The following is a 71601-nucleotide window of genomic DNA, read 5'->3' on the forward strand; positions in this document are numbered from 1 at the left end:
TGTCTTGCAGTCGCCTACAGAAGCCAAATACAACATGTGGCTGGGCTGGCACGTTGTTAGTACAGGTTATAGAGGACAACTAAAGACAGCGCCTTCACGGTGCCCCCTTAGTAATGTTCGGGTGAATTTCGAGAGAATGATTACCCCTGGAGAGGTACAGTAATATGGCAGTATTCTGGAAGAATCGAGGGTAGGAGAGTATGACACTGTAAAGCGCCAGTCATATACAACATTAAATCTTCATATTAAGGTGCGGGCCGCAAAATAACGTCTGGCGGGCCAATGTTTGAGACCCCTGATTTAGAAAGTTAAACATGTAAACAAAACGGTTTAATTTTTAAGATTTTATTAAAATATGGTGTGGAGTTTACCATTGGAAGTTACCATCACAAACATGATTGTTTCTAATAAAAAAAAAGTAAACAAAACAAAAAAAATAAAGCTTAAGAGCCTAGTTACAGAGATGTTTTTTTTTTTCCTTTTTTGTGTTTTTTGTTGTTGTTTTTGCAGTCTGGTGAAAATTGATTCACAAATGAGGGTGAGAGGGAGAAAGGGGGAAAAACATGTTGTAAAAATACATTTCCCAATCTTATCACACACACGGAGTCACACTTACACACACACATTCATTCATTCACTCCTTGTTAGATGGTTAGACGTCAGTGCCAAAGGGAAATTAAGAGATGCAAAAGTTGTGGAACCAGAGAAGAGGTTAGCGACTTCTAAAAACACATTCGGAGGGAGGACAACTGCTAAAGGATATGTGTGTGCATTTGAACCCTGAGAGAGAAAAAGTGACCAATTCTCTTTTTTCGTTTTGACAGATGACACCAGTATCGGTTGTGATACCCAACCCCCCACTCCAGCCCTTTGGGGGCTCTGTCAGCAGACTGAAAGACCCTTCGTAAGCCCCCGCTAGTAGAAGAAGTAGTAGCAGGAGGGGTGGCGTGGTTGGGAGGTGCATTTTTTTCACACCCAAGAGTGAAATATCAGCTGGAGCTTTGTGACCACACACACACACACGCTCACACAAACACTGTGCTTATCTTCTTAGCATGTGAACAAACACTTGCTGGCCCGACTTAACAGGGCCAAAGTGGCGTGTTTTAGGTTGGATCCAAAAATAAAACCTGTTGACACCGGGTCACATTTGCTGCGAAGGTGATGTTCTATGAAGGGATATTCAGAGCTGGGCTGCAAAAAAGGAAATAAAATGGTACTGAGAATAAAGTTGAAATACTATGCGAGTAAAATTTGTGTTAAGTTGCGATGTTATTCTAGGTGTTTTAACAACGAATGTTCCAAGAATACAGGGTCATCTTCTCAAAAAAGTACTTTTTTCCCCCTCATATGACAACTTTTTCCCAGTCTATCTTCTTTTAACGACTGATTATGTTACTTTTCACTTGTAGAATTCAGCCTGCTGTAGGAGTGTGGAGTTTTGTTGTGTTTTTTGGCTTGTTGGTTTCTACTGGTCACCTGTTGTGGTCAACTGTGTTAAGGCAGTGAGTGGTTCGTTGGCGACTTTCTACAACGGCTACAGGGGGAGGACAGTAAGGCATGGGGGCTGGGGGAGGGGGGCATGGGGGTCTGACGGAAGCGGGGTAGGGGGTGATCTCTTATCTATATTTTAAGTACAACATGTAGAACACAGACAGCATATATCCATTAAAAAAATCCACATCTACATTTAAACTAACTGGTATACATGACAGTGCACGGCTGAAATGAAAAAAATATATATAATCATCATCAACAGCAAAAAATGTAAGATTACCCATTAACGGAACTATAGGAAAGCGAGAGAAAGCAGGAGGAACGGGAGGGCGAAGGGTTATTCTTAAAAATATATACTCATCACATGACAAGAGGAGCCAAGCATCACATGCTCCAAGTCACTGTTAGACTCTGAAGGGGTGGGATTGCAGGGGATAAAAGGGCAAAACTGCACTTTACTGGAAACTGACCACAACATAAATGTCAACTGGGGCTTAAAAAAAAAAAAAGGGAGCACTCAGCAGAGGGAAAAGCAGCCACTAATTTGTAAGGTTATTTGTGTGTAAAGCAAATCGCACATGCACTACAAACAGAGCAGCAGGGCAATGATAAAAGGGGCTCAAAAACAAACAACAAAAAAAAGCCTCCTTTATAGATGTTCTAGTCAAAGAGCAGAGCGCAAGAGCCACCTTTCCTTATTCCCCAATTATCTTTAGCCAGTAAGACGGAGGATGAAAGGAGGCGGGGTGAAGGCATAAAGACAAGCATTGGTTTCGAAGCCTGAGTATTTAGTAACTTATGGAGAGACAACCTATTTGTCTGTTTATTTCATGATGGGGGAGGGGTTTTTTTTGTTTGTTTTTTTTTGTTTAAATCTTATTACTGCTACAATATCACAACCCTTCTGGTAAAGAACAGTAAGAAGAATCTAGAAAATCTGTACAAAAAATAAAAGGGTATGCACGGTACATTCAATATCTGTTACTGAGGTACTAGAAAGGTGTTTCATTGACACCGGAGGGACAGCGTTCAAGAGTTACTCCGAGGGACTATTCCTTTGGGGAAAAAAATCCGCTGGTTATAAACAGGGTGAAAAGACACACAGACACACACCTGCAAACACACCTTCACACGCACACACTCGCACACAGACACCACTGTTGTTAACAAAGCCAGCATGCAAGAATAATGTCCCCCCCGACTCCTTCTGAGGATCTAAACTCTACTGTCGCCTCACGTTTAAAGGAATAATGCATACTGGGTTGATGAGCATGTGTGTGTGGGTGGGGGGGGGGGGGGCATGGCAGTGGGAGAGAGGGAGTTGGGATGGTCTGCCTGGTTTGATCGCTTTTGGGGTGGTCATTGCTGCACTCTACAGTTGTTCTATTGGGCTGAAATTGAGCAGTCAGGCGGCGCCCTCTGCTGGCCACGCTGCACGATTGCCTATTGGCTCTGTGGCTTTAGGCATGAGACAGAAATTCATGCCCATAAGCGAGGCGGGTCTATGGACGAGTAGCGACGGAGGATTCAATCACTGATTACTGAAGCAGGGAGTAACAAATAACGAGCTGAAGAGTTCAAAGCGCTGAGGGCCAAACTGGGCTCTAGGTGAGGCATTTTGTGATTGGATGTAGATGTCGGATGGGAGGAGAAAAGGGGGGAAAAAAAGACAAGAAGAAAGCAGTAACAAGAGCCTTTCGTGGAGAAAAGGGTGACTTTCTGCCTGAGCACCTCTACTGGTCAGTCAGAGGATGCGACCAACTGGAAAATCTTGATGTCAAAAATGTTTTTTTTTTCTTTACAAACATTAACACCGAGAGTCACGACTGATCAACTTTCCGTTGAAACTACAGCCAACTATGGAAAAAACACCACTCCGATCATCGAATCCTTGAGAACTAAGTTATTGCTGACGTTGGGGTGTGAGAGGCGGGTAGGGAGGATGAAATGAGGATGGATGTGAGTGGGTGTGTCCTGAGCTGGTCACATGAGATCCATGTGGATCCGCATCAGGGCGTATTGGTACAGTGGGGGGGGGTGATGCTGGGAGCATGGGTATGGAGCCCGGTTTTTCCAGAGGTGACAGGAATGTGCTGGCGGCAGCAAGGGGAGGGGCTAGGGCTGGTGTGTGTGGTGGTGGTCGGGGGAGAAAGGCTATTGGTCGGAGGGGATGTCTCTGTCGGCTTCGGCCTTAGTTGGCTGCCCCGGGGAGGGGGCGTGTGGTGGGTGAGAGACCGGGGCGATGCCGTGAGCCAGGTTTGCCGAAACCAGGCTTTCAACCCCTGAGCCGGCTCCTGGGAGACCCCCTGCTGCGGCAACATTGATCAGACTTTGAGGAAATCTGGAACATAGATTAGATATATATAAAGATGATGATGACTGACAATGACCGATGCAAATGTTGTACCGTATTTTCCGGACTATAGGGCGCACTGCCGATCAGCGGGTCTAGTCAGGTCTATTTTCATACAAAAGGCGCACCGGATTGTAGGGCGCATTAAAGGAGTCACATCATTTTTATTTTTTGTAAATCTAAAACACTTCCTTGTGGTCTACATAACATGTAATGGTGGTTCTTTGGTCAAAATGTTGCATAGATGATGTTTTACAGAGATCATCTTCAAGCCGCTTTCTGACAGTCGCTTCAGGATGGGAGGTCTTATTTACGTGGCTCACCTTCGGCAGCGTATTTTCTCCGTCATCTTTGTTGTAGCGGTGTAGTGTGCAAAGACGGGAGTGGAAGAGGTGTCAAAAGATGGAGCTAACTGTTTTAATGACTTTCAGACTTTACTTCAACCAATAACGGAGCAGCATCTCCTCATCCATGGCTCACTAGTGCAACAACATTGCCGGAAATGTGTCCCGTGACAAAACGTCCGGACTGAGCTCTTTAATAACTAAAGTTCCTTGGGTGAATAATGTCATTTCACTACACCGGTATGTTTTAGCACTTCCATGGCGAGTGTACTGACAGATATAAGTCAGAACTGCACACTACTTTATATTAGAAATGGCAGCAGCGGAGGATGAATGTCATTAGATAGAGCAGGGGTCGGCAACCCGAGGCTCCGGAGCCGCATGCGGCTCTTTAGCGCTGCCCTAGTGGCTCTCTGGAGCTTTTTCAAAAATATATGAAAAATGGAAATGAGGGGAAAAAAACATATTTTTTGCTTTAATTTGGTTTCTGTAGGAGGACAAACATGACACAAACCTCCCTAATTGCTATAAAGCACACTGTTTATAATAAACATGCTTCACTGATTCGAGTATTTGGCAAGCGGCGTTTTGTCCTACTAATGTTGCCGGTCCTTGAACTCACCGTAGTTTGTTTACATGCATAACTTTTTCCGACTTTCTCAGACGTGTTTTATGCCACTTCTTTTTCTGTCTCATTTTGTCCACCAAACTTTTAACGTTGTGCATGAATGCACAAAAGGGACGGCGTGGCTCAGTGGGAGAGTGGCCGTGTGCAACCCGAGGGTCCCTGGTTCAAATCCCACCTAGTACCAACCTCGTCACGTCCGTTGTGTCCTGAGCAAGACACTTCACCCTTGCTCCTGATGGGTGCTGGTTGGCGCCTTGCATGGCTGCTCCCTCCATCAGTGTGTGAATGTGTGTGTGAATGGGTAAATGTGGAAGTAATGTCAAAGCGCTTTGAGTACCTTGAAGGTAGAAAAGCGCTATACAAGTACAACCCATTTATTTATTTAAAAGTGAGTTTTGTTGATGTCATTGACTTGTGTGGAGTTCTAATCAGACATATTTGGTCACTGCATGACTGTAAGCTAATCGATGCTAACATGCTATTTAGGCTAGCTGTATGTACATATTGCATTACAATGCCTCAATTGTAGCTATATTTGAGCTCATTTAGTTTCCTTTAAGTCTTCATAATTCAATTTATATCTCATGACACACTATCTGTATGTAATATGTCTTATATTTTTTTTGCGGCTCCAGACATATTTGTTTTGGTACTTTTGGTCCAATATGGCTCATAACATTTTGGGTTGCCGACCAATGAGATAGAGAAAAAGAAGAAGCTTATCGACTACGGTGTCGCCACAGACTACAAAGGCGGATGCGCGCACATTTTCAGGACTTACGCAGATCCCAAGGAAACAGAAGGTAAGAAAAGTTGCCTTTGCATAATATTACGAAACAAAACGCCAGATATGTCTTAGACTATACACACACACCATAATAATCTTATGTTGAAGCACAGTACAATCCATCAAGCGATGCGGCTTCATCGCTTTCCAAAGTCGTACTAAAACATTTTGATAGATTTTTGAGCGCCGTGTGTAATGTTCTACATTTTCAATGGAACATATACAATTTTGGTGTTTTTTAGTTGAGTCATATAGCAGTCTACACATATCTCTTATGTGTGACTGCCATTTACTAGTCACACTTATGTCACTATGCACTAAATAAAATAGCTTCGAGGTCGGTAAGCACAACCAAAATCATTCCGTACATTAGGCGCACCGGGTTATAAGGCGCACTGTCGTGTTCTGAGAAAATGAAAGGATTTTAAGTCCGCCTTATAGTCCGAAAAATACGTTAGTTTAGCAATATGTTATCGGGGTGCTTGCAGTTTGCAGGACTGCCCTGTGTAGAACTCTGTATGAGAATATCATTGGATAACAAAGTTACTAATGCAAGCCCCCATTTAAAATTCTTGCACCATGCTTGTTAATTGATCCCTGCCCGTTCCGTCTCACCTGTAGGTTGCTCCATTAAGTTCTGGGTGAACGGTCGCAGCCTCCATGCTGGGCCACTGAGACGCCGCCATCAGATACTCTTTATTCACACAGTTCTTCAGGCTGTCTGGGATACGCCCTAGAACAGAACAAAAACATTTAAAAAGGCTACATTTCAAACAGGATACAATACGGTTTGCACACCCATTGTTAAGCATGCGCTTTACTCAGACATTGAAGCTAACTAATACTGCACAAGCTAGTGCTTTCATCCTGATGGCTTGATGCTTTCTAATAGCAGGCCCTCTTTTACACATTCAGAAATGTGTAAAAGAATAATGTTGGAATTGGACAAACTTAAAGATGTTCCAATGTCACATATGGACCCATAGGTGCTGATTGACAACTACGTGAAACACTCATCATGCAGACAATCTCAGACTATAGGTATTTTATTAATTAAACACTCCAGTCCTGTCATTAAAAACCTTCAATGAAAGCGAACAATGAACATGTCAACGTTCTGACTGGGATGTCCTCAGAGAGAGAGAGAACCTATTGTCATGTCGAGATAAAAGTGAACCCATGTCGATATAAGCTTCCCTGCAAGACAAGTAGACTAGCGGAACATTTATTGTAGACGCGAATTAGACAGTACTGGACAAGAATTTTTTAGCACAGGAGTCCCCAGATTTCTAAATAAGGAATCACACACCTTGAGAGGATTACATTTAAAAACAACTGTGGAATTATGACCAACTGCTGCAAACACCAAATTTGGGCATTCTTTGTACTGACTCTTTGCACGGCAGATGGCTAAAGTTAACTGTATTTTTTCAGCCTTTCCTAGGGGTCTTCAAAGGGTGAGAGAGTGATTATACTCCGTGTGGTGGCATCTCATGTGCTCTTTGGTTAGAGTGACCAGTTAAATGATTGATAATTTTTTATTTTATTTATTTTGTATCCAACTGCTTTTTAGTGTAGTGGTTCAACTAACTGTTTTTACAAATCAGTTCCCTAAAAGTACGCCAACATTTTCTTGTGTCTAGAAACTTACAATTAATGTTGTTAGAATTGGGATACTAAAGTAAATTTCTCTGAGAAATTTCACTTCATTTGGCATTTTGGAAACTCGCCCCCTGATAGCGCTTTTTATGTGCTTGTGTATTGCAGTACAGAAAATCAATTTCTTGTGTGCACAGTTTACAGAGCACCATCTTGTTCAGGTTTTTAATAGGACTAGTTTTTGGGAAGTAAACTAGTAGTGGGTCATACTACAAAGTTGGGTATCGATTCAATGTGGGGAGTTACAGGGGCAGTATGGGCCTTAACCAGGCCTGGAATTTTGTCATTTTCAGGACAAGGCCACTTTGCCTCTGGTGTCGTCAACCTTTTTAGGGCACAAAAGTCAAATGCCAGGGCAGGAAGACCATCAAATAAAACAATAGTTTTAAGTCCACGGTCATAAAAACATGTAGCTTAAAGGTTAAGGATAATGACATGTTAAGCATGCATCACTTTCAATTAAATAAATGAAGCTGTTTATTTCACGTAATTGTTTATTTCTTAACAATCTATTTTGCCCTAAATGACGAGAACATGTTGGTACTTTATATTATTTAGTGCACGGCCAGGATCTTGCACAGCCAGGATTTCTTTGAGGTTTTCATTCACGTGAACTAGTATGGTCGAGTGGGATAGAGAAAACAGCAAACAACGCACACATTCTCGCCAGTGAAGCCAATTCCGTCTCTTTTGGCTTCTCAGATTTAATACCAAATTATGTGTAAAATTATTAACTAATGTAAAACAAAAAATATATACATATATGTATAGTATTTATATGGCTTTATTAATCAACTTAACATAACATACTGGATACATAAAGGTATTATTTAAAAAAAAAAAGACAAATTTCTCATCAATTCAGTCTTGTTTTGCTAGGGTCATAGCCTTTTGCATAAAGTGGCTCACAGAGCTCTGGGATGTAAGTCTACTAGGTGGCTGTGGTAATGATATACAGTTGCAGGAGTTGACACATTGGCACCTAACAGAGTCCTTAGCTGGACTTCTCTCCCTGTTGTATGATTCGTTTGCATATGCGCTGTGTGTGCAGGTTGTTTGTAGAGCCTGCTTGATATTATTTAGTAATTTACAAAGTGTACACTCTGCCTTTCTGAAGTCAACACTTTAAAATGTGTCCAAATCTTACTCTTTTTTTCCTGCTGTCACTGGTCTTGTATAAAATGGTAAAATCCTCTCACTCTCATCTCTCTCACTCCTGTTGGTGTGCGCTGCTGTTTGTGGGCTCCATGCGAGTGTCTGTAACCCCTCCCTTGTCCACAGCTACTCATGTTGATGAACGCGGCTTTAAAAATGTTTTGTTTTTTTTAATCGCTCTCTATTGCGAGCCAGCTCTCTCGATCGCAAACCGGCTCCTGTCAAGTCAATGTGTCTGTTTCCACCGCATTCGGCAAGTCACAGACATACTGTTCTGCCTTCTAGCGCTAAATACACGCAAAGTTTCTATTTTTTTCTGTACATCGCAACAAATCTGTTCAATTTAGTTTAAATCTGTTTGTGTTGGACAGTAAGTCATGCACAAACCCAAAATCAATTATCCGGTTCATTTTCAAAATAAAATAATCAGTTATCGAGGGCAGGACAGAGTTTATTTACTTCTGCTCCTTTGGACGAACAGAATAAACTGTGAAGTGAATTATATTTATATAGCGCTTTTTCTCAAGTGACTCAAAGCGCTTTACATAGTGACACCCAATATCTAAGTTACATTTAAACCAGTGTGGGTGGCACTGGGAGCAGGTGGGTAAAGTGTCTTGCCCAAGGACACAACGGCAGTGACTAGGATGGCGGAAGCGGGAATCGAACCTGCAACCCTCAAGTTGCTGGCACGGCCACTCTACCAACTGAGCTAAACCGCCCCGTTCACAATGTTGCAACATTCCGAATTCGCTAGATTTCATAAAGGTCTGTGCTATTTCGCTGCACGACGGAGCCACAACAGAATGGCGGTGGGCATTGCTTAACTGTGGATGGCGCTGCTGTCCCGTGGCGGTTTCGTTCAGCAGCCGTTCTGCATCCAGTGGAAATCTGGGGTACAGGCTGCTGTGTGTGTTGGATTTAACTTGTGTTTAGCACTGTCAGGAGTGTGGGACTCCAGCGGTTCATACAAGGCAGCAAAAAACCCATCACTGGTCAAAAAAGCCCTAACGACATGAAAATTGCGCAGAGTGAAGGAGATGCGTTCGTCAGAGCGTTACAGCTGTGGTGTATATCCTTTTTTTTTTATATATACATGTATTTATATAGCGCTTTTTCTTAAGTGACTCAAAGCGCTTTACATAGTGACACCCAATATCTAAGTTACATTGAAACCAGTGTGGGTGGCACTGGGAGCAGGTGGGTAAAGTGTCTTGCCCAAGGACACAATGGTAGTGACTAGGATGGCGGAAGCGGGGATCGAACCGGCAACCCTCAAGTTGCTGGCACGGCCGCTCTACCAACCGAGCTATACCGCCCCGTTCACAATATTGCAACATTCCGAATTCGCTAGATCTCGTAAAAGTTTTTGAGGGACACACGGCCAAACAGAGGGGCAACGACAGTCATGGCTATCCTAAAATTCCTGGCCTGGCCATAACAATAATGATACCGATACTTATTTATTAAAATATTCAAGATCACTGAATGATTTGTTCTCCAATTTTTAACCAAAATTATATTCAGGAAAAAATCGAATAAAAACAGGACTGCAGTGTAATCAACACGATATACAAACCAGTTCCTCAATATGTTTCATTACACACATTTATTTCGGTAATAATAAAGCCAGTTGTACACAATAACTAAACGAAAGCAAAAACTACCATCAACTACTCATTCAAATCATTTGGGTTTTGCCCTCAAAGTTCTCCTATGTCCAGGGACGTATTTCCTGAATTGGTAAATAACACAATTTTTTGGGGGAAACAATAAAAATATCTAATTCCTTTAGTATCAATCCTTTCCTGTTACTATCCTTGGTATTGACACTACCAATATATGGATCGATCCACCCTACCCTTACATGTATGCCTAGTGTAGTGTGTTAGTGTATTTCCTGTTCATAGCTGTTTACTTTCTACACTGCTGTTAAAGTGAACTAAGCATCATTCTTTTTGTTTTTTTTCAAGCCAGCATAGCAGTTTGCATATGGTTTCTTGTTGCCTGAAGCTCTCTTTTGCTCGGTCTTTCTCCGGTCCCCCAGTTAGAATGATAATTGTAAAAAATGTAGTTAATTTGTCGCGATGGAGGTGATAGTAACTTAGGCTACAGATTGTGTGTGGACATACATACACTATTAGCTGCTCAACGGTGGCCGATCCATTGGGGCACCACTCGTGCCATTTTTGTTTTGTGCGCGTAAATCAACGTATTTACATCATCGATGAGGTCGACTAAGTTCATGAAGTTAGTGTGCCATCCTTACTTACCAGTGATGGCACGGCGCACTTCCCTGGCTGCCTCCTCCCGAGCCTCTACCGAGGCCTGTTCGCTGTACCAGGAAGTATGTGGAGTACAGATCAGGTTGGGGGCATCCTTCAGTGGGCCTGTTGAAAAACTGCAAAGGACAGTAGGATTTGTTTGAAGGGAAGTGATGTGTAAATAAAATCTTTGAGGCTTCATGAGGGCCTGGGTTACCTGAAGGGTTCGGTCTCATGAACGTCCAAAGCAGCCCCTCGTATTCGACCCTCCTTCAGGGCCTGAGCCAGTGCTTTCTCGTCAACCAGACCGCCTCTTGATGTGTTTACCAGGAAAGCTCCCTGGCGCATCTAGGTTAGGGATTTTCGCAATGGTTCAGTCAAGAGTTTTCTTTTGGGCACAAAGACGTAATGAGTACAATAATACTATAATAATATTATAAAAAACAAGTGTACGCATTAGAGCCCTGTAAGTACTTTATATTTTACCCTAACAAGAATGCAAACAATGTGTCTACTTTAGCAGATCTTTCAATCATTTGTTGATTTTAAAATGCATTTCCCTTCTTATGCTGCTCACCACCGTTGCCTGTTTACTTTGAGTTGGAAAGGAATAACAGCAATTTACAGCTGACTTGCATGTATTTCTTCTCAATAAAAGCTTCATGAACCCACACTAAAAGAGGTGGATTTATTGTGGAGGAAAATATTGGGCTCTAAACTTCTGGCTGCTCATTTTACTGACATTATGTTGGTTGGAGACATCCATCTTCAAGCACTGCTGTTGTAAGGGATGGAACATTGGTTTAACATTTCTAACAGGCCTAACTAATTAGAGCAATTGAAGTAAAAAGCATCATCATCAGCCTCAGCTCACTTATCAAACAGCACAATCACTTAAATGTTTTTTTATGAACTGTTTTATGGAAGACCCAGTCAAATGTTGTCAGATGTGGATGAAATTACCATGCAAATGTTCTTGCACGTGCCAAGTTGTGCTTTACAAGTCCATTATTTCCACATAGTTTAATTATAAAGAAACTGCTTGTGATGCACAACTAGGGAGTAGAGATGCACGATAAATATTGGACAGGTAATTCCGTATATCGTAATAATAAAAAATGTCACACCCATAAATCTGATAAGATGTAAAAAAATAGCTCCAATGAAAAAAATAAAGACAAAGCTCCAGTGAGGCAAGATTAGCCATAATGTGCTGTAGGTGAAATAGGGTGAGCAAATCAAGCACTCGTTTTCTCTTAAGTGCTGTAAATGGCCTGTCGCAATCTTCCCGAACTTGTTGACAATCATGGAGTCGATTGAGTGAGACTTTTTCATGATTTCAAAGGAAACATTTTACATGCTATTTGCAAAATTTCCACACGGAAAGAAAACAATTTTGAGCTTCATATAACACATCAAACTATGTTAGTCACTTGAAATGCCAGTTTTGAAAGCCTAGGAAGACACCTGCACTGCTCAAGAAGCTGCCCCAGAGTCAGCTGCAAATAAAGGTGTTGCACAAACTTAAGTGAAATCTAAATCTGGAAGAATAATAGATAGAAATAAGTTATCAGTATCTCTCTTAAGTAGCAGGAAGTTAAAAAAAAAATTCCCCCACCCCTACAGACAAGTCCCTCTGAACAACCCAATATATCCAACACTTACTCTGTTCAGGGAGCATATTTACTTAACCTCGGATCCAGATTCAAAATAAGGCTAAAACGAGTACGGTACTATGAAAATACTATTATGAAAGTCACCTGTTTGATGGTGAAGTCATTGATGAGGTGGTGGTTGTGCTCGTTGAGACTGCAGTGCAGGGATACACAGTCTGAGTGGATAAGCAGGTCCTGGAGGGTGGTCATGCGTTGCAGTCCCAGGGAGCGCTCCACGCCATCAGGCAAATAGGGGTCATAGAAGAAGACGCCAAATCCAAAAGCTTTGGCCCGCAGAGCCACTGCTTGTCCAACGCGCCCTAGAAGGCCACAATAATTATTAGTTATTCCAAAAGTCAGGACACGAAGTCATGGGATGGCATCTTTCTACTATCACAGACCCCCGTCTATGGAACAGTTTACCGGAAGACCGCAAGGCTGCAGAGAACATTCATGATGTTAAGAACAGGCTTAAGGCCCACCATTTTTATTTGGCTTTTACTTAATATTTATTAATTTTATTGATGTAATTCATACTTTACTTTTTATCTTATTAGTTGTGCAATATTTAATTTAGTTCTATTCATTTATTATATATTTACTGTGTACATTGTTTATCCTTATGTTACTTGTATTCTATCCTTTATCCCAACTCATGGTTCTTACTATTTTACATGTTTTATCAGCTTTACTTTCCAGCGTTACTAAGAGGGAGCCATCTGCATCAGGGGTTATATGCCAGGGCAGTGGGGGCGCTTTGTGTCAGCATCCTAGTGGCCGCGGTCTCGGGACCTGGTGCAGACGGCTCCTGTGATAGTGTTACTTCACCTAGCTCTTCTGTACTCTGCCGTGCATTAATTTGTGTGCGTGCGTGCGTGTGTGTGATTAAGTGAGATGCAGGTCATAGGGGTATTGTTTTTAAGTCTGTAAAGCACTTTGTGATGCATTTATCTTATGTTTGAAAGTGCTTTTTTGATGCAGCTGAGATAGGCTCCAGCACCCCCAAAAGGGACAAGCGGTAGAAAAATGGATGGATGGATGGATGGATGGATGATTGAATAATTAGATCATTAAGTGCAACGGAAAGGCATATTTTAATAAAGAGTGATCTTTCTTTTGATAGAAAATGTGCCGTCCACTTCCATACACTGGAGCATCTAAGCAGGGCCTCGCAGAATATTATCAATTCATGCATTTTTAGACGATAAATAAAGCTGCGACACAAATGATAAAGTTTGCGATTTACCAAGACCAATGATGCCCAGCGTCTCTCCTCGTATGCGAGCAGCACCACCAGCCACCTCTCGGATCTGTTCTACACTGGAGGCACGGGTTCCCTCCCTGAGAGCCTGGTGCATCCAGGTGACTCGCCTGTACAGGTTGAGGATCAAACATAGCGAGGTGTCGGCTGTCTCCTCCACTGAGGATGCTGGAACGTTACAGACAGCAATGCCTGCACAGATAGGCAGGAAAAGTTAAGCGTGGTTGATTCATCGACTTTTTCAAAAGAGGATGTATTAATAAGTTCACAAGTTGAAAGAGTCAGACGTCTCCAAGATTGAGCATCTGACGAAACCCAAAAATAATATCGCAACACAAAAAGCAGGAGAAACAATAAACCGGAGAATGACAAAGTATTTGTTGTCAAAAACATTTTAAAAAAGACAAAGATTGTGCAGTCTTGATGGATCAAAGACATCAACAATTTAGTTCAACACTACAATCACCACACAGATCAGGACACAATTATTTATAAATATTAGCAATAATTGACTTTTCTGCAAGCAAAAACAAAACCGAACAATAAATTATCAATTTACTTTTCGACATCAGAAGCATGTATGCTAGTTTCAACAATACTAAAAGGTGCTAAAAATTACATCACCAACTGCTAGCATTTTACCAATAGTAGTCTATGTGAACAGATTTTAAAAATAAATCTCTATATTTGTCACAATTAGAATTTAAACTTTGTAAAAACTGCCATTCAGGCTGAATAAGATTACTGCTGTTTGGGCTGTCACTCAATGTTGTCTCGCAAAATAAAATGAATGAAGAACAGGGTAATGCTTGCAGCCCATTCAAACGCAAGCAACCTCTAAGTAGCCGCCGAACCACTGCAAATTGTCCATTTAAGCAATGTACTTTAATATTTCGTATCAATTGGTTATTGCTTAAGTCACTGCTTTTGTGTCCTTGGGCCAGACATTCACCCTTGGTCCCACTGGTGTATAAATGTCTGGTGGTGGTTGGAGGGGCCATAGGTGCAAACTGGCAGCCACGCTTCCATCAATCAGTTTATTTTGTCAGAAAAACTTATGTCAAGATGACAGCAACTGCATGCATCCGGACACAGCTGCACACTTCTTTGGAAGCGGTCATGGCGCCTGTTAAGCTGGCCGTATTCTCTTTATATGCAACTCTGCGCATAGTGATGCACTTGCGTCCCACCTAACACCCCCACCCACTATAAAAATGGAATATGTGGAAATAAATTATGACTGTTTTAGTATACCACCAAAAAGGGGGCTATTGGTGCCACGGCAGTGACGCGGTTGCATCCATCTCAAGACTCTGACCCGCAAATACAAATTTCTGATCGATCGGAGCAGGTGGAAGAAGTTATGGCTGTTATAAATTTTTAACACAAGGAGGCAATAATGGCACCATTGCAGTGAGGCAGTTGTATCTCAATCAATATTCCAACTTGCCATCCAAATTTTCAGAAACGCCTAGCTAAGCATGTGAAAGGTAGTTATGACCGTTTTAATTTTCCACCACACAGTGGCGATAAAGGCGCTGCAGTAGTCACGAAGTTGCATCCCGCCCAACACCCTAACCCACCATTGAAAAATTCAGAAAGATAAGAGCATGAGGAAGGAAGTTGGGACTGGTATAATTTTCCACTTCAAGGGGGGCAATATTGGTGCCACTGCAGTGACGTAGTTGCATCTTACCCAATACTCTGACCCACCATCAAACATTCTGGGAAGATCGGAGCACATGAAAGGAAGTTATGCCTGTTAAGATTTTTCACCACAAAGGGGGATGATCGGACCATCATCTTATAGCTTCATGTCAGTTTCGAAAACAATCCGATCAGCTATAGTGAAGCAAGGAAAGTTTGATAGTTGATGGCGAGGTGAAATTTCCGCCACTAGAGTCCGTATAGCTATGAATATAACCCACAGGCCACTATACATTGACATCATCATCATGTGCACTAGGGTTGTACGGCATACCAGTACTAGTATAGTATCACAGTACCAATGAATCAAAAACGGTACTCTACTCTGTTTGAAAAGTACCGGTTCGCCATTTTTTTTTTTTTACAGGCACGACGGCGCGTCGTTGTCACGTCGTACTTACAAGCAGACACTGTCGACAGAAAAGGGAGAACGGACGCATTTTGGCTTAAAACTAACGACAAAGGTGAAGTTATAACACTACAATACCCACAGGAAGAGGTGCTTAAAAACATTGCTAACTAGTTAGCGGCTAATGTCCAGCCGCAATCGGCAGTGTTTTACCTTCTTCTGAATCACTAATCCTCCCCTCTATGGCGACAAATAAAGTTAGTTTTTTTTACAAGTATCATACCTACAGGGAAAGGAATAACTAAACATGCTTCACTACACACCGTAGGAGGATACAATAGCTCACCTGTGTCACAATGTAAACAAATGCCCTGGGTGGCTCTACACCTGACATCCACTGTAATGATACTAAATCCAAGAGCGTATCTAGTGATATTGCTATGATTACATCGATATTTGTTATTGTCACAATATCTTTTTTCTTTTAAATTCATATTATATTCATTAACTGAGGAAATACGTCCCTGGAAACATGAGAACTTAAATTATGACCAATGTATGATTCTGCAACTACTTTGCAACGGATCAATACCTAAATTTGTGGAATCATCCAAAACTAACGTAAAGTATGCAAACAACAAAAGATTAAGTGATTAACAGTGTAGATGGAACATGTTGAAACGGAAACTAACAGTAAATCAAAAAGTAGATTAATAATCAATTTTTACAGTTTTTCTTTTATCATTTTGACAAAATAATAGAATAGAAAAGACACAATATGTTACAGCATATGTCAGCAGACAAGCTAGGAGACTTTGTTTGCTCACTTACTACTAAAAGACAAGTTGTCTAGCATGTTCACTATTTTATTTACGGACAAAATTGTTCCTCTATTGCAATAACAAACATATGTTTAATGTATCATAAGATTTTTTTGTTATAATAAAGCCAATAATGCCATTTTTTATGGTCCCGTTTATTTAGAATGCTATCGAAAAGTAGCGAAATACATTCTAGTACAGATACCAAAATAATGATATCAAGACAACCCTGATGTGCACCAATTGGATCAAGATCTGAACTTGTGGAGCCGAGTTGTTAGTGTTTCGTGTTTTGCGGTGACCATCATATCAGAGTTTGGTGCCATGCCATGCTCTGATCTTATGGCGTAAATATTTATGCACAATTTATTATCGGCCATGTGTGTAATATCTGTAATCTGTAAGATGAAAACCAAGATGGCCAACTTCCTGTTTGTTTACAGGTATGGGTTCCTGAGACTTATGTGCGTCCCGACATGATAGACATCTAACAATTTTTGTGTCGATAAATGAAACTGGTAGACGGGGCCAATTTTTCCTCATTTTAAAGAGGGCTTTGGAGAGCCAATTCTGAAATGTCTTTTTCAGGATCCCCAAAATATACAATTTTTCACTATACTTGACGTGCCTGCTAAATATGGGAACTTTTCATGCATGTTAGGGGTCTCAAAAAGTTGTTCAAACGTATAGAAGAAGAAACATTTCAATAGGGCCCTTGCGGTACTCTGCTCGGGTCCTTTCTTACCAAGCTCAGCAGCTGCTTTGATGTCAACATTGTCAAAACCAGATCCAATTCTGACAATTACTCGGAGGCCTTTAAACTTCTCTAAGTCATCTCTGGACAGAGTGATGGTGTGATAAAGCAGGGCAGCAACAGCCTCATTCAGCACCTGCACAGAACAAAATGTATCATTAACAACACAACCTCCCACTTAAAAAGGAGAATGTGTACACATTTTAGGCATGATGTGTGTGTGATTATTTCATAATGATTACATGTGTCCTTTGTCATAGCTTGTTACTGAAGTATTTAAATGTACCTTCTCGTGAATTTCTTGTGTGGACTGGGCGTCACAGAAGGCCACTGTGGCGACATCTTTGAGGATAGGCATTTCAACAGTGCAGTCGCGCCCATCCAAAAGCGCCACCAGTGGCCGTGGATGCATGGGCCCGTTAAGAATGGGGGGTCGGATACCTGAGTAAAGTATAGGGAAACCACCTGATATGTATTTGCATAGAAGATGTTAAAAATGCATATTCATCATGGCTAGTAGCTGGTTACACCGGTATGCCAGACGTCTATAAAACCGCTACTGCTATGGGTGTATTTTGTCATGCTTATGCAATATGTGGAGCACATACACATCATTAACTACCATTGCATAATCTAAAAGTGACAGAGAAAAATCTGAAAAATTTGCCTTTACATTGATAATGCTCAATTTTGATTGTAGTATGAGAGGTATTAAAGGGGACCTATTATGCAAAATCAACTTTCTCTTACCTATTGGTACCTGTTGTGTGTATTTAGGATCTGCATAGTCCCGAAAATGTAAAATTAAACATGGAGACATTGCGGATATTTATGAATACGCTGTATATAAAACAATTGTGCTTTTCTTCATTCTTCCTCCAATTGAGCCATTTTGAATTTGCTCCAATTGTGACGTTTTTCCCAACTGCGACGTCAGCGAATATCTCCATATACAGGTGAGACTTAAAACAATTTAACATCATGCAAAAGACCATTAATTTCAGGGATTCAACTTCAAATGTAAAACTAATGTGATCCTTATATACAAAGTGAGATATGTCAAGCCTTTGTTATTATTTTGATGATCGGGACAAGCGGTAGAAAATGGAATGGATGTATGGATCATGGCTTACAGTTTTTGAACACACCCCTGGAAAATATATATATATATATATATATATATATATATATATATATATACATATATTTGAAATAGCTGTAAGTCATGATTATCACACTTCTATCAAAAGATGGCTTGAAATATCTTGAGGTACATGTTATGAGCCTATGTCATATATTGGTCTCACTTTGTAAAGAAATCTATTTGCTGGAATAAAAAAAACCTTTGCACAATATTAAAATGTTTTGAGTTTCACTTGTCTTAGAAATCTGGCCAAAGTGCTTTATAAAGATCTGCCATTGTAGTCAGACGCTGTGGTCAGTAAGCTCCTTCTTTTTCTCTATCATCTTGTTGTGGGGCAGACTGACTCGTACATGCACATGCATCCCCCACTATAGCCATTTCGAATACAAATTAGTGTATAATTCAAACTTATATCTGTCTCTGAACTTGCTATGGAAGCGCTAAAAACTACAAAAATGCCTGCGGGAGAAGACAAAGTCGAAGTGGAGGCACGTAAATAAGACCACCAACAAAACAGCGCATCCTGAAGAGACGATCGGAAAGCGGCTTGAAAACGGTCTGTAAATATGCACCATTTTGACCAAAGAGCCACCATTACATGCTATGGAGACCACAAGGAAGTGTTAAAAATGTGGAAAAATCATATTGTGACCCCTTTAATTCAACCCGATGTTTATGATTGAGGTTTTAGTCTGATGCCCCTTTTAAGTACTTCAAATGTGATGCAAATCTCAGTGTTATGCAGTGCAATTGTACAACACCACACACCCCAATTAAAATAATTATCATGGGTTTTTTTAATATACAAAGTCCAAACATAATCGTTCAGTGATGTAATTTTTATAATCTTGACTACTACATGCAGATGGTTTAACTGTGTCATAGCCCTTTGGGTTCTGACTGAATTTTTACACCCCATGATTTATTCCTTTACTAGGTTTGTAAATATTTGGCCAAATTGGGGCGGCATGGCGTAGTGGGTAGAGCGGCTGTGCCAGAAACCTGAGGGTTGCAGGTTCGCTCCCCGCCTATTGACATCCAAATCGCTGCCGTTGTGTCCTTGGGCAGGACACGTCACCCTTGCCCCTGGTGCCGCTCACACTGGTGAATGAATGATAGCTGGTGGTCGGAGGGGCCGTAGGCGCAAACGGGCAGCAATGCTTCCGTCGGTCTACACCAGGGCAGCTGTGGCTACGAATGTAGCTTACCACCACCAGGTGTGAATGAATGATGGGTTCCCACTTCTCTGTGAGCGCTTTGAGTATCTAATAATAGAAAAGCGCGATATAAATCTAATCCATTATTATTATTATTATTAAATACTTGTTTTGAAAGTAATTCCTAAGTAACTCCTCTTTGGGGCGGGGGGCGGGGGGTACTAGGATGACAGGGGATGCAAAACAATAACAGTGCAATACGTTTTCATAACATGGTCACTACTGCCTACTTTGTCTTATTATATTCTTATTTTACTGTTATAATTGTATTCCCATTGTTGCGTTTTATTTTTATTCTTATTGTAATATTTCTTTATTTTGTTTCCATTTAAACCCCCATTATTTACTATTTACTTTATTTTTTTAAATTGATCTAAACTCTGTACACTGCTGCTGGAATTAAAATTTTCCTGAAGGAACTCTCCTGAAGGAATCAATAAAGTACTAACTATCAATCTATCTATCTAATGGTGCTAACAGAACAATGTAAACAACCAACATTTAACTTTACTGGCCAGGACATTACAAGCAGTTATCCATCCATCCTTTTACTACCGCTTATTCACTTTTGGGGTCGCGGGCGCCTATCTCAGTTATCCGCTTTTTAATTAATCATTTAATCGTATTTTGCTTTGTAAAAATGATAAATGCAACTATACAGCTATGCGCTGCATTTCTATAGGAGGTCCTTTAATGGGGGTCCAGAAAGACTGCTCAAGTTATACAATTCTGAATACAACCCAAATTTTGTGGAGGGGAAATGTATTCGTGTTACACTTTAGCTCAACAAGCAAACGAATTGTTGATGTACTTATATCTTTCTAGGAATTTTTTTTGCAAGTCTTGTACCAAAAAGGGGACTATCATCATGGATGTCAAGAGCGTAGCATGTGAGCATACCTCATGAAAAAGTAGGGCTGGGCGATGCGGCCTAAAACTTTCTCATCAAACAATCCATTTAAATTCATTTTCAGTGCAAATGACAGGTAATTAAAAAATAAACTGTGTTTTAAATGTATCAAAAACTTAATAGTAACCCCCATTTTTCTACAGGAATTTAAGTTCCAGCTGTTTGGTTGAAAAAATACACTTCGTAGTTTGAAAGTTAACTGGTTGACAATCACATTAAAAGCTGCACTTTTTTCAAAAACATTAACCAGGAATTCTCTAATAGTGTGATGAAAAATACACAATGCATTTTTATTATGTCCAGCTTTAAACAATGCCACCATTTACAGAGATGAATAACGATAGCTCCACTGTGCCCCTTTCTTATCGTATGTGGTGCCGTGGGTAACCAATTCCACCAGAGCTTTTTAGCAAGAGTCTGTTGTAGTGGTCCTGTTACTACCCTTGTGAAAGTTACCACTCGACTGGATGCATCTTTATCTGATGTGGAAATATGTTTGTCGCGCACCTGTCTTTTGTTGCAATGGGCTTCATTTGTTCTGCTGCCGCAAACACAAATTTGTCTCAGATCACAGATGATACTATTCATTTTTGGGAGAAACTTCTTGCCATTGTTAGCAATTATGGTATTAGTTTAATTGGAAAAACTGCACATATCATCTTGTTAACAAAGGAGTAGTTGTCCCATGCTACCACTTAAGTTTTTGTTTTTTACATATAGTTTTTTTATAGAAATGTATATTAAATATCTTTAAGCATATTTTATTATACAGCAATTAGGGTTGTGTGATATAGATAATATAAGATATACCAATACTAACCATGTATCTACGTGGTATTGGATCGATACACAAATATGAACCATCGTATCCAAACAACAGAAAAAGGAAAATGCTTATTACATTTTAACAAAAGTGAAGATAGAACCATGTTACAACTTAAACTAATAAGATTTTAACAGAAAATAATTATAAACAAATAATAGTTTTGAGAAATAACCGGTAAAACAACCGTAAATTAAGTAATGTTACTGCATATGTCAGCAGCTAAATTAGGAGCCTTTGTTACTCCTTTTGAAATGGTTCTATTATCATTTATATACCAACTAATTTGTTGTGATACATATCTTTATCACAGGAGGCTGCAAAATATATTGCAATATAGATTTTAGACCATATCGCCCATCTCTAATAGCAATGAAGCATGAAGGATCCTCTGGGCAAGTAATATAATTACATTACCATTGAAAACACTCAAGGTTACTGTATTAGGTGAAAGAAGTCTAAAGGTGAATGAGTATTTATTCATGTTTCGAAGGCTCTAATGTTAAAAAAACGTATTTACAACATTGTAAACAGTAATTTTTTGCTCTTATTATGAAAATATTAGATTTATTGTTAATAATCCTGGATCATGGTCATGTCTGGTACCAATTAACCGCAATAAACGGTAGTAAGAGGGAGCAGAGCTAAGGGTGTAGACCGGCAGCCACTGTTGCTGGGTGGACATTTCTGTTAAGGAAACAAGGAGGACAGGGAAAGCTATGGAAGCTAGTGGCAAAAAAAGGTAGGTGGTAGAAAAGCTTGAAATAGTATGTATTTATTTTCATTATCTGTACCAAAAAGCTTTAATGAAAACAATATATCGCACAGGTGTACAAGTGGAACGAGTAGAACACCAAATAATTCTTAATATGTTTAGCTTTTTGTTCTGCTTTTTTATGGCTCTATCCAAAGATCAGCCTTCAACACCAACAAGATATATGAAGCAAACAGAATCCTTTTAAAGCTTAAAAAAGGGTTGTATGATTTTTTTTTTCCCTTGTTGTCTACATAACGTGATGGTAGCTTTGGTCAAAATTGTCCATAGACTTTGTTTTACAGATTAGGGTTGGGCGATATATCGATAAATACGATATATCGCGGGTTTGTCTCCGTGCGATATAGAAAATGACTATATCGTAATATTCGAGTATACGTTCTCACGCAGGACTTTTAGCTGCGGGCGTACACTCAAGGCTCTTCTCGCTATTTACCGTGTCTCCTTCTCGCAGACAAGCAAGCACATTCTTACATACGTCACAAACTGTCACGTCACACGTCACATACACGCCCTCGCAGGGCAGAGAGGTAGCGGCGTTGCTAACGTTAGCTGCTAACGTAGCCGTACGAGAGAATGAAGATGAGGATCTGGTAACAAATGAAGGAAGACTTAATTCCCAATAATAACAGCAGGGTTTCTTTCCATTGTTTGGCGGTGGTTCGGCTTCAAGTGGGAATATGTCGAACAAACAACCGTAATTTGTCAAGTGTGGGGGGGGAAAGCGTTGCTATAAAAAGAAGAGTTACTGCTGATATGTAGCATCGTTTGTAAAGTCACTCGCTAGAATATGAAGAGAATTTCATAACCGTAGTAACATACCACGTAGTGAAGGACAAATACTGTTTGATTTCCTATTATGCAACTCATTATTATTTGACACTTAAAATGTCTCTGGCAATCTTGCAATTTATGTTTTGGAAATGACTTGAATGTTTGTGCCATTGCTTAATAACTTTAATAAATACACTTTTGGTCAATTGACTTAGTTGTGATTTCCCTCTCTTCATGAAAGTTTAAAAGTAGCATATATTAATGCAGTATGAAGAAGAATGATTTAATGTAGACACATAGAATCATCATACTGCTGTGATTATATGCATCAAGTGTTCATTCAAGGCCAAGGCAAAATATCGTAATATATATCGTATATCGCGATATGTCCTAAAAATATCGGGATATTAAAAAAAGGCAATATCGCCCAGCCCTATTACAGACCATCTTCAAGTTGCTTTCTGACTGTCTCTTCAGGAGGCGCTGTTTTGTGGGTGGCCTTATTTACGTGTCAAACCCCTCCTTCAGACAAATTCTCCTCTCCATCAGCCATGTTGTAGTTTTTAGCGCTTCCAAATCGAGTTTACTGACAGAAGTTAGAACTATACACTACTTTGTATTTAGAAATGGCAACAGGTGTGTAGTGAGCATGCATGTGCATGTTCTAGTCAGAGAATAGAAAAAAATTAAAAAAAACACTGACTACAGGTTTCGGCTACAGCTTAATTAAAATAGCGGACTTGCATGGAGCTGTTCGCGTAAAGCTCAAACATATATATGGATATGCTGACGTAACTAAGGCAAAATACGTCACTAAAGTCTCAAATTCCAAACGTCTCCAATGGAGCAAGTTCGAAAGAAGGCTAGATAGTAGGGCTGCGAATCTTTGGGTGTCCCATGATTCGATTCAATATCAATTCTTGGGGTCGCGATTCGATTATATATCGATTTTTTTCGATTCAATGCGATTCTCGATTCAAAAACGATATTTTTCCGATTCAAAACGATTCTGTATTGATTCAATACATAGGATTTCAGCAGGATCTACCCCAGTCTGCTGACATGCTAGCAGAGTAGTAGATTTTATTTTTAACAGCTTTTATAATTGTAAAGGACAATGTTTTATCAACTGATCGCAATAATGTAAATTTGTTTTTCAACTATTAAACGAACCAAAAATACGACTTATTTTACCTTTGTGAAAACATTGGACACAGTGTGTTGTCAAGCTTATGAGATGCCATGCAAGTGTAAGCCACTGTGACACTATTGTTCTTTTTTATTTTTTTATAAATGTCTAATGATAATGTCAATGAGGGATTTTTAATCACTGCTATGCTGAAATTATAACTAATATTGATACTGTTGTTGATAATATTAATTTTTGTTTCTCTACTTTTGGTTTGTTCTGTGTGGTGTTTGTGTCTTCGCTCAATTGCTGTTTATAGCAGTTCTGAGTGTTGCTGGGTCAGGTTTGGTTTTGGAATTGGATTGCATTGTTATGGTATTGCTGTGTATTGTTTTGTTGGATTGATAAAAAATAAAAATAAAAATAAAAAAAATATCGATTTTTTAAAAAATGAGAATCGATTCTGAATCACACAACGTGAGAATCGCGATTCGTATTCGAATCGATTTTTCCCCACACCCCTACTAGATAGTTATATCTCTGCCATGATTTCTAATTTTCGGGACTTACGGGAATCCCAAATTTAAAAAAAAAAAAAAAAAGATACCAACAGGTAAGAAAAGTTGGATTTGCATAGTAGGACAGAATGTTTGGATATGAAAAGCTTTTGTCTTTCATGTTAACTTGAGAATTGCTTCCAATAGCAGTGGCTAACATTTTTCACATTTGTATTTAAATTTTACTTGCCAGCACAGTAATGGCTTTATGATAGCAATAGCAATGACCTTGGAATTAGTGACTATTCTTCCTATTCCCCTTGGGATCTTTAAAAAAAACAACAACAAACAAATCAAAGGCAACACAGTTCTCACTGTTTGACCCCGAGGTTCCACATTATACACAATCTTCCATCATTTATTCTGGGAACTTGACCTGCCTTACTGTACTGTACTGCAAGTATAAGGGGCATGCATGAGAAGAGATGATGGGGAGTGTGGTGGCCAAAGGGGTGAGGGGGAGGGGTGCAGAAATCTGCTAGGTCTCAGAAGAGAGGTGGGGGTTCATGACGGGGTCTGAGTCATGACCTAAATTCTCCTATGTGGGCGTGTTCCTCGCCTATATTATTCCTGCATCTCCCCCTTTCAATTTCAGGAGACACACGCACACCTTCCCGACTTCATAGTAGCATAATCATGTCGACTAAAGAAACGTTGCATTTTAGATAGTCAACGAGACAATGGAATTGAAACTGACTTTCATACCAAAAAAAAGCACCTCTTTTTCCCCCTTTTGCTTAGTGCAGCCTCACACACGCACCGGTACAAACCATCATGTTCTTGTTACGTGACAGGTGTCTGTCTGTCTGTCTGTGTTTGTGTGCCTCTACCAGGGTGGGGGGAGTGTGACAAGCAAGAACATTAACAGGGGGGGAAAGGTAATGGTGAGAGTGCAGAGGAGGGATGGTAGCTAGTAGCCCAGGGTGCAAAACAAAAATTTGTTCACACTTCCTGCGATGTCAGATCTTTAGCCACTTGTATTAAATGAAAAAGAAAGGAAACCCACAGAGCATTCCAAATGGAAGTGGAAAAAGTGCTGCATCTGGCTGGAGAACGCAACCAAGCATACTTCTTACACCACGGGTGGACAAAGACCAACCAAAATGGCTTCATGACAAAGAAGGCCTCAGAACAAGTTGCAGGGGAAATCCACAAGAAGGCCTCCTCACACAGGGTAATTTGAGTAAAGGACACTGGCATAGCTGAGCCGACAAAATGCAAGCATGGCCGCACACAATACATTTCATTCAGTGTTTCATTCATTCTCCCTCACTCTGCTCTCCCTTTTTTTCCCCCCCTCCTCTTCATGCTCCCTCTGGCTGCATTTGGAGGAAGGAGTGGTGGGGGGGAGGGGCAGTAGATGATGATAATGCAGCAAGAAACCGTACTCCACCCAGACCAGTGCGCGCACACACACGCTGTTATTTAGTTCCTCCTGCGGCTGGGACAAGGCAAACGCACTCTGAGCGACACACACACGTTCCACTGCGCCACACCCAAATCCGTAGTCCTCTCTTCTCCCCACTGGCCGCACGGAACACAAAACTATACAAAACACAATCCCAAACAGAGAAACACATGAGCACAAGAGCTAACCTTGCATTATGAAGTCTGTCAGCCCTTCTTCCTCCCTCGCCTCGCTCTCCCTCTATTGCTTTTTCCTCTCCCTCTCTCGCTCACTCTCACCGCCTCTCTCTCTCTCAGCTGTCATCCACGCCCAGCCCGCCCTTCCCCTACCTTTGCCGTCCAATCACTGGCGGCTCCATTGAGGGCCAACCAACCAGCACTAACCTTATTAACATATAACCGAGGCCTGAGGGCGGTTTGGGGCCGTTGTCGTTTTTTAAAGAGACAGCTGGCCCGTTTCCCCATGGCTGCAGCCACGACCCTTCACCTTGCACTCTCCTTCTCACCAGTCTCCAGAGAGTCTCCCACAATATTCCCTCCATTTTAAGCTGATCTCTATTGCCTACTTGAGACTTTACTCCACTGCAAACAAAAAATTCCTGCGTCAGATATTCCGATATCCTCCTATTGTTTTTTCTGCATGTCAACTATTATTCAAACTTTCACACCCATAATACTTCCACAATGCTGGCACAATAAGTCAAACATTGTTTTATAAATCACAATCTTCACAAGGCCCATACAAATATATTACCATTGCGCAATACAAAACATGCCTCTCCAAATGTAAATGTGTGTATCAATATTTTGGTACCAGTATCAAAATATATTTAGATACTTTTCTAAATAAAGGGGACCAAAAAAATGGCATTATTGGCTTTATTTTAACAAAAAAATCTCACGGTACATTAAACACGTTTCTTATTGCAAATGAAGACTGTTTTAGATAGATAGATAGATAGATAGTACTTTATTGATTCCTTCAGGAGAGTTCCTCCAGGAAAATTAAAATTCCAGCAGCAGTGTACAGAGTTGAGATCAATTTAAATACAATTTTGGCCTTATATAAAATAGTGAACATACTAAACAACTTGTCTTTTGGTAGTAAGTAAACAAAGAAAGGCTCATGATTTAGCTGCTGACGTATGCAGTAACATATTGTGTCATTTCTCATTCTATTATTTTGTCAACATTATGAGGGACAAGCTGTAAAAATTGGTTATTAATACACTTGTTCATTTACTGTTAATATCTGGTTATTTTCAGTTTCAACATGTTCTATCTACACTTCTGTTAAAATGTAATAATCACTTATTGTTCTACTGTTTTGGATACTTTACATTAATTTTATAATATACAATTTTAAAAAAAGGAAAAAAGTTTTGTGACGATAAAAAATATTGATGCAATCATAGTAGTATCGACTAGATACGCTCTTTTACTTGGTATCATTACAGTAGATGTCAGGTGTAGATCAATTTATGGCATTTGTTTACATTCAGAACTGCTAATGACGTTGGTGATCTATAGTATCCTCATACGGTGTGTAGTGAAGCATGTTTAGCTATTCCTCGTCCTGCAAGGATGATACTTGTAAGAAACTTATTTTGTCGCCACGAGGGCGAGGATTAGTGATTTAGAAGTAGCTAAAACACTGCCAACTGCTAAAGACGTTAGCTGCTAGCTAACTGGCCATGTCTTAAAGCACCTCTTCCTGAGGGCGTTTCAGTGTTATAGCGTCATCTTTAGTTTTCCGGCCAAAATGTGTTCATTCTCCCTTTTCTGTTTACACACATTGTCTGCTTGTAAGTACTCTGTGATTGTGCACTGCCGAACACGCTCCTCTGCTCGTAAACCCAGCAATGTCATGACGTGACGACGTGCCATCATGCCCGTAAAAAGAGATTAAAAAAATGGAGAACCGGTACTTTTCAACCAGAGTATAGCACTGTTTTTATTCATTAGTACGGCGATACTATACTGGTACTGGTATACTGTACAACCCTACTGTACAGTATGTATTAGATTGTGTAAGGCCTAACGCTCACTATGCATTGGTACCGTGCATTATGCCCCTTCCCTCTTCTGTCACCTTTGATGTGCTTTGGCCCGTTTGCCTACTTGTGCCATCACTTGTACTTTGCCGTATTATTGCATTATTTGTTTTACTATGGGAATTATCACCAGTGTGTCCAGGGTGTACCCCGTTTTCTGCCTGACTGCAGTTGGAAGCACCTCCAGCACCCCCCCGCACCCCTCAATTGGTAGAAAATGAATGGAATTATCACCTGTCTTTCTTTGAATTGATCTGATTATTTCTATGGAAGGTGGCGGCTGTCAGGGGTGATTACAATAATTAAATGACAGGCCTTCTTTTACGCATGAGAATATCATGGCTAGTGAGTGAACAGGACATGATGGATTATTTTGCGTTTTCGATTTATTGTTACAATGAAAGTTGGTTAGAAAGAATTGGTGAAAAGCAATCCCATTCCAGTCATTCTGTGACATGTCTACATTGTGAAAGTGCAAGCAAGAAATTAGACTTCAGGTGTTAACTTGGCCTAGTATGAGCACTCGTGTACAAAAGTGTACCTAAAATTGGGGTTGCCGCTTTTGTATTTTAAAAGGGTTGAAAGTGGATAATTGTCTTACAAATGTGAGTTTTCATTTGTAACAAACAAAAAAATCTCACCCTCACAAATGCGGTCGAGCCTCTGCCGCTTGACCTGTTTATGTTTGTCCATCAGAGCCATAGACTAAGCAGACTGGATGTCCAACGCAGGAGAACCGATCTGAGAGCCTCTTGATCAACTTCACTTCTGTTTAACAAGAAAACACAAAGAAAAAAATAACTTTTTTTTTGAGCAGTTAACGCTTTAAACAAGTCAATGGATTAAAAAATATCATAGCCTCTAAGAAAAAAAATTCTAATGAGACAAGGGAATATCAGAATGTCTACACTAACCTAAACACTACTGTTTAGCGCATATATTAAGCAAGTAATTAATACAATTCAAATAAATATTTGTTTTGAAAAATCTTATTTTATACATGCTCTTTTCTATACACATTAAAATATGCAAGAATAAAGTTGGAAACTGGACTGAGGCTAAAATAACATTATTCTTGTAAAAGTATTTGATAATCTCAAATGTATTCTTGTAAATGTGGGCATTTATCATCCTAACATAAAGCCTTGTAATTTAATTTTATACAAATAGCATTTACAGCTTTGTGCTTATATATATATTGCTACTTGCTTAAAGTGGCAACTTAATTTCTGAACATGTAAAAAAAATGAAGTCATAGCAACAAAGTTAAGTTTAGATTAGCTAAAAATATACAAGAATGAAGCTGCAGATAGGACTACAGACGTCAACATTTTACAAGAATGGGTAATGTTAATATTATGACAATATTTTAATAATATCACTTCCTAAATTACTTAATTACTGAATAAATGTATGACAAAACATTCTCATTAAATTATGCATATATGTTGACTTTTATTTCTATTTCTATTTTGTAAAATACATTTTTTTACCTATACCATTCTGGGATTTTTTTGGGTGGCTCAAACGCCTATAAAAGTCATAGTTAAAGAAAAGTAAAGCTGCCAATGAACCGATTGGAGTAAAAGCACCGCTTTGGGCACTTTTGTAAGTTAACAGGCTAAATGTGTAACCCGGCTGCCAAAACTAACAACTTTTTGAACAGCTCTAATTGAACCTTGGATCCCGAGTCCTTGTGCAGATTAGTACTTATTGTTCACGTAGAAACATTTGACCGTTCAGCCAGTTTAGGGCAGCTGTTTGCTGTGCATAATAAGGCATATAATTGACGAGCTACACAGAAAGGCGTGGCATGCTAGTGGTACCTTGCAAGCGACATGTTGAAAAACCCTGGTCTAAGTGGCATTGATACTAAAGAACAGCTTGAAAACTCTCAAAAGAAGAAAAAAAAATCTGAAAAATGTGCCCTCTCAATGACTTGTTTGGTGGTTTGGACCAGGAAACAAAATTGGGATCATGACTTGAGTCCTTATGCAATCACAATTCAATTTTGATAAAGATAATACAACAATGTAGTATTTTACACGTTTTTTCAAATGTTCGGATCAGGCTTTGCCAAAGGTGTTACATTTGGCTTCTTTACACTGCACCTTGGCTATGATGGGTGATATAGCCTAAAATCTATAATGCGATACATATTATAGCTTCCTGTAATAACAATATATAACAGTATATATTTTTAGTATGTAAATGATAACAGAAAACGGATAATAGAAGAATAGAGTTTCAAAACGGGTTACAAAGGCTGCTGACATATGCGGTCAAATGCTGCGTCATTTCTGGTTGTATCCTTTTGTCAAAAATATGACTAATGTTCCAGTACTTTCTATTTCACTGTTAATAAGAGTTGACTTCCTGTTGTAATATTGTTCCAGTACTTTCTATTTCACTGTTAATAAGAGTTGACTTTCTGTTGTAATATTGTTCTATCTACACATCTGTTATAATGCAACAAGCACTTATTCTTCTGTTTGATACTTTACATTAGTTTTTTTGGCGATCCTTAAAATGTGGGTATCGATCCAATTTCAAGTAGCGTACTTTTTGGAGTATAAGTCGCTGCGGAGTATACGTCGCACCTGCCGAAAATACATAATAAAGAAGGAAAAAAACATATATAAGTCGCACTGGAGTATAAGTCCCATTTTTGGGGGAAATTTATTTGATAAAACCCAACACCAAGAATAGACATCTTAAAGGCAATTTAAAATAAAGAATAGTGAACAACAGGCTGAATAAGTGTACGTTATATGAGGCATAAATAACCAACTGAGAAGAAACCTGGTATGTTAACGTAACATATTATGGTAAGAGTCATTCAAATAACTAAAACATATAGAACATGCTATACCTTTACCAAACAATCCATCATTCCTAATTGCTAAATCCCATGAAATCTTATACGTCTAGTCTCTTACGTGAATGAGCTAAAATACTAATATTTTCCGGTAATGTGTTAATACTTTCACACATAAGTCGCTCCTGAGTATAAGTCGCACCCAACTATGAAAAAAACTGCAACTTATAGTCCGAAAAACACGGTACTTACAGGGGCTGATTTTTTGAATGTTCAAAATCATTGATTGATTGATATTTTATAATTAGAATTAGACAAAAACATAGGATGGCAACGTAGCAATATCAATTAAATATTTTAATTATTTTGCTACTGTTGAATTATATACATGCATTATCATGATATAACGATAGTATTGAAAGCTCAATCAAATGTATATCATATAAATGTATATAATCTTGATTTACATAAGTTTTGTGAAACAAACTTCAAATGATTCCGTTGCTTTTAAGATGAAAGCCCACTCATCAACAAGCATAATGGTGTTTTCACAATTCTACTGGGTATTCAATGAGTTAAACATCAAGACTGGATGCCACAGGCCTAAGCTACAGTACATACATTAGAAGAAGGGTTGGTACATTTCTGTGTGCATCAGCAGATGCAATAAACAGTTGTGAGGTTCAAATAAAAAGTTTAGGTAGGGTTAAGTGGCTTTTAACTGTCAACAATATGTGGAAAACATGCACACTTCCCAACAAATATGATTGTAGTGTGCACAAGTGTGTCTCGATGTACAAAAGAGTTTGTGTGGAATATTCACATTCACGAGATCATTGCCAACGTAACAGAACCTTGTTTGTCGCACTTTTACGTGCATTAAGAATAGTGTGAAGCTTCAAAGTTGAGTTGTTTTCATGTTTGACTAGTTCAACATTTCTTTTGTTGAAGTTATTTATTTTAAACAGTCAAAGCACAGAAAAATAAGCTATCCATTGACATAATACGCAAAAAGACGGTGGTGTAAAACCCTGGGTACGTCATGAAAATAAACGAGAGCAAGTTTTTTTTAATGTCAAATGTGTTCTTCCTGTAGCTGCAAAACTCAATTAGGTTGAGTATGAAATAAAATCGTGACGCTTAAAGGGGAACTGCACTTATTTAAAAATGTTGCATATGATTCACATTCCTTATGAGAGACAAGAACATGTATTTTTTAAAATGCATTCAATCTCATAAATAACGTAAATAAAAGTCTGCTTACAACGGAGTGTATGAGATCATTGCGTCTATTCCGACCGTAAAATCCCGAAAGCGTCAACAGTAATCCATTTACATTTTATGACCTGAATATTGACGAAGTATTAGCAATATTATTACAACAGCTAATTTCCTTATGCTGCTGTATTGACGTCATGAGCAGGTGAGCTGCTTTCTCGTCTCTGAGCTCGTGAACGTTTACTCTAAATCAGGGATCGGCAGCCTTTTGTTCCATTTACACCAAATCAAAACCCACTTGGAGCCCAAAAATCTTTTTGATCACTATATTGAAGTTAATGCTACATATACAGTTTCCTTCAAAGTAGTGTCACGTTACATTTCCCCACCCGCCTTTGGCATTTTATTTTGTTACTGGTATCTTCTCCAATTTTTCCCGAGGTAACGACCTACACCTGTTGCCACCTGACAATTAGTCAAGATCCAACGTTGCTGGATTTTTGTTTTATGATCTGTTTTCATCATCATAATTATCCACTCAAACTCACTGGAATAAAAAGACAATATAACATACATCCATAAACGTGGATGCATATGAAAAAGTGCAATATATTTATCTGTACAGTAATCTATTTATTTATATATGCACCCTATTGATGTTTTATCCTTCACCATGAGCTAATGCAACAAAATTGTGTTTTATATGTACTGTAAAGTTCAAATTTGAATGACAATAAAAAGGAAGTCGAAGTCTCTAAGTCTTTTGTTGCCCATGTTAGGCAAATTACTTTGAAAAGGTAATTAGTTAGTTCATACAGGGATTAAATGTGCTTTGGTGGCTGTCTCTCTCCATGTCCTCAAGCAGGGTATTGTGGGATGACATGTATATCACTTCTAGGAATTGTTGTCAATTATTCCCCCATTGTAATTAAAGTTGTGTGTGTCTGTGTGAGTAAAGCTGTTATTATTCTAACAACATTATGCCTAAGACTGCTTGTCAAACGTCTTCTATCTACAATTTGTTTATGCTCGGTCCTTCCTCTCCAAATCCTCTTGCGTAGCAGCGAGGCGGCAAAGGCATTTTTGCAAAGGTGAGCACTTTACCTCATGATTGAACAGCATCAACTCAAGACTAGTACTAAAAGCCAACCAGTTACAGCCTTTGCCACAAAGAGCCTTTTAGCTGTTTGCAAATGCACCAAACCATTTAATTTCAATATTAGTGAGTCAATAAATAAATTGTTTGAATGTTCTCTATATCCAACATAATTATTCTACAGTAACTCATCTTTTTTGTAATGCAGTTAGTGATGAAGTGTACTGGCCACCTTTGTAAAAAGGCCTTCTTTGTTTGCAATTAAAGTATTGTAACAAAGCACAAGTTCCAATAACACCTAATCCCTCTCTCGTTAAGATTGTTTATTAGCAACAAAAAGAAACTAGCTAAATCGTTTCACACTAGGAAACACTGCATTGAATTGTTGTTGCAGAACCTTGAATTTCTCAAGGTGGGAATCTTTGGGCACTTCACAATTCGATTACCATTCTGGAGTTGTAATTCAATTCAAAATCAATTATTGATGCATCTTTAGTGTACGTTAGGGGTGTAACGGTACGTGTATTTGTGTTGAACCGTTTCAATAAAGGGGTTTCGTTTCGGAGGTGTACCGAACGAGTTCCACACGGACATATTAAGTAGCGCACTGCACGTTGTGTAAACAATGCACACCGAGGCACTATGAATTGATTTACGTGGACCCCGACTTAAACAAGTTGAAAAACTTATTCGGGTGTTACCATTTAGTGGTCAATTTTACAGAATATGTACTGTACTTTGCAATCTGCTAATAAAAGTTTCAATTAATAAAAAAAAAACAACACACTGCATGCTAGCAGTGACCGGGCTACGATAGACTGACCATACCTCCTCTTTTCACCGGACATGTCCTCTTTTGCGGGGCTGTCCGGGGGGAGTTTCTTAAATGCCACAAATGTTTTGCATTTTAAGTTATGGTTGCGTGTAGTTTCAATGTACGTTCAGGGTTAACAAGGGGTTAAAAACAAAAAAAAAATGTTTGTGCGCAGCAACATTGGTGAAGGAGGGGCAGAGACAGAGAGAGCGAGAGAGTTATGATAAACGCGCATGCGTCTCCAGGCTCTGCTTTTTATCCATAGATTTATCAGATTTTATTTATTAGTATCTATAGCATGGGTGTCAAAAGTGTGCCCCGGAGGCCAGTTGCGGCCCACAGCTAATGTTTTAAAAGGCCCACGGCACAATCTAAAAATACTATTAAAATAAACAAAAACATAAAAAAAAGTTAAATAAAAAAAGCTTAAAAGCTAAATGTCATTTAGAAAAAGTTGCAACGTTGACTAATAAAACAAAGCTGTTTTTTTTTCTTTCTAACTGTCATTGCTCAAAACATAATATTGAATCAAAATCAATGTTATTATGAATTATTGACCTATCCAAGTTTCCGATTACTTCACATCAAATATTCCACTAAGAAAAATATTTTCGGTGGAAGATTTAGCAAATTTGGTAAATAAATTACCAAAAAATTTATATTTTGTTTCTTACTGTACCGAAAATGAACCGAACCGTGACCTTTGAACCGAGGTACGTACCGAACCGAAATGTTTGTGTAACGTTACACCCCTAGTTTATGTACATACAGGCCAAAAGTTGTGACACACCTTCTCCTCATTCAATGAGTGTTCTTTATTTTCATGACTATTTACATTGTAGATTGTCACTGAAAGCATCCAAACTATGAATGAACACGTGGAGTTATGCACATAACCAAAAAAAGGTGAAATAACTGAAAACATGTTTTATTTTCTACTTTCTTCAAAACAACCACCCTTTGCTCTGATTACTACTCTGCACACTCTTGGCATTCTCTCGATGAGCTACAAGCACACCTGTGAAGTGAAAACCATTTCAGGTGGAGCTCATCGACAGAATGTCAAGAGTGTGCGAAGCAGTAATCAGACCAAAGGGTGGCTATTTTGTAGAAACTAGAATATAAAACATGTTTGAAGTTATTTCACCTTTTTTCGTTAAGTACATAACTCCACATGTGTTCATTCATAGTTTTGATGCCTTCAGTGACAATTTACAATGTAAATAGTCATGAAAATAAAGAAAACGCTTTGAATGAGGTGTGTCCAAACTTTTGGCCTGTACTGTGTACTGTATATATGCAGTATTACATTTATTTTCGTTTCTCTAAATAAGCGTTTATCACTTGCAACTTAAAAAAAAATAACAATTTGGAATAAGAAACAGTTCAATTAATTTCCTTCACATTTATTACTGAAAATGTGTGCAAAACTGGAACAAAAGTGCCAGATAGAAAAGGAGTTGGTCGGATCGCTCTGTGAAAAAATGTAGTTTAGAACTGTCTGCATTCCTTTCCATCCATCCATTTTCAACCACTTGTCCCTTTACAAATGGATTCGATAATCTTCCCTGTCCGAATTGCGCTGCATCTAAAAATCGATTATTTCTTATACTTTATATATTATATGTAAATATTACATATGTTATATTGCTACTATGGTACATTTTTAGTCTACTTTATACCTGCATTATCCTTTCCATCCTTTGTAACTGAGCTGCTGTGTGGAACAATTTCATTTGTGGATAATAAAGTTTGTCTGAGTCCAAGTCTAACTCAGTACGGCGTTTAGGCAAGAAAAAACGAGTACCTGCGGCTGAGGCGAGCAGTAATATTTTGACACGAAAATGTATCTTTAAAAACGCGTTTTTGTGGACATTTTGCATGTCTATACTTTAATACAACTCCCCTCATCACGTGCGGACTCACAAGATCTCGTAAAAGGTCCGCTCTATATTTCTGCACGACGGAATCAGTGGGGATTGCCGTGGCGGCGCCATTCAGCTGCAGTTTACTTTAATACAACTCCCCTTATCATGTGCGAATTCATGAGATCTCGCAAAGGTCCGCTCTATATTGCTGCATGACAGAGTTGTTGGGGATTGCCGTGGCGGTGCCGTTCAGCTGCCGTTTCGCATCGAGTGGGATGATAAGCAAAATTCCAAAAAAAAGTGTAGTTCCCCTTTAATTGTACACTATTTCTAAAAGTCCAACATTTCAAATGAGTACTAGACTCAGCAGAAATTTGAAGAAGTGTTTTAAAAATAACATTATAGTCCAATAAAACTAAAATGTTTTCCCCCCGGTACTCACCTGGAAAGAAATGTCTGTTGTCAAAGTTAGGGTTGCCCACTCAAGTTGATACTGAAAACAAAGAGAGTGACTTTAGATTGACAATGTCATGCTGCTGATGTGTCAGATATAGATATTATTAAGCTATTTACAATAAAAGAGCATCATTGAACCGGGCAAGAAAGCATTTAGGTTTTCAGCACCGAAGGCTTGGAATAACCTACAATCGAATCTTCAACTTCAAACCTGTTACATTAAATGAGTTTAAAGCAGGGGTCTAAGACACGTGACCCGCGAGACGTTATTTTGCGGCCCCCACCTTAATACGAAAGTTTAATTTTAGTGCGGCCCGCAAGTTTTAAATGAATGGCGCTTGAAAGCGTTGTGTTATTTGGGTGCAAAATGGCTCTTTCAATGTTCTGGGATGCCTACCCCTGCGTTAGTGGAAAAGCGGCAAGTGAGTGAAAGCGACAGAGACGTTGCCATGGAGACGAGGGTTTTCTTACGTGCCCGGCTGCAATCACACTGCGACACCTGTCCGTCAGTAATAACAGTCCCCAATGACCTGTACCAATTCAAATCGCTATTTGGTTTTTTTTTATCGTTTAATTTGTATGAACTCACACGATGAACACTACATATATTTCTATATGACGCCGGATAACACTTCGGGAGCCGTCACTTTTTTGCGCTCGCTATACCGGTACTTTCCCGGCTATTATCCGCCGACCGCCGTGTTGCTGTAGGGAGGAAAAGCGGAGCGACACACATTGCAGAAATAACATTATTCTCCGTGCGTCGGCTAAATACAAATATATTCCACAACCCCAAACATGTCTTTTTCAAAGCCTGCAGTGAAGAGAAGGGTTAGTAATGAGCACAGACAATTCCAGGAAAAGTGGGAGGTGCAATATTTCTTTGTTGAGCACAGGGGCACCCCGACCTGTCTTATTTGCTAAGAGAAAGTTGCCGTGCACAAGGGATACAATTTGAAACATCATTATACAACTAGACATGCTGAGGAGTATGCAAACACAATTTTAGGAGCTCTTTTCTTGCGGCCCAGCCTCACCCAGACTCTGCATCCAGTGGCCCCCAGGTCAAGTGAGTTTGAGACCCCTGGTTTAAAGGATTGCATTTTACCTTGTCTGTACGCACATGTGCTAAGTGAGCAAGTTGTAATGTTGTAAATTTGATGTTTTATGTGTTGTAGGGCTGGGCGATATATCGCTATACACGATATAACGCGATAAAGAAAATGACTATATCGTGATATTCGAGTATACGTTCTCAAGCAGTTGCTTTTAGCTGCGGGCATTACACTACAGGCTCTTCTCGCTTTTTCCTGTGTCTCCTTCCCACAGACAGCAAGCGCACAAACTTACACACGTCACACACTGTTATGTCACACGTCACATATGTATGTGCCCTAGCCCAGCAGAGAGGTAGCAGCATGGGTAACGTTAGCTGTGATGCTAGGAGACCCGTGCGAGTGGTAATACGAGAGAAAGAAGGTGCGAATGAAGGAAGAAGTAATTCCCAAGAAAAACAGCAGGGGGTCCATCGTCTGGCGGTGGTTCGGCTTCAAGTGGGAATATGTCGAACAGACAACCGTAATTTGTCAAGTGTGGGCCAAAAGCGTTGCTATAAAAAGTAGCATTACTGCTAATACGTAGCATCATTTGAAAAGTCACCTGCGAGAGAAGGAAGAGAATTTCAAAACGTCCGTAGTAACATACCACGTAGCGAAGGACGAATACTATTTGATTTCCTATTATACAGCATATTTATATTGGACACTTAAAAATGTCTCTGACAATGTTTCTGTTTTGGAAATGACATGAACGTTTGTGCCACTGCTTAATAACTGTTTAATAAATACAGTTTTGGTCAATTGACTAAATTGTGATTTCCTTCCCTGCATAAAAATGTAAAAGTAGCATATATTATTGCAGTATGGACAACAATGTTTTAATGTAGACACATAGAATCATCATACTGCTGTGATTATATGCACTAAGTGTTGATTCAAGGCCAAGGCAAAATATCGAGATACATATCGTATATCCTTTTATCTGGCTCCTCTCAATCTGGAGGAGCAGCGGCTTTACTTTGAGTTCCTCCCAGATGGCAGAGCTTCTCTCCCTATCTCTAAGGGAGAGCCCCGCCACACGGCGGAGGAAACTCATTCTGGCCGCTTGTACCCGCGATCTTGTCCTTTCGGTCATAATCCAAAGCTCATGACCATAGGTGAGAGGATGGAAACATAGATCGACCGGTAAATACGGAGCTTTGCCTTCCGGCTCAGCTCCTTCCTTACCACAACGGATCAATACAGCGTCCGTATTACTGAAGACGCTGCACCGATCCGCCTATCGATCTCACGATCCACTCTTCCCTCACATCGAGAGGAGCCAGATGAGGTGGTTCGGGCATCTGGTCAGGCTGCCACACGAACGCCTCCCTAGGGAGATGTTTCGGGCAAGTCCAACCGGTAGGAAGGCACGGGGAAGACCCAGGACACGTTGGGAAGACTATGTCTCCCGGCTGGCCTGGGAACGCCTCGGGATTGCCCCGGGAAGAGCTAGACGAAGTGGCTGGGGAGAGGGGCGTCTCGGCTTCCCTGCTTAGGCTGCTGCCCCCGCGACCTGACCTCAGATAAGCGGAAGAAGATGGATAGATATCGTATATCGGCCTAAAAATATCGAGATATTAAAAAAAGGCCATGTCGCCCAGTGTTTACTGTTTTTAATGTAACCTTGCTGCTGCCCTGTTGGCCAGGTCTCCATTGGAAAAAGAGATATTTGAACTCAATGGGATTTTACCTGGTTAAGTGAAAGTTAAATAAATAAAAAAACATCTTCTGGGTACTCCGGCTTCCTCCCACCTCCAAAGACATGCACCTGGGGATAGGTTGATTGGCAACACTAAATGGTCCCTAGTGTGTGAATGTGAGTTTGAATGTTGTCTATCTGTGTTGGCCCTGCGATGAGGTGGCGACTTGTCCAGGGTGTACTCCACCTTCCGCCCGATTGTAGCTGAGATAGGCGCCAACGCCCCCAGCGACTCCAAAAGAGAATAAGCGGTAGAAAATGGATGGATGGATGGATAAAAAAAGGCCATATCGCCCAGCCTTAATGTGTTGTTTACTGTTTTTCCATTGTAACCTTGCTGCTGCCCTCTTGGCCAGGTCTCCCATGGAAAAAGAGGTATTTGATCTCAATGGGATTTTACCTGGTTAAATGAAAGCTAAATAATAATTAAAAAAAACATCTTCCGGGTACTCCGGCTTCCTCCCACTTCTAAAGACATGCACCTGGGGATAGGTTGACTGGCAACACTAAATGGTCCCTAGTGTGTGAATGTGAGTTTGAATGTTGTCTATCTGTGTTGGCCCTGCGATGAAGTGGCGACTTGTCCAGGGTGTACTCCACCTTCCGCCCAATTGTAGCTGCAATAGGCGCCCACAAAAGGGAATAAGCGGTAGGAAATGGATGGATGGACGGATAAAAAAAGGCCATATCGCCCAGCCCTAATGTGTTGTTTACTGTTTTTCCAATGTAACCTTGCTGCTGCCCCCTTGGCCAGGTCTCCCTTGGAAAAAGAGATATTTGATCTCAATGGGATTTTACCTGGTTAAATTAAAGTTAAATAAAGAAAAAAAACATATTCAAAGTGTAATGTTACCAATCGATCAGTCACATGTTCACTTTATGTAGTGTAAGGTATGCGGAGAGCGTTTAGAGGGACGATACGCCACGAAGAACGAAGCATATCGTTGTCGATTAAACACAAGCCACGTTTATTTAAAAGTGTGTTAAGTATCGATTTGTGGTTGTTTGGATCTCCCTCGTTAGCAGCAAACTTACCGTTACCCAATTAGCTGACTATGCTAGCCAGACTTCGACAGTCAAGAACGATTAAATGAATGGCGGGTGCTATTTTGCAAATATTAAATTAAAAGCGGCTGATAAGTTATAAAATATTTAGCCAATGCGCCAGTTAAAACCAGTCATGTTAAGTTCTATACGGCTAACTACCGACTTAGCGGCGGAAGCTAGCTTAGCTTAGCCGAGGGGAGCTAGCCGGCTAACCCCACAACACAAACATCACAGGCTGCTAAAAAAGCTGATATATGAATGGAGGAAAAGGACCAAACGCGCCGAGCTTTTTCCGTCCGCGACGCGCCAGGCTTACTTAGCCGGACTTGAGAAGCGAAAAGCGGTGTTTTTGGCGGCGTATACTTGACTCGATGCGTCGGTTGCTAACTAGCCGAGCTAAAGGAGCGTGTTTAGGGGACATTTGTTATCAATCTAACAACCTGTCGGAATTATACACATTCTAATTATATCGCCCTGGTTTCTGGGTGCAAGTGTAACGACGGCGGTAGCCTGCGAGTTAATTAAAAAAAGAAGGGGGGAAAATGTAGAAAAAAAGAGCAGTTGTTTACCCCCCGATTGAAGTGTTTGGAGCGCGGAGACAAGAGTGCGTGCGGCCGTGCTTCTGTGCTGCTGCCTCGCTTCCGAGCGCCATGAAATCGCACAAAAGAGGAAGTGGTGTCTGAGGTGGGGGGCAGCGGGACTGCGGGGGAAAGAGCGCCTGTGGTCTGGAAGGAGCGCCCTCACCTTTCATGGCGGAACGCTTGCCTCCGGAGTGTCTGACAACTCGACCGAAGACATCTTTGGCGGCGTGGCGGGGCTTCGCACACTTTTTTGGGGGCTACGCGGGCTCCTCGTCCCTTACCAGTTGGAACCTCGTTATTTATCTATTAGGGCTGTGAGTCTTTGGGTGTCCCGCGATTCGATTCAATATCGATTCCTGGGGTCACGGTTCGATAATATATCGATTTTTTTCGATTCGATTCTCGATTCACAAACAATATTTTTCCGATTCAAAACGATTCTGTATGAATGAATGAATGAATGGTTTATTTTGAGCCATGCAAACAATTTGATTCATTGATTGATACTTTTATTAGTAGATTGCACAGTACAGTACATATTCTGTACAATTGAGCACTAAATCAGGGGTGCCCATTACGTCGATCGCGAGCTACCAGTCGACCGCGGGGGGTGTGTCAGTCGATCTCCAGCCAGGCCTTTAAAAAAAATAGACCTAAAAATGAGTGATCATCAATCTTCACCAAGACGTCACTTAAATGACATTCACGGTACCGGAGGGTCTTGTGAGATGACGCTGGCTGCTGCAAGATCATTATTATGAAAATATGACCGAGAGGAAGGCCAGAAACACTTTTTATTTCAACACTCTCGCGCCGTACCTTCCGTCAAAACTCTAAAGGCCGACTTCACATTTCCTATCTTCACAATAAAAGCCCTGCTTATGCTGCCTGCGCTAACTAAATACAGAGTCTTGGAAAACTGGCGTGAACAAGCGATCCCTCAGAAAGCTGGCGTGCACATCACTTGTGCACGCCAGCTTTCCGAGACTCTGTATTTAGTTAGCGCAGGCAGCATGAAGCAGGGCTTTTATTGTGAAGATAGGAAATGTGCAGTTGGCCTTTAGAGTTTTGACGGAAGGGACGGCGCGAAAGTCTGTTGAAATAAAAAGTGTTTCTCGCCTTCCTCTCTGTCTTTTTTTCATAATAATGAACTGGCAGCAGCCAGCGTCATCTCACAAGACCCTCGGGTGCCGTGAATGTCAATCAAGCAAGCTACGGAATTTGCCGCCAATGTTTTTCTTGTAAAGTGTATGGAAGCTGGATGAATTAGATGCCAAAAACCAACCACTTTCATGTGGTATTGTACAGAAAGGACAACTTTTTTTCTCCTCCATTTGAAAATGTGGGCGTTATCATCATTACTGTCTGATTCCAATCAATGCAAGTCATCAGAATCAGGTAATACACCAACTTATATTCTTGTCTTTGTGAAAGAAAGACATCTATATGTGTTACACATGCTTGTATTATCATTAAACACATTTAACTTGTTTACAAAAATGTCTCTTTCATAAATAAATAAATATAAATTATATATATAAATGAGGTAGATTCCCCTCGAGTTGGTCAATTGAAAAGTAGCTCGCCTGCAGAAAAAGTGTGGGCACCCCTGCACTAAATGGTAACACCCGAATAAGTCTTTCAACTTGTTTAAGTCGGGGTCCACGTTAATCAATTCATGGTACAAATATATACTATCAACATAATACAGTCATCACACAAGTTAATCATCATAGTATATACATTGAATTATTTACATTATTTACAATCCGGGGGGTGGGATGAGGAGCTTTGGTTGATATCAGTACTTCAGTCATCAACAATTGCATCAACAGAGAAATGTGGACATTGAAACAGTGTAGGTCTTACTTAGTAGGATATGTACAGCCAGCAGAGAACATAGTGAGTTCACATAGCATAAGAACAAGTATATACATTAGAAGTACATTTGAGTTGTTTATAATCCGGGGAGATGGGATGTGAATGGAGGAGGGTATTAGTAAAGTGTTGAAGTTGCCTGGAGGTGTTGTTTTAGAGCGGTTTTGAAGGAATATAGAGATGCACTTACTTTTATACCTGTTGGGAGTGCATTCCACATTGATGTGGCATAGAAAGAGAATGAGTTAAGACCTTTGTTAGATCAAAATCTGGGTTTAACGTGGTTTGTGGAGCTCCCCCTGGTGTTGTGGTTATGGCGGTCATTTACGTTAAGGAAGTAGTTTGACATGTACTTCGGTATCAAGGAGGTGTAGCGGATTTTATAGAACAAAACAAAAGAATGACATAAAGTACAAAATAAATATATAAATACATTATTTTTACACGTACATTGAAAACATTACATGTGACTAATCTTTTGTAGATGTCAAGATTGGCTCAAAAGGGAGTGGGAAGAAGTAAACTTATTAGGTCCCACCCCTATACATATACAATATATATATATACTAGGGATGCACCGATTAATCGGTAACCGAATATATTCGGCCGAATATGGCAAAAAAAGCCACATTCGGCCTTCGGTGGATTGAGTTAAAAAGAAGGCCGAATAGTGGCGTGTGACGCAATTTTTTGACGCGGTGACGTTGGGATATGTTGTGTACCTGTATAAGTGTATGAGGTTACAAGCACACACTTATTGAGATTTAGTGGGGCCTCTGTTTACATTATTAGCCTGTTGTGTAGGCTACCTGTATAAGTGTATGAGGTTACAAGCACACACTTATTGAGATTTAGTGGGGCCTCTGTTTACATTATTAGCCTGTTGTGTAGGCTACCTGTATAAGTGTATGAGGTTACAAGCACACACTTATTGAGATTTAGTGGGGCCTCTGTTTACATTATTAGCCTGTTGTGTAGGCTACCTGTATAAGTGTATGAGGTTACAAGCACACACTTATTGAGATTTACTTGAGCCTTCTGTTTACATTATTAGCCTGTTGTGTAGGCTACCTGTATAAGTGTATGAGGTTACAAGCACACACTTATTGAGATTTAGTGGGGCCTCTGTTTACATTATTAGCCTGTTGTGTAGGCTACCTGTATAAGTGTATGAGGTTACAAGCACACACTTAATTGAGATTTACTTGAGCCTTCTGTTTACATTATTAGCATATCTACTGTGGCTAAGCAGACTTTTGCCAAAAGGACAATAATTCATTTGTTGTGGGTTTATCCACTTTAATGCACTTTATTTTTTTTTTGGAATGCATGTTTTGTTTGAAGGCCTAATATAAATGAAAAACTTTGTGCTTTTTTTGAAAAGCAAAGGCTACTGGAATATTAAAAAAGTCAATATTCAATAAAAAATTACTTTATTTGAAAAACATGTCTAAATATTTATTCTAGGCTATTTATGCAATCTAAAAAAAATTGTGAAAAACTGCATTCATTATTCGGTATTCGGCCTTCGGCCAAGTGTTTAAGTTTTATTCAGCTTCAGCTTCGGCCATAAATTTTCATTTCTGTGCTTCCCTAATGTATACTATATATAATACAATAATATAATTCAATTCAGTGGTTGCTGCGTAGATGCTATATATTATCTATATATAATACATTTAAATTCACACACACTTACATATATACATATGTACACACACATATATACCTGTATTCTGTATTCATTCAATACATAGATTTCAGCAGGATCTACACCAGTCTGCTGACATGCTAGCAGAGTAGTAGATGTGTTTAAAAAAAAAGCTTTTATAATTGTAAAGTACAATGTTTTATCAACTGATTGCAATACTCTAAATTTGTTTTAACTATTAGACGAACCAAAAATACGACTTATTTTATCTTTGTGAAAACATTGGACACAGTGTGTTGTCCAGCTTATGAGATGCCATGCAAGTGTAAGCCACTGTGACACTATTGTTCTTTTTTATTATTTTTATAAATGTCTAATGATAATGTCAATGAGGGATTTTTAAATCACTGCTATGCTGAAATTATAACTAATATTGATACTGTTGTTGATAATATAAAATTTTTGTTTCATTACTTTTGGTTTGTTCTGTGTGGTGTTTGTGTCTCCTCTCAATTGCTGTTTATTGCAGTTCTGAGTGTTGCTGACTCAGGTTTGGTTTTGGAATTGGATTGCATTGTTATGGTATTGCTGTGTATTGTTTTGTTGGATTGATTAAAAAAAAAAAAAAAAAAAAAATTTGTTTTTTAAAAATGAGAATCGATTCGGAATCGCACAACGTAAACTATTAAATTCGTATTCGAATCGAATTTTTCCCACACCCTTATTATCTAGCATTATATTTATTTACCTGTTGGAACCTCGTTATTTATCTTTATTTTAGTTCAGTTGGAACCTCGTTATCATCTCTATTTTAGTTTAGTTGGAACCTCGTTATTTATCTCTATTTTAGTTCAGTTGGAACCTCGTTATCATCTCTATTTTAGTTTAGTTGGAACCTCGTTATTTATCTCTATTTTAGTTAGTTGGCACCTCGTTATCATCTCTATTTTAGTTTAGTTGGAACCTCGTTATTTATCTCTATTTTAGTTCAGTTGGAACCTCGTTATCATCTCTATTTTTGTTTAGTTGGAACCTCGTTATTTATCTCTATTTTAGTTAGTTGGCACCTCGTTATTTATCTCTGTTTTAATTTAGTTGGAACCTCGTTATTTATCTCTGTTTTAGTTAAGTTGGAACCCCGTTATTTATCTCTATTTTAGTTAAGTTGGAACCTTGTTATTTATCTCTATTTTAGTTAGTTGGCACCTCGTTATTTATCTCTGTTTTAATTTAGTTGGAACCTCGTTATTTATCTCTGTTTTAGTCAAGTTGGAACCCCGTTATTCATCTCTATTTTAGTTAAGTTGGAACCTCGTTATTTATCTCTATTTTAGTTAGTTGGCACCTCGTTATTTATCTCTGTTTTAATTTAGTTGGAACCTCGTTATTTATCTCTGTTTTAGTTAAGTTGGAACCCCGTTATTTATCTCTATTTTAGTTAAGTTGGAACCTTGTTATTTATCTCTATTTTAGTTTAGTTGGAACCTCGTTATCTCTATTTTAGTTAGTTGGCACCTCGTTATTTATCTCTGTTTTAATTTAGTTGGAACCTCGTTATTTATCTCTGTTTTAGTTTAGTTGGAACCTCGTTATTTATCTCTATTTTAGTTTAGTTGGAACCTCGTTATTCATCTCTATTTTAGTTAGTTGGCACCTCGTTATTTATCTCTATTTTAGTTTAGTTGGAACCCCGTTATTTATCTCTATTTTAGTTAAGTTGGAACCTCGTTATTTATCTCTATTTGAGTTTAGCAGGAATTTCGTTATTTATCTCTATTTTAGTTTAGTTGGAACCTCGTTATTTATCCAGCATTATGTTTATTTACCAACTGGTCTCTATTTTAGTTTAGTTGGAACCTCGTTATTTATCTCTATTTTAGTTTAGTTGGAATCTCGGTTATTTATCTAGCATTATATTTATTTAGCAGTTGGAACCTCGTTATTTATCTAGCATTATTTATATTTACCTGTTGGAATCTCGCTTTTTATCTCTATTTTAGTAGTGTATTTAGTTGGAACCTCTATCTAGAATTATTTATTTACTAGTTGGAACCTCGCTTTTTATCTCTATTTTAGTAGTGTATTTAGTTGGAACTTCTATCTACAATTATTTGATTACAAGTTGGAACCTCGCTTTTTATCTTTATATTAGTAGTGCATTTAGTTGGAACCTCGCTATTTATATTTACCTGTTGGAACCTCGCTTTTTATCTCTATTTTAGTAGTGTATTTAGTTGGAACCTCGCTATTTATCTAACATTATATTTATTTATCAGTTTGAACCTCGCTTTTTATCTCTATTTTAGTAGTGTATTTAGTTGGAACCGCTATCTAGAATTATTTATTTACCAGTTGGAACCTCGCTTTTTATCTCTATATTAGTAGTGTATTTAGTTGGAACCTCGCTTTTTATCTCTATATTAGTAGTGTATTTAGTTGGAACCTCGCTATTTATCTAACATTATATTTTTTTATCAGTTTGAACCTCGTTTTTTATCTCTATTTTAGTAGTGTATTTAGTTGGAACCTCGCTTATTTATATTTACTAGTTGGAACCTTGCTTTTTATCTCTATTTTAGTAGTGTATTTAGTTGGAACCTTGCTATTTATCTAGAATTATTTATTTACTAGTTGGAACCTCGCTTTTTATCTCTATTTTAGTAGTGTATTGGGGCGGGGGGGCGTGGTTAAGAGGAGAGTATATTTACAGCCGATTCACCAACTCTAGTATTTCATATACACACATATATATATATATATATATATATATATATATATATATATATATATATATATATATATAAATAAAATAAATAGTTGAATTTCAGACGGCTTCTATCAAATAGAGTAATAAAAACACAGTTGTTCTACTAACTGTACTGTGCTTCCTGGTTACTAAAAAACAACAACACTTACCTTTCACTATTTGAGTAACGTCACTTCTGAGTTTCCAGAAGATGGCGCCAGTATGTGCTTTGGTCTGCCGTCTCTCGCTGTCAGCCATGTTCGTTTCTGTGTTGTTTGCGTTTATTTTCGTCTCTGTCAGCTCACTGCTTGTGTATGACCGCCAAACACTGTCGGATCTTTGCCCCTCTCCCACTGATATGATCAACTTCGATGTTGGTTTTTGGACGTCCCAGTCAGCTTTTTCACCTGGCCGGATTCCTGCCTTCCTTTCCCGCCTCGTGGCTCCTCTCCCCCGCCACCGTCAGTTGCTACAGATGTAGCTTACCACCACCAGGTGTGAATGAATGATGGGTTCCCACTTCTCTGTGAGCGCTTTGAGTATCTAACAATAGAAAAGCGCGATATAAATCGGAATATTCGGAATGTTTGGCAAGCGGGCCCCACTATCATTACATTTTCATATTAAGGTGTGTGAGACCCCTGGTTTATACATAGCACAAAGTAAAAAAAACTGTATGCAGTGTTATTTCATTTTAAATTTCAAAAGAGTTTTGTGGCTCCCATTGTTTTCTTTATTTTGTGAAATGGGTCAAAAAGTCTCTGTGAGTGGTAAATGTTGCCGACCCCGGTCCTAAACCAATCTGCAGCGATAAACGAGGGATTAGTGTACCCCTCTCAAATTGTCACTGAGCTGAAGTCCCGAGACATTGTGTAGCAAAGTACTATCATCATACAAGGAGATCATTCTCATGCTTATCTCTGTAACACACACACACACACACACACACACACAAAAACGCTGCAGATGACAAACACCTTTACATACTTGGCGAAATATTAGCCCACTTCCATAAAACTCACTTTTTGAGGTTTTGTGGTCACAAAATTTGGCACGTTTGGTTCATTGTTCCCTGATGATTTGTGCTCGGAAGACCACACAAACGGTTAAAGTACCACATGGCTGATTTACCAGCAAAATCCATGTTCAACGAAAACCATGGAGACGTCGTGTTGACCGTGACTTAAACACATCAAGTCGGGTGATTGGGAGCATAGCACACTAATCACTCACAGGAAGGTGTGGAGGGCAGTGATGATCAGAAGCAGGAGGGGCGTGGCTTGAACGAGCGGGGGCGGAGCCCTTTAGTCTCACCTCCACAGGGAAGTGGTCGCTCACCATCAGCACCTGCGCACACACACACACACACACACACACTATAGAGCGTTTTCCGTTCGGGCTCCAGTACTCTGGAATGCCCTCCCGGTAACAGTTCGAGATGCTACCTCGGTAGAAGCATTTAAGTCTCACCTTAAAACTCATCTGTATACTCTAGCCTTTAAAATAGACCTCCTTTTTAGACCAGTTGATCTGCCGCTTCTTTTCTTTTTCTCCTCTGTCCCCCCTTCCCTTGTGGTCCGATGACCATGGATGAAGTACTGGCTGTCCATAGTCGAGACCCAGGATGGACCGCTCGCCTGTATCGGTTGGGGACATCTCTACGCTGCTGATCCGCCTCCGCTTGAGATGGTTTCCTGTGGACGGGACTCCCGCTGCTGTCTTGGATCCGCTTGAACTGAACACTCGCGGCTGTGTTGGAGCCACTATGGATTGAACTTTCACAGTATCATGTTAGACCCGCTCGACATCCATTGCTTTCGGTCCCCTAGAGGGGGAGGGGGTTGCCTACATCTGAGGTCCTCTCCAAGGTTTCTCATAGTCAGCATTGTCAGTGGCGTCCCACTGGATGTGAATTCTCCCTGCCCACTGGGTGTGAGTTTTCCTTGCCCTTTTGTGGGTTCTTCCGAGGATGTTGTAGTCGTAATGATTTGTGCAGTCCCTTGAGACATTTGTGATTTGGGGCTATATAAATAAACATTGATTGATTGATTGATTGACACACACACATCAAGAACTAAGAGCTGCAGGACCCGTGTGTTGTTGTGGTCGTTGATAAAGAGAGGGTGCAAGTGGTACAGCCTCAAAAAGCGACATTTGTATGTAAAGGATATCACCACATGGGCTCAAAAACACTTCGACGAACCACTGGGGCGGTATAGCTCGGTTGGTAGAGTGGTCGTGCCAGCAACTTGAGGGCTGCAGGTTCGATCCCCGCTTCCGCCATCCTAGTCAATGCCGTCGTGTCCTTGGGCAAGACACTTTACCCACCTGCTCCCAGTTAAATGTTACTTAGATATTGGGTTTCACTATGTAAAGCGCTTTGAGTCACTTGAGGAAAAAGCGCTATATAAATATAATTCACTTCACACCAGTCTCATTCTATATCAAATTTTATTGGTACATAAATTGTGCAATATATTCATATCTGGAATATGGCCATCTGAAAACATCCTGTATGCAAAATCATCTCTGAAAAGGCCACCAAAAATTGCCGGTCTACTATTCATTCACACCCACACTCTTGACCCGGTTCCATCCCATTCAAAATCCATGACGTCGTGCCTGATTTTGAAGCATTCATTTAAGTAATTCCACAGGCTTCTTGTGCGCATCTAAAGTATTTGAATCATCGACAGCAAATATCAAGCCTGCATGTCGAGTTGAAGCCGTGGTTCAATTGCAGTTATGTTTGTGTGCTCCTGGTCGTCTTCATGAAACTGCAAACATGGAAGTGGAGGAGAAACAATGACATCATCCAAAGTGGTTTGTGAACATTTAAAGAACCTGGAGGAACTGATACGTCTGCTAGTCTTATCCAACCATGAAGAGTGGAGACAAGGAGGGGGATTAATCAGTGCAAAACACTAAAAACTAACTCAATTATCAACTCGATGAAGCAATTCCGGAAGGAATTGCGTGTGAATGCAAGGCTGAAGTTGAACTGAAATGCTGACAGAACGTAGTATAAATGTAAGAATAGTTTAAATCAGGGGTTGCCCGCTGGCCTGTTCTAAAAATAGCTCAAATAGCAGCACTTACCAGTGAGCTGCATCTATTTTTTGAATTGTATTTATTTACTAGCAAGCTGGTCTCGCTTTGCTCGACATTTTTCATTCTAAGAGAGACAAAACTCAAATAGAATTTAAAAATCCAAGAAAATATTTTAAAGACTTGGTCTTCACTTCTTTAAATAAATTCAATTGTTTTTACTTTACTTCTTATAACTTTAAGAAAGACAATTTTAGAGAAAAAATACAACTTTAAAAATGATTTTTGGATTTTTAAACACATATACCTTTTTACCTTTTAAATTCCTTCCTCTTCTTTCATGACAATTTAAATCAATGTTCAAGTAATTTTTTTATTGTAAAGAATAATAAATACATTTTAATTAAATTCTTCATTTTAGCTTCTTTTTTTACACAAAAAATATTTGTGAAATATTTCTTCAAACTTATGATTAAAATTCCCCAAAAATATTCTGGCAAATCTAGAAAATCTTTAGAATCAAATTTAAATTTTATTTCAAAGTCTTTTGACTTTCTTTTTAAATTTTTGTTCTGGAAAATTTAGAAGACGTAATGATTTGTTTATTCTAACAAAGTGCAGATTGGATTTTAACCTATTTAAATTAAAACATCCATCCATCCATCCATCCATTTTCTACCACTTATTCCCTTTCGGGGTCGCGGGGGGCGCTGGCGCCTATCTCAGCTACAATCGGGCGGAAGGCGGGGTACACCCTGGACAAGTCGCCACCTCATCGCAGGGCCAACACAGATAGACAGACAACATTCACACTCACATTCACACACTAGGGCATGTCATCGAAATTTCTAAAATTAACCAAAATCAGGAAAAATTACTAATGTTCCATAAACTATTTTTTTAAATTTTTTCCAAAATATTTGAATTAGCCAGTTTTTCCTCTTCTTTTTTTGGTTGAATTTTGAATTTTAATGAGTCGAAATTGAAGATAAACTATGTTTCAAAATGAAATTTTGATTTTTTTTTTCCTGTTTTCTCCTCTTTTAAACCATTCAATTAAGTGTTTTTTTCATCATTTATTCTCTACAAAAAACCTTCCGTAAAAAGGAAAAAAAAATGTACGATGGAATGACAGACAGAAATACCCATTTTTTGTATATATATATATATATATATATATATATATATATATATACATAAAATGGGTATTTCTGTCATTTTTTAAAGGTAAATTGAGCAAATTGGCTATTTCTGGCAATTTATTTAAGTGTGTATCAAACTGGGAGCCCTTCACATTAATCAGTACCCAAGAAGTAGCTCTTGGTTTCAAAAAGGTTGCTGACCCCTGATTTAAATGATGAAGAGTTTGAATTTCCAGGAAAACCTGAATTTGGTTTGGAACTTGGGAGAGTGTTAGTTTGTGTTGTTGGAATAAGTTGAAAAATGGGAATTGTGCAACTTGGAAAAATGTCTCATTCATTTAAATGGAACATCCTGGAAATTTGGGGAAAGCGGGATTTAAAAAAAATACATTAGGAACACGAATGAACTGAATGAGCTGAATTGGTTGGTGTTGGAATTGTTTAAATTGGTCAAGAAATGTTGAATTAGTAACAGTTTTTAAATGAGAAATTCCTGGAATTTCGGGAAAACCAGGAATTTTTCTAGTTCCTTTACCAACTTTGTTTTTGTCTTGGATATGAGGAGTGTTTTGACCATGGAAAGGTTGAAATGGGTTGAAAAAAGTAGTCGAACATAAAGGGTGGAAATAGGTTACCAAAAAACGGGAATTCCTAAAAATGTGTAGAATGTGGAAAAATGGTGGATTGAATGTCCAGGATGAGTTGGATGTGTTGAAGGTGGAATGGTTTGAATCGGTTGAAGAAAGTGGGAATTAGGGAAGTTTGAAAAATGGCCAACTCTCTCTGAATGGGGAAAATGGGGGAAAAAAAAGGAATTATAGGGAATTTTTTTTTTTTTTGTAAAATTGTTATAAAGCACAAAATTCCTGAACAGGCTGAATATTTTGAAGTTGAAACAGTTTGAATCAGATTGAAAAAATGTGAATAATGTCCCATTTCAGAAAAAGTGGGAATTTCAGGAAAAGTGGGACTTTTTTCGAAAATGGTAAAAAAAAAAACTTGAATGGTCTGAATGAGTTGAAATTGTTGGTGTTGGAATTTTTCAAAATCTGTTGAGAAATGTTGAAGTATCAACATGTTGAATTAAGAAATGGCATTGCTGAATTTTGGGAAAACGGGGAATTTTTTCAGTTAAAAGAACTTTGTTTTTCTCCCCAATTAAGAGGAATGATTCGACGGCTAAAATGCGTGGAAGGAGTAGTCGACAGAAAAAAGGGTGGAACTAAGGCTTTGAAAAAGCACGAATTCTGGAAAATCCTGGAATTTTTTTCTGACTTGGAAAAAGGTTCATTTGAATTTCCATGGTGGTGGAATGTGTTGGAAGTCAGATGGTATGAAGAGGTTGAAAAAGGGCCAATTCATTTTGAATTGGAAAAAATCTCCCAGAAAACCTGGAAATCTGGGAATTTTTGGAATCTGTCAAGGGAAAGACCGCAATTCCCGAATGGGGTGAAACATGTGGAAGGAAGAGCGCGCCAAAATCTGGAGAAGAAGTTTAAAAACCACGTGTGAATATTTTGAAGCATCACACACTGATTAGTACTAAGGAACCCTGGAATGTAAACATTATTTATTATTATTATGCTGAATGTGTTTGTTAGAAGGGGAGGAGCCTGTTTGAACTTCCTTGTTACTGGTGAGAATTAGTGTACTTAAGTATCCATGTTCTACAATGAGTGGGTTAACCCAAACCATGAAGTACACTCACTAAATAAAAAAACTATATATTTTGGGGGAAGGCATTGCAGCAAATAAGTATTGTATGATTTGTTTTGGTTGTGCAGGTGCAGGATGACACTACAACCAGAACACTTAACACACTTAACATTGTCAGAACGCAAAAAAATGAGCGTCAGTTTTAAAAAAACAAAAACTGGATCATGTTAGATTTGGTGGCTAATGTTCAGGTGCGCATGAAAGTAGGTTTTATCTAAACCTACATGACGATCGTAAAATCATTTGTGGATATGACTTCTATCAGCACGTTTTTGTCACCGTTTCAGTGACTGCATGACTGGAAAATGCATTCTTCTCTAAAGTCAGGACTCCGGTGCTAATTCCATATGGCTGCTAAATAAATCAATAACCCATCATACTCTGCAAAAAGAGGTGACAGGTTGACTTTGGAGCGTTGATAAGGGAGGCACTATGTAGAACACTGACTTTTTGAACAGTAAATAGTAGGGGTGTAACGGTACGTGTATTTGTATTGAACCCTTTCGGTACGGGGGTTTCGCTTCGGTTCGGAGGTGTACCGAACGACACGGACGTCGCACGTCGTGTAAACAAAGCACACCGAGGGCCCCGACTTAAACAAGTTGAAAAACTTATTGGGGTGTTACCATTTAGTGGTCAATTGTACGGAATATGTACTGTACTGTGCAATCTACTAATAAAAGTTTCAATTAACAAAAAAAAACAACACACGGCATGCTAGCAGTGACCGGGCTATTATAGACTGACCATACCTCCTCTTGTCACTGGACATGTCCTCATTTGCGGGGCTGTCCGGGTGGAGTTTCTTAAATGCCTCGAATGTCATTTTAAGTTAGGGTTGCGTGTATTTTCAATGTACGTTCAGGGTTAACAAGGGGTTGAAAAACAAAACAAAAAGTGGTGCCGCAGCAACATTGGTGAGGGAGGGGCAGAGAGAGAGAGCGAGAGAGTTATGATAAACGCGCATGCGTCGCCAGGCTCTGCTTTTTATCCATTGATTAATCAGATTTTATTTTTTATTTATTTATAGCAGGGGTGTCAAAAGTGTGCCCCGGAGGCCATTTGCAGCCCCACAACTAATGTTTTAAAGGCCCACGGCACATTCTAAAAAATACTATTAAAATAAACCAAAACATAAACAAAAGTGAAATAAAAAAGCTTAAAGGCTAAATGTAATTTAGAAAAAGTTGCAACGTTGACTAATAAAACAAAGCTGTTTTTTTTCCTTTGAAACTGTCATTGCTCAAAACTTCTACAGAGGACCACATTCTTCAGAGGAACTTGAGAGAACCTGCTGCCCAACAGCATCTCTGTCTGGACTGAAGCCTGCAATTCCTCAGACTGGAAGTCTCTCCAGAGAGTGGTGAGGACGACGGAAAAGATTATCAGGACTCCTCTTCCTCCTATCCAGGAGATCGCAAAAAGCCGCTGCCTGACCACGGCTCAGAAAATCTGCAAAGACTCCTCCCACCCCCGCCAAGGACTGTTTTCACTGCTGGACTCTAGGAAGAGGTTCCGCAGCCTCCATAGCAGAACTCCCAGGTTCTGTAACAGCTTCTTCCCTCGGGCTGTAAGACTATTGAACGCATCATAACTAAATTATCCCCTTAACTCCCCCAAAATGGATTAAGTCACTGGAATTAAAGACAATATAACATACATCCATAAACATGGACGCATATGAAAAAGTGCAATGTATTTATCAGTACAGTAATCTATTTATTTATATCTGCACCTTATTGCTTTTTTTTTTTTTTATATCCTGCACTACCAAGAGCTAATGCAACGAAATTTCGTTCTTATTTGTACTGTAAAGTTTAAATTTGAATGACAATAAAAAGGAAGTCTAAGTCTAATGTTATTATGAATTATTGACCTATCCAAGTTTCCGATTACTTCACATCAAATATTCCACTAAGAAAAATATTTCAGGTGGAAGATTTATCAAATTTGTTAAATAATCAAATGTATATTTTGTGTTTTCTTACTGTACCGAAAACGAACCGAGCCGTGACCTCTGAACCGAGGTACGTACCGAACCGAAGTGTTTGTGTAGCGTTACACCCCTAGTAAATAGCTTGAGTGGTTTGTTTGTCATAGCTGCAAACTGCTTAGATCTGGAGTATTAGACCTAAACCTGAGCAGGTTCCTAAGAGTGTGCTTAAAACATGGCTAAGTGTGCTCTCCTCAAACATTAGTTCTCTTCTATGAGGTTCAAGTCTAGTTCTGTGCAGTCTCGTTCAAAAACCGTTTGCGCCTCTGATGTCGAAGTCCTTTTGATTGTATCGTCTTCGTCCTCTTCACTCTCGCTCAGCGGCCTGATGCTCGCTCGGCCCAGGAACTCGGCGGGCGAAACGGCGGAGTTCTTCTCCACGTGGGACCGCGCCGTAGCGACCGTTACGTCGCCGTTGCCAATCTGCAGTGGGAAGAGACTCATCTTCATTAACAGCTCATATAATTCTCAGTCACCGTTTAACCGACTTTTCTAATCCAGCTGAACGTCGTTCGTTTTAATTTGGAATCAGTATTTTGTAGAACAAAACACTTTAACAGCCACCAAGCAAGAAGTTTGATTAAAAAGCTTTTACATATACTAACCCCAAAACCAGTGAAGTTGGCATTTTGTGAGGTGTGAATTACAGTGGGGCAAAAAAATGTAGTCAGCCAGCGATTGTGCAAGTTCTCCCACTTCAAATGATGACAGAGGTCTGTAATTTTCATCATAGGTACACTTCAACTGTGAGAGACAGAATGGGAAAAAAAAATCCAGGAATTCACATTGTAGGAATTATAAAGAATTTATTTGTAAATTATGGTAGAAAATAAGTATTTGGTCAACAATTCAAAGCTCTCACTGATGGAAGGAGGTTTTGGCTCCAAATCTCACGATACATGGCCCCATTCATTCTTTCCTTAACACGGATCAATCGTCCTGTCCCCTTAGCAGAAAAACAGCCCCAAAGCATGATGTTTCCACTCCCATGCTTCACAGTAGGTATGGTGTTCTTGGGATGCAACTCAGTATTCTTCTTCCTACAAACAGGACGAGTTGAGTTTATACCAAAATGGATACATGGATGATACAGCAGAGGATTGGGAGAATGTCATGTGGTCAGATGAAACCAAAATATAACTTTTTGGTAGAAACTCAACTGGTCGTGTTTGGAGGAAGAAGAATACTGAGTTGCATCCCAAGAACACCATACCTACTGTGAAGCATGGGGGTGGAAACATCATGCTTTGGGGCTGTTTTTCTGCTTAGGGGACAGGACGATTGATCCGTGTTAAGGAAAGAATGAATGGGGCCATGTATCGTGAGATTTGGAGCCAAAACCTCCTTCCATCAGTGAGAGCTTTGAATGGTTGACCAAATACTTATTTTCCACCAGAATTTACAAATAAATTCTTTAAAATTCCTACAATGTAAATTCCTGGATTTTTTTTTCACATTCTGTCTCTCACAGTTGAAGTGTACCTATGATGAAAATGACAGACCTCTGTCATCATTTGAAGTGGGAGAACTTGCACAATCGCTGGCTGACTAAATACTTTTTTGCCCCACTGTATATTTATATAGCACTTTTCTCTAGTGACTCGTAGCGCTTTTCCATTGTGAAACCCAAGATGTAAGTTACATTTAAACCAGTGTGGGTGGCATTGGGAGCAGGTGAGTAAAGTGTCTGGCCCAAGGACACAACGGCAGTGACTAGGATGGCGGAAGCGGGGATCGAATCTGGAACCCTCAAGTTGCTGGCACGGCCATTTTACCAACCGAGCTATACCGTTGTGTAAATGGTAAGTAAATACAGAATACAATAATTTGCAAATCCTTTTCAACCTATATTCAATTGAATAAACTGCAAAGACAAGATACTTGACGTTCAAATTTTTAGAAAATATTAGCTCATTTGGAATTCGATGAGTGCAACTTGATTTAAATAAATCTGGCACACGTGGGGTTAGTCAGCGGCGGCGGCGATGACCAAGAAGAACGCGGAGTTGGAATATAATTACAACACTTTATGTACATATTTATATAATATTTACATATTTATATAATATGTAACAACAAGCTCCATTCACAGACATTGCTTTTATGAGCAGGCAAGAGAGTCAAAAGCCGGGGGGAAAAAAAACAAAGAAAAAACGCTTCATTTGGCTGCTAACATCTGCAGTAACATATTTATCATTTTTGGTTGTATTATTTTGTCAAAACGGTTATTGACAAATAAATTCATTAAAAAACAAAAGTTTATTAATTTAGGATTCTATGGCTGCTCAGTACAATGTTTAATAATGTGAACGTACTAAACATGTGGTATATATTGTTTCTGATTTTATTTACAGCACCTTGTTAAAAAAAAAAAAAAAAAAAAAATATTAAATGGTGTTTCTCACCTTCTTTATCAAAGAGCAACTTTTTTTCCCCAGTCGTACACAAAAAATACAAAAATTAACCCATGGAATTCTTTGGGTACTAGATTCAGCGAAATGATATGCTGGCACACGTACGAGTTTATACATGCAATGTTTGGCAATACGATAACTGGCAGTATAAAAAAACAGGGCGGAAACGGGATCATACAAAAAGTGAGGCGTATGAAAACCGAGGTACCGCTGTTTTGTCTGTGTATCATAGCTCGTGTTTGGTAAAACCTTTCAACCATGGGTGTCAAACTAATTGTAGCTCAGGGGCCGCGTGGAGGAAACTCTGTGCAGACGCTGGTTGGACTATTAAAATCATGGCATTAAAACAAAAGAAAACTTCAGATTATTTTAGTTGTGTTACTTTGGTCGAAAACAGAACAGACACATTGTGGAAATATTACAATAAAATTATAGAAAAAAATACCGGCAGCGGTAAAGTTTAGATCCATGAAGGAAAGAAGTAAGTGAATGAATGTTTATAACTGAACACATTCACATATGCATAAAAATTGGTTTTCTTTTGTATTCTTTTTTTAAATAAATTAACCTCTTAAGGCCCAAGCTGTTTGTATACATGTTTTTTTATTTATCTTTGCTATTTGGACTTATTGGACCTTGATTAGAATAAAAAACTAAAATAATCCTTTAATATGATATCAATAAGTGCACAAATATGTAGTGACATACAATTTTTATTTTTAAACTTTTTTCCCCCAAATTCCATTTTATGTTATACTCTTCTGACACCACCAGATAGCAGTATAAGTGTCCATATGTTGGCATAAGACCCCAATTCAGTAGTGTATACAATTTTGAAAATAAGAGCTAAAAGGTGCTGTCCACGCATGTGGCCACTAAGGCCTTTAGAGGTTAAGTAACTTTTATGACAACCTTTTTCCAAAACACAATATAGGATGTGAGATATAACAGGATAATGCATACATTCATCATTTGTTTTCAAAATGCTTACAAAAAAGTGGGACCCCACAAAATTTACTGTAGGACCCTATTTTTGACTTGATGGGGTCCCTGGGACCCCATTTTGAAAATGTCTAGCGCCAACACTGATGGAGCATTGGTGTGTGCAAAACAGCAGCAGGTTTTAATACTAATCAAATATCATCCCGGGGGCCATAGATAAGACTTGACTTTGACATCCCTGCTTTAAACTGAATGAAAAACTGCAGTTTGCACAATATTTTCAAACCAAATGTTCCACAGATGTATTTAGAGGGTGATCAAGGGTGATGGGTCAAAGAGAATCATTTCACCACACCTAGTGTGTGTGTGACAATCATTGGTACTTTAACTTTAGTGAAGTCAGGTGATAATCTGGGATTGCCAAACCCTATGACCTCCTGGTACCCCAGCACCTCCAAAACCCTCAAATCTAGACTCCAAACATCCCAGAACAAGCTAGTCCGGTTACTTTTAGACCTCCACCCCAGATCACACCTCACTCCAACCCACTTCTCCAAAGTGGACTGGCTCAGGATGGAGGACAGAGTAAAACAACTTGCACTGAGCCTGGTCTATAAAATCCGCTACACCTCCCTGATACCGAAGTACATGTCAAATTACTTCCTTAATGTAAATGACAGCCATAACCACAACACCAGGGGGAGCTCCACAAACCACGTTAAACCCAGATTCCGATCTAAGAAAGGTCTTAACTCATTCTCTTTCTATGCCACATCAATGTGGAATGCACTCCCAACAGGTGTAAAAGTAAGTGCAACTCTGTATTCATTCAAAACCGCTCTAAAACAACACCTCCAGGCAACTTCAACCCTTTACTAATAACCTCATCCATTCACATCCCATCTCCCCGGATTGTAAATAACCTAATGTAAATAATCAAATGTTTTTCTAATGTATATACTTGTTCTTATGCTATGTGAACTCACTATGTTCTCTGCTGGCTGTACATATCCTACTAAGTAAGACCTACACTGTTTCAATGTCCATTTCTCTGTTGATGCAATTGTTGATGACTGAAGTACTGATATCAACCAAAGCTCCTCATCCCAACCCCCGGATTGTAAATAATGTAAATAATTCAATGTATATACTATGATGATTAACTTGTGTGATGACTGTATTATGCTGATAGTATATATTTGTACCATGAATTGATTAACGTGGACCCCGACTTAAGTTGAAAAACTTATTGGGGTGTTACCATTTAGTGGTCAATTGTACAGAATATGTACTGAACTGTGCAATCTACTAATAAAAGTTTCAATCAATCAATCACCGGCACCGTTAATACTGTATGGCAAAGAGCAAAATAAGCTAACCTGCGTCATCTTGCTGAAGTCGAGCCCCGGCCTCGGGCCAGGTAACACATCTGGGTCATGGCGCCTCTTCAAACGAGGTTTGCGCATGTCGCAGGGCTGCGAGTGGCATCGTGGCAGTGCTGGGTGCGGGTCGCGTCGAGAGGAGGATGGCGTGCTGCAGGCTGAGGTGGGAGAAGGAGACAAGGCAGGGCCCTCCATGCCCTCCATGCCCACAGCATGTGCTGCCCGAGGGTGCTGGGCCAACATGGACGTATTCAAAACTTGCAAAGGAGAGAGGGAGTAGCGGCGGTGCAGCACCAAGTGGCCCGAGAGGGGCGTCGGTGACGAGGAGCATGAGGAAGTGGTGGCCAGTGATGAAGAGCAAGCGGTTTTTGGTGATTCACACGGGTCCCACGGGAAGCTCCATGGCAGTGGAGAGTCTGCAGACAGTGCTAAGCTAAAGAAAGTGGGGCTCGAGGAGGAATGTAAAGAGGACGACTTAGAGAAGGTCCTGCGACCACAGAGAGGCAACAAGCAGTCTCCAGAGCCTACATTAGATGTTCCTACGCTTTGACTGGCACGTTCTACTGGGGTCCAGACTTTGGATGCACTAGGATGCCATGTGGAGCGGCACCGGGAGAGATCCTCTGGTACAGAGAGGGAGCGACAGTGGCGTTTAGGAGGCGGTGGAGGCGGAGAGCTCTGGAAAGTCTTGTTTGCAATGGAAACCTCAGCTCCATGGTGAGGTTTTCCCACTTGGCAAGGCCACGTGGAGTCCAGTCCACACGTTGCATCCAGAGGTTTGGCTTTGAATAGTGGCTGTGAAGGAACGCTGCTCTCTGAAAAAGCCAAGAGACGACAAAATGAGAAAGGTCTCAACATGCAGCAGATCAATCCACTGCACTTGCCTTGGGTGGACTTGCATGCTCTCCAGGAGATAGTGGGGCTGGAGCCGAGTGCAGGTAGCGTCTGAAAACAAAAGACATTGTTCCAAAAACACCACTGACAAGTACTGATATCTTATGTTTCCAGTATCAGACAGTACAGTTCTTCACAGTATGGTGAACCCTTGAGTTTGCTTAGCGGGATGAACAATGACAGATGGGCAAAACATGTCATGTGTCTTCAGGTGCTTGGAATGTTGTAGATTATGCTAAATACAAACAGAATAAACCATGTGATGTTAGTACAACAATTAAGGAAAATTAGTCAATTACATTAATACCATCCTGTAATTTGATTTTGATATTATCAATATTCATGTAATCTTCTGATAGATTAAACACTATAATAATAATAATAATAATAATGGATTAGATTTATACTGCGCTTTTCTATTGTTAGATACTCAAAGCGCTCACAGAGAAGTGGGAACCCATCATTCATTCACACCTGGTGGTGGTAAGCTACATCTGTAGCCACAGCGGCACCAATATTAGCTAATATATTTCATCCCGCTATATAGGGCTGGGCGATATGGCCTTTTTTTAATATCTCCATTTTTAGACCATGTCACGATACACAATATATATCTCGATATTTTGCCTTAGCCTTGAATTGCATCAAAAATAGAGGTATTAAAAAAGGTCATATCGCCCAGCCCTATATAGAGGGATGAAATATATTAGCTAATATTGCTGCGGCATCAATACTTTTGAAACAGTGCAAAACAAGTACTTTGAAAAAAAAGTAACATTTTTACATTTTGTGACAGCCATGTTTGAACAGAAGGGCCATTTTTAAATAATCCAATTATGTAAATCCAAATATAACAAAGTCATATTTACCAATATGAAATAAAACCCCCAGGACATAATCACAGAAAAACCAGCAGCAATACAGAACACAGACAATGTGCAAGACTTTACAGAGACAGTACAGCAAGCGCTGTGAAGGCTTCTGAGCTGTGATTCAGAGGATGAGCTTTAGGGGGCAGTAACGTTTGCATACTGGGTTGGAGCCAGCTTGGGAAGGAAGTTTTAGGAAGCGTGTTGGCGGTGTTGAAAGTGTGGATTGCATCCGACTCCAAGAACTACAGCTGTTTTTGTGCATCCCAATAAAAGGCTGACTTGTGCTATTTTGCCTCATCGATATTCTGCCAACACTACAGTAATTCAAGTGAAGCATTTGACAGGATGCTCAACATCATCTGTTTAGTTAACTTCGCCCGGGGCTTTTTGTGGTCCTAAAGAAGATTGTGTCTGGGGGCCCCATTTAGGTCTTTAATATTGGTTATGTACTATGCTAGGGCCCAGGGCCGACCAGCCTCGTTCGTGATATGGTCGAACAGTCGTCCCTCACCAGATTACTCTTTGAAGTTTGCAGCTTGTGAAGGTGACTATGAGGGTGTTATATCATGTCTCAGAGGCTTTCTTAATATCACAGACGGTGGTAAACATCTTTTTTAAGATCTAGGAATATAAATGTTCCATAAATCCATAATTTGTGGAAATGTACTTAAGACAGCCAGGCCTGGAACCATTACTTTTTGGTGACTGAGTAAGTGCATAAAATATGCAACCCCAAAAAAATGCAGATATTAACAAATAATGTACTAATATTTTATAACATATGTAAAGATTTGTATTTAGTGGTGGCTTGTATTTAGGATTCACGGTTCAATCCCCGCTTCCGCCATTCTCGTCACTGCCGCTGTGTCCCTGGAGAAGACACTTAACCAACCCACTCTCAGTACTATTTACACTTATTTAAATATAGCATAAAGATATGGATAATGGGTTTCACTATGAAAGATGCTTTGAGTCTCTAGATAAAAGCGCTTTATAAATATATTACACTTCACTTATATTGATAATCACGTACAAACAATGAACACAAATACGTCTGCAATTCAGTTCAATGCCATCCATCCATTTTTCTATGGCTTATTCCAATGCAGTATGTTAAATAGTCATGTGTTTATACTGCAGATAATGTGCAAAGTTTATATGAAAAGGTAAAAACAAATAGGTTGAGAGGTCCATGTGAAAAGAAAGTGTTGGATATCTTCTTCTTCCTACCGCAGTGACGGCGCTGCAATACTGCTTTGGCTCTTATGGTCTCCAAGTACCGCCCTATTGACCAACATTAAAATACATTAGCGTAATTGGCCTAAGTATTCATTAAAAAAAAAAAAAAAGATTTTATTTAACAAGTAGACAAATTGCAAAAAATTTGCAAAAACTATTTAAAAATATATATACATGTATGTATGTTATCAAACATATTTAAGGAAAAGGTTTGGCTTAAATATGAATTTAAATAATTTGGTCGTTTAATAAATAGGACTGTCAACTTGTCACCATGATGGCATGTGAAGCGATGCTAAATTAGCAATTATCTTTATGGCTTTTTGGAATGGCGTCTGTCGTGACGCTGCTAAACTGACCTAAAACTATCACAAAAAACACGTTGACTCACAGCTGATAAGTTTAGCAAATGTATAATTGTACCCACAAGGTAATTTAGTCTGTCAAATTAGAACAACAAACACCTGCAGACCACAACGACCACTTGGATGATCAGCTACTCAAGTGACCAATCGTCATCATAGTCGTTGTGGCCCTTAGTGTGTATGCCATGACTACTTGTATTTAGTTTTTCGGTCTAGTTACTACCGTTTACGTCAGCACCTCTGTCATTACGGAACTGAATTTCGGTACCACAACCTAATCATTAAAATTCGGTATCAAAAAATGATCATCTGTTACAGTCCTAGTTGGATATTTGAGGAGTCTCGGAATTGGGGCTGGGCGATATATCGATATACGCGATATATCGCGGGTTTGTCTCTGTGCGAGATAAATGGTAAATGAGTTGTACTTCTATAGCGCTTTTCTACCTCTTTTTAAGGAGCCCAAAGCACTTTGACAGTTTCCTTCTCTGCATGAACGTTTCAAATGATCATATATTAATGCAGTATGAACAAAAATGTTATAATATAGACACATAGAATCATCATCCTGCTGGGATTATAGGCATCAAGTGTTCATTCAAGGCTAAGGCAAAATACCGAGATATATATCGTATATCGCGATATGGCCTAAAAATATTGCGATATTAAAAAAAGGCCATATTGCCCAGCCCTACTTGGAATGCAAATGTAATAAAATGTGCACAGTATCAAAGTGAACTGAACCGTAATTGCGTAATAGAAACCAATTACATACCACGTTCCCATTGAAAGCCTTGTGATAAGGCTCTTCCAAACTTTGCTTTCGGAGCTGCTCTGTGATAAGTGTCACCATAATGGCAGCTATGATCCAGGAACTGTTGGCTCAGACACCTGGCATGGCGTGTCCTCTCCACACTTCAATTACTTCCAGTCGTCTCCATCGTGCTCCCACCTGTATGGACGGAGCAATAGATCAGTATGAAACATTATCATTGTTTAAAGTAACAACAGAGCTAAAGGGGTTACGGCATAGTTTAAAGGACCTTTTAGTCCCTGACAGAATGAAAAGCTTCATACATGTTCCACTGAAAAAGTGAGTCTCCGGCAGGCCACGAGCAGAAGTTCATGTTCACAAAAGCAGAGAGCACACATGGACACGAGGACAACCAGAACAAAGAAACACTTCACATTCCATCATGTTCACATAGCAAGTGAGCACTGCAGTCTGTTATTGGTGTATAAAAATGTACAAACTATTTGTCGTGCATGGCATAGAACATGCAGAATAAGTTCCAAATGGAAGGTGTTGGGGTAAAAATGGGGGAGTTATACTAAACAGATAACAGCAGTTGTGACTTGTGAAGAAGGGGGAGGGAGAGAAGGAAAGGGAGAGAATGGGGGAAGTGTGAGGGAAAATGAATGGGGATAGGGGCTGGTAGCATGCCATAGAATCTTTGCAAAGAACAAATGACCAAGTCCCCGGCATTTATATTACTATGGCAAAACTGGGTATAGCCAAAGTCTTTTTTTGAGGGGATGTGCAAATAAAAACTAAATCCTCGGTTGCACTGTTGCATGCAAGAGAACCTTTGCACAGCTCCATAAAAACAGATACCATGCCTAAGCAAATGGTTGCATTGCATACAACCAAAACCAATAGTTAGATTCGAATGTGACAGTTGCTTGGAATTTCTACCACTCCTCCAGTGCAGCCAGTAAAGTGTTTTAAGATTGGTTCCAACATGCAAGTCGCAAATATGGTGTGATTCAACACTTGTTGTTGGCAGTCAGATGTGGCCTGCAGGGAGTAGGCATACAAACACTAAAATAACTTCATTTTGACACCAATGATCTATGTTGCAACCAATACACACTAGTTTTATCCAGCTTTGCATTATTAGCCTTCACAATAATACACTGTCAAACGAGTTTATTACAAAATAGTGCACCATTAAAGGCCTACTGAGACCCACTACTAGCGACCATGCAGTCAGATAGTTTATATATCAATGATGAAATATTAACATTGCAACACATGCCAATACGGCCGCTTTAGTTTACTAAATTGCAATTTTAAATTTCTCGCAAAGAATCCTGTTGAAAACGTCGCGGAATGACGTCACCGGTGGTAGCGGACATGTTCTCCCAGCACCGATCACGGCTAAAAGTAGTCTGTTTTTATCGCATAATTACACAGTATTCTGTACATCTGTGCTGCTGAATCTTTTGCAATTTGTTCAATTAATAAAGGAGACTAAAAAGAAGAAAGATGTTGGTGGAAAGCGGTGTATAGCAGCCGGCTGTAGCAACACAAACACAGCCGGTGTTTCTTTGTTTGTTATGAAACTTTAATATGGAACGGAGCGGTCAAGCGAACATGTTTCTCTACCACAAGTCAGCCGGCAGGTTTCGGTGAGAAAATGGTGGTAATAAGTCGGCTCTTACCGTAGACATGAGCGGAGCTCGTGTCGTTCCTCCTGCAGCTGTCAAAGAGGCAGCTGCGACTTTCTTGCCTCCTCCGTGGCTTCTCTCAGAGACACGGGAGGTCTTTCAGGTATGACTATATAATCTCACCAAAACACTAGTAACACAATAAGCAAATAAGGGATTTTCCAGAATTATCCTAGTAATGTGTCTAATAACATCTGAATCGCTCCCACAGCCCTCGTCTTTTTCTTTCTTTCTTCTAGTCCTTCACTCTCACTATCCTCATCCACGAATATTCATCCTCGCTCAAATTAATGGGGAAATTATCGCTTTCTTGGTCCAAACCGCTCTAGCTGCTGGTGGCCATGATTGTAAACAATGTGAGGAGCTCCACAACCTGTGACATCACGCGAACATCGTCTGCTACTTCTGGTACAAGCAAGGTTTTTTTTTTACTAGCGACCAAAAGTTGAAAACTTTATCGTCAATGTTCTCTACTAAATCCTTTCAGTAAAAATATGGCAATATGGCGAAATGATCAAGTATGACACATAGAATGGACCTGTTATCCCCGTTTAAATAAGAAAATCTTTTTCCAATAGGCCTTTAACTAGGCTGACTGGTTCTGACAACGGGATGGAATATCATTACATATATTAAACATAATAGTCGTGTCACAACACGATTTATGTGCGCTTATAATCGAAAAAACAAATTAGCTCAGCAATACGACAGAGTTTAGCGAGGCTATCAGGCTAGCATGCTGTGGGGGTAACATACTTATTTGAGCTATTCGGCCTGTTTACTGTTGTTTTGCAAATTGACACCACGCGTAAAGTGTTCGTGTGATAAATAAGAGAGTAAGAACACAGCTGACACAGTTTGAATAAGCACGTCCGCGGCAGGCTAGCGTGCTACACAGCTGTCCTGATGCATTACCTTCGTTTGGCGGTTCCTTAGCAACCGAGGCTGCGCAGTGCACCGGATGAGCGTCGCCGAGCCGAGGGTTTATATAGCTTCTGGGCGATACCATTACAGCAAGAGCGGGGGTTACGAGTCTCCAAAAGTCACCCGCAGCGGATATTACAGGTACAATTTTTGATATAAAACTTTTATACGTGACTTGCAACTACTTTTTTAAGTGTTTTTAGCTTTGGGAAACATGTTTGTTTTTTTTAAGTCGCCCGCACATATACACCCGAGTTGGACCACTCCATTACGAGTCGAGGTCGAAGGCGGAAGTGTAAGAATCGAAACACCTTCAAACAAATAGTTACGATCATATCTATTTTTTATAAAGCATAACGTAACTCAGCGTGTACACTAAAGTAAACGGTTGGGTAATTTCGATCGATTTCACCCACTTGTGAAGACAAAAACAATGTAATAGCTGACGTGGTTTGTACACATGCGCAGTGTGTTCCAGTGTTTTTAAAATAAACCCACTCGTTACGAGACATGGCGTCAAAGCTCCTCAGCAAAGACAACACCCTGGCAATGAGGAGAAAGTTAATCGGGTAACCGCATTTATTTTTTATAGTATGTAACGGACACTTTTTTCGTGTCACGTGATAACGGTCTTGACATTTGTTTTTGATTGCAGGCAATCGTGCAGACTTTTTTATTCAGACGATCCGGTTAAGATTGTGAGGGCGAGGGGACAATATCTGTTTGACGAGAAGGGACAGCGCTATTTGGACTGTATCAGCAATGTCCATCACGGTAAATGTATTTTTCATCAACATTTTTCAGTTTGAAACAAAAAATCGTCACGCTCCTGCCATCTAGTGGCATCTTTTTGTTAAACCCCACTTGTCTTTTTTTAACTGTAGTGGGCCACTGCCACCCCAGCGTTACAAAGGCTGCGTCAGAACAGATGGACCTTCTGAACACCAACACCAGATTCCTGCACGACAACTTAGTCCTGTATGCAGACCGCCTGGCTGCCACCTTGCCCGACAGACTTTCGGTCTTCTACTTTGTCAACTCCGGGTAAGTTTTGCATCGGCAACGTGGGCCCTCGCAGTGATAAGTGAAACCACGGTAAGACTGTGATCGTTGTAAGTCGTAAGTCATGCTGCCGTTTTCAGAATCTGAACCTGAGAAAGGTAGAAAATCACTGATGACCTGTGTTCTCACAGCTCTGAGGCCAATTACAATGCTGGTGTTTTCAGAATCTGAGCCTGAGAAACATTTCTAGAGTCAGAACATCACTGATAACCGGTGTTCTCACAGCTCCGAGGCCAATGATCTGGCTCTGCGCCTGGCCCAGCAGTACACCCAACACGAGGACGTCATCGTTCTCGACCAGTGATGCTTCCCTTTTTAATAAATCACGTTCATCTCCTCAGATCACACGTTTTAAAACCTCAACCCGTCTCTTTTCAGTGCCTACCACGGTCATCTCATGTCCCTCATCGACATCAGTCCCTACAAGTTCCGGAAACTGACCGGACAAAAAGAATGGGTCCATGTGGTGAGTTAAGTACAGCAGTTCCATAAAATCTCTTATTAATGGTATCGACCCCACCAGGCACCTTTACCGGACACCTACAGAGGTGTGTACAAGGACAAGCCCGATCCAGGACAAGCGTATGCCGATACAGTCAAAGACTTGATAGAGGAGGTGCACCTCAAAGGTCGAAAGGTGATGTAAACAACATGTCACGACGCATCAATGCTCATCTAACAACTTTTCCAATAGATTTCAGCCTTCTTTGCTGAATCCATGCCGAGCGTGGGCGGACAACTGGTTTTGCCCCAAGGCTACTCAGCCAAAGTTGCAGAGTAGGTCTACATGGTTATTTGCGGTGTATGATCGATACACTTACTGCTCGTGCTCCACACAGGTACGTGCACGCAGCAGGCGGAGTGTTCGTGGCCGACGAGGTGCAGACAGGCTTCGGACGCACGGGGAGTCACTTTTGGGCTTTTCAGCTGCAAGGTGCAGATTTCTGCCCGGACATAGTGACCATGGGCAAACCCATGGGCAACGGGCATCCTGTAGCGTGTGTGGTGACTACGGCGGAGATAGCAGGAGCTTTCACTGACAACGGTGTGGAGTATTTCAATACGGTATGTTGGCTTTAATGTGGCATTGCGAGTGGTAGAGTTTCAATAGAGTATGTTGGTCCTGTGTCAATATCAGATGATTGGGTGTCTTTATCTTATGAAGCACTTTGTCAAAGCAGCACAGGCCGACACTTTAAACCAGGGATATTAAACTGTGGATTATGGGGTTGAAAATTGCTCATTTTATAGCTCTTTGAATAGTGCTTGTATGTAAAAATACAAACATGACTAGAATGACAAAACCCTGCATTCATGCTTCATATGGGAAAGATGAATAATCCAGGTTCTGATCATTACATCAATCACATACCATGAATTGATTAACTTAAACAAGTTGAAAAATTTATCCGGGTGTTACCATTTAGTGGTCAATTGTACGGAATATGTACTGAACTGTGCAATCTACTTATAAAAGTTTCAATCAAACAAACATCAAGTCAGAACAATAGGAAGCTAAGTACATTTGTTTGTGCATGTTTTTTTGTTGCAGTTTGGCGGTAATCCAGTGTCATGTGCCATCGGTCTGGCTGTTCTTGACGTGATAGAAAAAGAAGACTTGAGAGGAAATGCCACAAGGGTTGGCAAACATCTTAAGGATTTGCTGTCAACGCTTAAAAGCAGACATCAAATTATTGGAGATGTAAGGTAACGACACTGCAATTGTGTACTAACAAAGATACATCTGGAGCAGTGATTCTCAAACTGTAGTTAGTGTACCACTAGCAGCACATTAGCTCCATCTAGTGGTACATCAAATTACTTGATTAGGGTTCTTCATTAACTGTGTAATGTTAATTATGTTTGTAAAAAGTACCTTGTTCCCAACTTAATACTTAGACTTTCTACACTACTGCATATTATTGTCACTAGAGAGCCAAGATTTTGATTTAAGTTTGAAGCACTGATTTCAATATAAACTATATTGCCAAACTAGTATAAACAATGTAATTTAACATGCTTATTTTTGTATATATACACACACATCACCCTGATCCATCTGAACAGAGGAGAGGGACTTTTTGTTGGTGTCGAGCTGGTTGAAGACAGACAACTCATGACACCTGCCACTAAAGTTGCAGCACAACTGGTTAAAAGGTAATACACAGAAAAAATTTGCATTTTAAATTGGTTGATTTAATTATTTGTAGTTTAGGCTTAAGTTGGAGGATCGCATCTGTGTGAGCACGGACGGCCCCTGGGACAGCGTGGTGAAGTTTAAACCTCCCATGTGCTTCAGTATGGAGGACGCTGAGCTGGTGGTGCAATGTATCGACCGCATTCTCACAGGTTAACACAATTGTGGTGTTCAACTTCTGCAACCTTTTTAACACTTAAATGTTACTTCAGACATGGAAGCCAGCCACTGATGTGAAACTAGGAAAGGAAGACATCTAATGAAAGGTGCGTTGAATCCTGTAGAAAATGTTTTAATGTGTTCAGACATTGTCAGATGGTCACATTCATAGTTCAGAGGTAGAGACGACTTGATAGCAGATGTGCTGCCATTTCCTGACCTCACTGCATTTAGGAACCTCAAGGCATATACTGTAAGGGTTTTAATTCTGTAATGTAAACATTGTTTAATTTGTTTCCATAGGAATCAGCAGCCATTTTGCAATACTGTTAATGTATGCAGAATCCATTTGAAGGAATCACCCACAGACATCTCTACACTGTTACCTTTGCAGATTGTGTAACAGATATGCAAGTAAATTGTTATATAAATTAGCAACAGTAAAAAAATAAATTTCTTCTATCAGTACTGCTCAGACAAATCTTTTCAATGCACATTAATATAAACACTTACCCGACCACACTCACACTACTTATGTTCAAGTATTGCAGTTTCACATCTAGGGGGTTGACATTTAACACTGCAGGTGGTGAAGCCCTCTCCCGCAGCTTCCAAAAGGGGCCTCCGTCGCGATGTTCACATTACTCCGGCTATATTGAGCAAGCCATTTAACAGTACAATCAATACAGTTAACATTATCTTTACAAATAATAACAGTAAGATCCATTTGTAATATAAATCAAAAGTTTATTTCTACCAATTTGCCCAAGACACTAGAGGAATGAGTATCCAGTGAGAGAGGGAGATACCCTCTTACATTTAACAGGCTTGCGTTCAGTTGAGTTACACGAGTAAAGCCACTTAAAAATTGCAAACACGAACGGGGAAGAAACTCCTTAAAAGCCAAAAAACAAAATGGAGAAGGAAAAAAAAAAAAAAAGATGCTGGTTGTCTTTTTACCAAGCCATCTGCAAACATTCATTACAAGTTTACAATGAACCCTTTAGTTTCAATCCTTTGTTTTGTCTCACCCATGCAACTTGTATCCAACACCCAGCACAGGGGGAACATAACTAAAGATCTAGTACACTGGAAAAAAAAAAGCCTAATTTGTTTTATTTGTGAGCTTTAAAAGCTCTTGCTGTTTTGTCTGTATATCCAGTAGACATGTAAAAATACAACCATACAATACATTAGATTCAAAAGGTACCAAAAAGTACAGTAAAAATAACACTTCCATCACTGGAAATGTAAATGGACACAAAACAATATAAAATAAAAGTGGAAAAGTGACATTTGCTTCCCCAGTTCCTCACTTGATCTGTACAAATGGAGCATGAGTCCAAATTTTCTGCCAACTCCAAAGGAAAAGCCAGAGCCCAAGGTCGCTGTGGTCTGACCATGGATCTCTTTTTCTTATTTACGTTAGACCTTAAGAGAGAAACACGTTGCTTAACGTTACTGAGAATAAACCAAATTTGAGCAGTTACAAAGACATAACAGTTGCATGAATGAGTTAAACAGATCGGTGAATAGACAAGACTTTGAACCGAAAGCAATTACACCTAGGTGAAACGTCCTATTCTTAACCACCACCAGCTCAACCCGTATCGATCAAGTAGTGTTTGTAGGGATGCATCTTAGGGTGATGATAGGTGGAATGGATCCAGACCCCCATCAAAACAAGCTACCCTAGCCCCCACCACAATGTTGGAATGGAATTAAGAGTAGATGAGGATTTTTTTGGGAGAGGGGAGGGTCAAAAAGGCACCAATGGTACGAGCTATAATCTCATACTACCATGG

General features: G+C 39.6%; 4 protein-coding genes across 14 annotated transcripts in view; 1 reads left to right on the forward strand and 3 right to left on the reverse strand.

Moving 5' to 3' along the window:
* Window positions 1–329: 329 nt before the first annotated feature.
* On the reverse strand, window positions 330–40990 carry ctbp1 (C-terminal binding protein 1). 6 transcript variants are annotated; one of them, XM_061902073.1, is made up of 11 exons: window positions 40885–40990; window positions 36281–36331; window positions 28666–28792; window positions 17521–17675; window positions 17226–17370; window positions 13589–13795; window positions 12448–12662; window positions 10905–11035; window positions 10697–10824; window positions 6225–6342; window positions 330–3838 (listed from the first exon to the last, which is right to left on the reverse strand). In XM_061902073.1, exons 3-11 carry the CDS (start codon window positions 28724–28726, stop codon window positions 3652–3654), a joined length of 1347 nt encoding a protein of 448 aa, XP_061758057.1. In that variant the 5' UTR covers window positions 28727–28792; window positions 36281–36331; window positions 40885–40990; the 3' UTR covers window positions 330–3651. The 6 variants fall into 6 exon arrangements, with proteins under 6 accessions (XP_061758057.1, XP_061758061.1, XP_061758056.1 ...); XM_061902077.1 differs by lacking the exon at window positions 40885–40990 and adding an exon at window positions 40710–40866 and having other exon boundaries at window positions 330–1194; XM_061902072.1 differs by lacking the exon at window positions 40885–40990 and adding an exon at window positions 40710–40866.
* An 8440-nt stretch (window positions 40991–49430) lies between these two features.
* On the reverse strand, window positions 49431–66413 carry LOC133553627 (protein FAM53C-like). 2 transcript variants are annotated; one of them, XM_061902078.1, is made up of 4 exons: window positions 66370–66413; window positions 63779–63955; window positions 59631–60578; window positions 49431–55318 (listed from the first exon to the last, which is right to left on the reverse strand). In XM_061902078.1, the coding sequence occupies exons 2-4, from the start codon at window positions 63854–63856 to the stop codon at window positions 55097–55099; spliced, it is 1248 nt and encodes a 415-aa protein (XP_061758062.1). In that variant the 5' UTR covers window positions 63857–63955; window positions 66370–66413; the 3' UTR covers window positions 49431–55096. The 2 variants fall into 2 exon arrangements, with proteins under 2 accessions (XP_061758062.1, XP_061758063.1); XM_061902079.1 differs by lacking the exon at window positions 66370–66413 and adding an exon at window positions 65449–66302.
* Window positions 66414–66706: 293 nt separating this feature from the next.
* Window positions 66707–71547, forward strand: phykpl (5-phosphohydroxy-L-lysine phospho-lyase). Of its 5 annotated transcripts, XM_061902080.1 has the most exons (13): window positions 66713–66947; window positions 67034–67152; window positions 67263–67422; window positions 67666–67740; window positions 67819–67906; window positions 67964–68077; window positions 68135–68217; window positions 68280–68505; window positions 68993–69147; window positions 69508–69597; window positions 69656–69789; window positions 69850–69903; window positions 70100–71547. In XM_061902080.1, the coding sequence occupies exons 1-12, from the start codon at window positions 66889–66891 to the stop codon at window positions 69867–69869; spliced, it is 1323 nt and encodes a 440-aa protein (XP_061758064.1). In that variant the 5' UTR covers window positions 66713–66888; the 3' UTR covers window positions 69870–69903; window positions 70100–71547. The 5 variants fall into 5 exon arrangements, 2 of the variants coding, with proteins under 2 accessions (XP_061758065.1, XP_061758064.1); XM_061902081.1 differs by lacking the exon at window positions 69508–69597 and having other exon boundaries at window positions 66707–66947; window positions 68993–69142; window positions 69651–69789; XR_009806962.1 differs by lacking the exon at window positions 70100–71547 and having other exon boundaries at window positions 66708–66947; window positions 69651–69789.
* hnrnpaba (heterogeneous nuclear ribonucleoprotein A/Ba) overlaps window positions 70523–71601 on the reverse strand; it is a 5718-nt gene continuing 4639 nt past the window's right edge. The window contains exon 9 of the mRNA XM_061902082.1: window positions 70523–71227. The gene's annotated coding sequence lies outside the window, so the exon portion shown is untranslated. The remainder of the gene's footprint in view (window positions 71228–71601) is intronic.

This window comes from Nerophis ophidion, linkage group LG05 (assembly GCF_033978795.1).
Source record: "Nerophis ophidion isolate RoL-2023_Sa linkage group LG05, RoL_Noph_v1.0, whole genome shotgun sequence".
Classification (NCBI taxonomy): domain Eukaryota; kingdom Metazoa; phylum Chordata; class Actinopteri; order Syngnathiformes; family Syngnathidae; genus Nerophis; species Nerophis ophidion.

Coding starts and splice junctions, on each gene's coding strand:
- ctbp1 (XM_061902073.1), bottom strand. CDS start 28,726: ATGGCTCTGATGGACAAACATAAACAGGTCAAGCGGCAGAGGCTCGAC. Junction 13,796..17,225: donor CAAAGCAGCTGCTGAGCTTG/GTAAGAAAGGAC, acceptor CTATCTGTGCAG/GCATTGCTGTCTGTAACGTT. Junction 10,825..10,904: donor CATGAGACCGAACCCTTCAG/GTAACCCAGGCC, acceptor TGTCCTTTGCAG/TTTTTCAACAGGCCCACTGA.
- phykpl (XM_061902080.1), top strand. CDS start 66,889: ATGGCGTCAAAGCTCCTCAGCAAAGACAACACCCTGGCAATGAGGAGA. Junction 67,153..67,262: donor TATCAGCAATGTCCATCACG/GTAAATGTATTT, acceptor TTTTAACTGTAG/TGGGCCACTGCCACCCCAGC. Junction 68,218..68,279: donor TACTCAGCCAAAGTTGCAGA/GTAGGTCTACAT, acceptor TGCTCCACACAG/GTACGTGCACGCAGCAGGCG.
- LOC133553627 (XM_061902078.1), bottom strand. CDS start 63,856: ATGGTGACACTTATCACAGAGCAGCTCCGAAAGCAAAGTTTGGAAGAG. Junction 60,579..63,778: donor AGGCTTTCAATGGGAACGTG/GTATGTAATTGG, acceptor TTTTGTTTTCAG/ACGCTACCTGCACTCGGCTC. Junction 55,319..59,630: donor ACTTCAGCAAGATGACGCAG/GTTAGCTTATTT, acceptor TTCCCACTGCAG/ATTGGCAACGGCGACGTAAC.